The sequence below is a fragment of the Drosophila persimilis genome, unplaced genomic scaffold (genome assembly GCF_003286085.1).
Source record: "Drosophila persimilis strain 14011-0111.01,24,50 unplaced genomic scaffold, DperRS2 tig00000841-arrow-arrow-pilon, whole genome shotgun sequence".
NCBI lineage: Eukaryota > Metazoa > Arthropoda > Insecta > Diptera > Drosophilidae > Drosophila > Drosophila persimilis.
The window spans coordinates 773320-827613 of NW_020825361.1; the positions used below are offsets into that span (position 1 = coordinate 773320).

The 54294-nt window shown below is 46.0% G+C and overlaps 3 protein-coding genes and 1 long non-coding RNA gene across 4 annotated transcripts; 2 read left to right on the forward strand and 2 right to left on the reverse strand.

The window, feature by feature from the left end:
- The first annotated feature begins 493 nt into the window (after window positions 1–493).
- On the forward strand, window positions 494–951 carry LOC6597514 (proline-rich proteoglycan 2). Its single transcript, XM_002022660.2, has 2 exons — window positions 494–574; window positions 648–951. The coding sequence occupies exons 1-2, from the start codon at window positions 512–514 to the stop codon at window positions 795–797; spliced, it is 213 nt and encodes a 70-aa protein (XP_002022696.1). The 5' UTR covers window positions 494–511; the 3' UTR covers window positions 798–951.
- Window positions 952–1365: 414 nt separating this feature from the next.
- Window positions 1366–1854, reverse strand: LOC113566705. Its single transcript, XM_026993518.1, has 3 exons — window positions 1686–1854; window positions 1496–1631; window positions 1366–1435 (listed from the first exon to the last, which is right to left on the reverse strand). The coding sequence occupies exons 1-3, from the start codon at window positions 1803–1805 to the stop codon at window positions 1389–1391; spliced, it is 303 nt and encodes a 100-aa protein (XP_026849319.1). The 5' UTR covers window positions 1806–1854; the 3' UTR covers window positions 1366–1388.
- A 20265-nt stretch (window positions 1855–22119) lies between these two features.
- On the forward strand, window positions 22120–22409 carry LOC113566706. Its single transcript, XR_003409204.1, has 2 exons — window positions 22120–22187; window positions 22251–22409. It is a non-coding gene; the product is annotated as an uncharacterized LOC113566706 (long non-coding RNA).
- A 7477-nt stretch (window positions 22410–29886) lies between these two features.
- Window positions 29887–30572, reverse strand: LOC113566704. Its single transcript, XM_026993517.1, has 3 exons — window positions 30355–30572; window positions 30149–30284; window positions 29887–30097 (listed from the first exon to the last, which is right to left on the reverse strand). The coding sequence occupies exons 1-3, from the start codon at window positions 30559–30561 to the stop codon at window positions 30012–30014; spliced, it is 429 nt and encodes a 142-aa protein (XP_026849318.1). The 5' UTR covers window positions 30562–30572; the 3' UTR covers window positions 29887–30011.
- Between the last annotated feature and the right edge of the window lie 23722 nt (window positions 30573–54294).

Genomic DNA, 54294 nt, shown 5'->3' on the forward strand with positions numbered 1-54294 from the left:
TTGATAAGGCTGGTAATTTGTGTGGCATGAGCGAAAGTTACGCATCCGCAGTATTTTCTTACATTTTCTTGAGGATTATTACTCATACGCCATGTGGCAGCACCTTTTTCAGCGTAGCTATGTATAAACGTTTCATGAAATGCACCGAAGGGAGCGATGGCTGCTCTGGTCTTTTCACATTTTTTTAATTGACCCAAATGTCATATGCCGGAATCATTCACCAATTGAACAATAATGATTTAATATACACAGATTTGCTGATTGTTTTTCCACGTTATAATTGCCTCAACAGTTTCAGTCCAACAATTGCCACACACGCAACCGCTTCCCCAATTTCACACCAAAGCTAAAAATAGCAGTCCCATTATTTTGGGCCCAGAGCGAGGCTGCTGATGGGTGATGGCAGTTAGACACGCTCCGCTGGTCGATCGGTGTCGCTATAAAAGCCTCTGTCCGCCGCCAGTCAGGCCATCAGTGGATCCACGGCAAGAACGGACAATCGAACAGAAAGATGCATTTCAACTGTCATTACCTTATCAGCCTGCTGCTGATGCTGCTGTGTGGTTCATTAGTGGTGAGTGCTCGCAAGCCACCCCTCTACTCGCCTAACGCTAACTCTTCCTTTTCATATTTTTGTTTTCTTTAAGAGCGCTTATCCCCAGGGTGGTCCCTGCGGACCGCCACCAAGTGGCCCGCCGCCATCTGGACCTCCGCCATCGGGACGCCCGCCAGGCGGACCGGGCGGACCGGGCGGACGCTGTGGACCCCCGCCCTCGACAACCGCTTCATCGGGATGAGGAGCGTTCCGATCTTACGCCCAGTCCCAATCCCAGTCCACACCCGGCACGACACGTTCCATGCGAAACTTCCTATTGCTAAGTGTATCCTTTCTGCGTATTTTGTATTTTTTTGCTCAATCTAGAATATATGTTTATGTGTAATCCTGCAGAAAAGATGGGGCTTCACTTGCACTTTGGATCCAGGTTGAATCCAGGGTGGATCTAGGCTGGATCCAGGGTGGGGTCATATGCATGTACATATGTTGTGGTTGGAGCTTAAAATATGACCACATACCACCCTTCAGCTGAGGAACTGCCCTTTGAGGTTAGATGACTGCAGATGAAGTGCGGATTGGAATTAAATGAAGCTATTAATTGGGTCAGAAGGATGTCCGAGGGACAAAAGGCGACTCTGCAGTAGAAATGTGTGAACTGCACTTGATGTTATGTAAAGGCTTTGCTACCGCTCGGGCTGTTCTTTTCTGATTTGAGGTGAAACCACAGCCCAGAGTCGCCTGCCAGTGCATTCAGCCGACCCCCTTGCACGGTTCAAAAAACTATATAAACTTATTAATTTATTGCCATCGTTGCTTAAAATCAATTGATCAATTATGCAACAACAAACGGCCAGCGAATCGAGCAGAAGAAGCTGAGAGCTGGTGAAGGAAATTAATAAGAATTTCAGTGAATTTACAAGGAATTCAGAAGGTACATACACATATCCAAGAGAGCGACGATACTAAGTCGAAAGTCGCCACCACCGCCAATGGCAGAGTGCACGAGAAAGGCGCCGCTCAGCGAAATGTGAACAATATCTGTCAAAATGATGAGCGTTATGAAAACCAAGTCTTCCTGCAAGTAGATCCCTGGTTGGTTGGATATCCAATACGACACGATACGACTTACCAAGGCACATTCGGATAGTACCAGAAGGCCGTACCAAAAAACTGTTAGCTGGTGCAGGTAAACGAGCAAATTGAGGTAGATTTCGTTATTTGTCCAAACGGGGATGTCTGACAAAACCATCGGCCAGAGGTACCAACCAAATAGGAGGTTGGCGAGGCAGAATGCCAAGACCTTTGATAGCTTCTGGAATGCACTTGACATTTATGAAATTTGTATATTTTTCAGTATATGAATCGAATCTAACGAATAATGTGAGAAAACCGACTGACAGATGAACGGATGACGGAATGATGAATGCTGATCATGGTACCGTGTCTCCCAGTCGTAATGAGAGACTATTTTCCATCGAAAGACTCCCTTGAAATTCATGTCCTTACACTCCTCACAGCTCATCAAGCTTACATATTTTTTTAGCTCTTACTGTAAATTATCCAATTGGAATCCACTTCTCCTCGGAGCCACCTAAAGTACCCACTAGAAGATATTAAAAAAGATAAAGTTTGATTAGTTCTGCGGTGCCCATGGAGCTGTGGGGCGGCGTCGGGAAATATTCAAAAAGCGAATATAATAAAAGCAATAAAAGAAAATATGCAACAGACGCAAACAGATACACAGATACGCTCTCACACAGAGGAATGAAGATGCAGATGAAGTTGAAATGTAAATTTCGTCCGAATGGAAAGTTCCGTTCCAATGATTGCAAACGGAAATAGGCCCTTGCCATCGCCATCGCCATCGCCACCGTCCTTCGTCATTCGTGCCTTTGCTCACTCTGGGGAATGAATGGCAAATGAAACGCAAGTAAATACGATAAATAAATGTTTAAATAAATAAGTAAATAAATATGTGGAGAAGAGTCGCTACCAGCCACTAGCCACCAGGCACCAAAAACCACACCAAACCGAAGTGGGACAGGACGGACGTGGCAGAGCAGAGGACAAAAAGTCCAAATGTAATAATTAAATTGCATTTTGCGTCTGCGGCCAAACAAAATGGCGCCGAATGGCAAATGGTCCGTGTTCGAGTGAACGCTTGTGTGGCATGTGCACCCAAGGAGGCGACAGCAGCATACCCTGCAAAGCTGAAGTGGCACTCAAGTGCCCACTTAAGCGTGCAAGGCTATTGAATCTCAGATGTCAGAGTCGAAACGAACGGAGCTATACGTTTATCTTTCAGTCAGTTTCTGATATAGTAGTATTTATGCATTGTAATATCCTGAAGATAATGATTAATGACAGAAGACCCAGAAGACCCTGGAACCTGGATGAAAAACAGCAATGTCATATCGGTCCATAACTGGATTTACCCGTTCAGAGCCATCGATAGAGTGGTGCATAAATATTTATATGCCTGCGCCGCAGCCATTGGTTCATAGGCATTTTCCACCTCTACCTGCATTCCATTTATTTTTTCACAGCTCTGGCCTGTCTTCTCTAGATTCACTTCACTTCTGCTCCTCTCCCCGCAATGGATTTCTCCCCTGAACTCTTCCGCGAGTGTATATCTTTCTGCTGATTGTGCGCATCAATTGCGGATCTCGCTTTGTCGTTGTCGCTGCATGGAGGGGGTCAAAGGCTTGCATTTATTTATCATTCAATTAAATATTTAAAATACCAAAAAATGCTTTCACCGCCAGCCAACTTATTTAAATTTCAGCCCCAATCCGCGGACCACACGACGACCCACGCACACACACCTTTAATATTGAAATTGAAATCATAAATAAATGAGAAAATTCGCGCTGCTTGCGGAACCTGGCTCGCTGGGGCGGATGGTTTATTTTCTGTATGGGACTGTGTGTGTTTGTGTGTGATTCGCATTCGTTGTAAATTTTATTGTTATATATATGGTTTTGTATTTATATACATTTATTTTTTCGCTTTGGTGTACGGGCGGGCGGCATACGCTGCCGCTGTGTTTGTAAAATTAATTGACATTTTATTTGTTAATTAATTGTTATAGCCATGTTGTTGTTTGGTTCGCAGCAAAACAGTGAAACAGCGAACCAGCGAACCAACCATCCAGGCCAGGCCAGTCCCAGTCCCAGTCCCAGCCAATGGTCCGGTAGTCCCTGCCAAAATGGCTAAATGACCAAATGGCCAAATGACTTTTCATTATTGTTATTACAAATGCCGCGGTCATTATTATTTGCTCGTTAAGCTCACCTCATCCTCCGGGCAGCACCACGCACCCCACACCCCGATGCGACCGAAATGCAATGCATTTGTAAATTAGTTTTGTAGTTTTAATTGCAAAAATTGTTAATTTTCTAATAATTTATTTATTTATGCTTTCAGTGAACGGATCGGTGGGTAAATTCGGAATGGAATACTATATGCTGGAAGGAGTACAGTGGGTGCACTTGTATAATTTTTCCTGTGGTACTACCACCCTCTACCTTCCTCCATTTGTCGCCGATATGGAACTTGGAGTTCGGTTCCAAAACCTACCATCTTCTAGGCATCTTGCGTGGTAGAATAAACACACTTGAACATAGAGGAAATGTTGTACCAAAACACAAGGGGTTGTGTCCCAGTTTTGCGTTCTTATAAATGGAAAATCAAATTATATTTCTATGAGGCTAATAAATATTCTACATATCTGATGCATGCTTAAATTTGAAAATATAGGGCTCTCTGAAAGAGAGGAAATATTTCCCTACAATCAATGTTTGCAGCATACTTTTAGGAGCCATAGCTGAAATCTCGGAATATGCCCATGTTTTTTTTTTCTCACCCTAGACCCCCCTCGGATCAGAGCCCGTCCCCAAAGAAGCAGAAGAATGAAAACTTCTGACCGAAAAAAAGGAAAGTCCAACTGAAATATTGTAGGCAACATCCGGAGGCCAAGATCCCATCAATTTTTACAACTTTAAATACCAGCAGGAAGTATCTTAAGAATCCCCCACCCATCCCCATCCCACCCCCTAGAGCAACATTTCGAATGCGTTCGGCAATAAGAAAAAAGTCATAACAAAATTTTACGACAACTTTGGCGGCGTTCTCATTTCGGGGCTCGGTAGTTGCACGGGCAAATGGGGCGGAGGCGGAGGTGGAGGTGGAGGTGGAGGACCAGTGGTTCGACGGAGTGGTTCTGTGGATTGATGCAAAATGCAAAACAAAGGGAAATTTTCCAAACACCATAGCGAGAAGGAGAGATATCCAACAGACCAAACCAAACGAGACCAGACCAGACCTAAAGGAGCAGCAGCAGCAGCAGCAGTATTCTAATGGCTGCCATCCCGCTGTTTGGTTGGTTCGTGAAGAGCGGGGCCAACTGCGGGGCATATAATAATCATCTATATTCATGGATTAGGATTCAATTTTTATGCCACACGCGAAAGACAGTGCGGAACAGAGAACCGAGCGGACCCACATACACAAAAAAGGTGAAATCCACAAAGAGAGTGGGTGGTGTGAGTACGGCAGAGTGGGTGGCAATGGGAGGCAGCTATACGTACAACAATGAGGGTTAAATTGAAAATAAAGCGTTACCCAAAGATGCCACACAGATACAACCATAGCAGAGTGAAAGAGAATGAGGGAGCAAGAGAGAGAAAGAGAGAGAGTGAGCGCGAAAAAAAACAAAATTATTCAAAAATTTATGCAAGAAAATATTACCAAAGAGCTAATAATTTTCTCCATCCATTGGGCCGTTTGTTCGTTCGTTCGTTCCAAAGGTGGCAAAAGCGCCGCGTGGGGGCCATCGCCACCAGTCAGGGGGGTGGGTGGGTGTTTAAATGGGTGGATTGGAGGGGTGGTGGTGTTCTTCCCAGAGTTTTGTATTAATGAATAATATCGCGGCTAAGGCACAGGCAGACTCAGGAGCAGGAGCAGAGTTTTTGTGGCACGCCACAGGGGTTAATAAGTAATCTGCATTTTTTGACATTTATTTATGTCTTCAAATATGTGCGAGGAGGAGGGCCGGGGCGAGTGGAAGGGAAGGAGGCTTCTAATCCTGCCCCCATTTTCACTTTCTCCTTCTCCCAACGTGTGCTTTAACTCTCCGTCTCCATATCTCTCTACATCTTGCGCTGAGTGGCAGAGAGCAAGTCGCATTTTCCAGGGAAATCCAACAGCTGTTAAAAGTGTCATTAGCCGAAAAATATGCCAGAGACAAAGTCTTTAGTCCTTTGAGTCCTTTTTTTCCTCTCTATTGCTTTCTGTCTGTGTCTGTATCTGTATCTGTCCTTCATTTAATGGCAAAGTGCAACAGGCATTTGGGAACAACATAATTACCAGAAATCAGTTCCCCGATACCATTCTCGTTCTGTTTCCCTCTGATAGTCTCTCTTTTCGTAAGTCTTTCTACTGTATTCTCTTACTATTAAATCTCGATGGCTTCCGAATGGAAAATTTCATTTAGTTTCAATGTAGAACGCAGAGTACTACGAGAGCAGAAGTGTATCTGGGGGGGATTGGGTGGTCTACGTGCACCACAAATCTATATTTACGATTATGGAAGTTTATGGATACCACTGTGGCTACGTTTTAGTGTCATTCAGCGCTGGGCTGTAAACGGCACCGCCTTGACGACCAACCGGCATTGCTGCGGGGTAAGGGGTGGGGTCCTAATGACAAATGCCTATGAAATGGTCACACACGCAAGGACCTCCCCCGCTTCTGTTGATGGTGGGGCTCTGTGGAAAGTGAAATTGTCATAAAAAGTGAAGGGCAACTGGGGAACGTCATCGGGGGGACCGGGCCCGAGGTGCGGGGGCACCACCAGCTCACATGTCAAGGTAATTTGGGCGCACTTTTTGCACTCGTCCATGTTTTATGGGCGAATTCAAATAGTTCTTCCCCCAGCCACTGCCCACTGCCCACTGCCCACGCCCCACGCCCCACGCCCTGCCCACACACGCACACATATGTAATTACTTAGTTTATTATATTGCAAGTATATCCAAGTGGACCAACAGACCGAGAGTCCGCCCCACCGACTCACGCGCCACCGCCTTTCCCTTTTTATAGTTTGGCAAATCGTAAAAACTTTTACAACATTTACATGCAATGCCAAGGGGGAGGGGGTGGGGGTTTGGGTGTGGGTGTGGGAAACTCTGGGGGAGTGTGGTGGTAGGGCAGAGTTGCTCTGGACCAGGGTTGTCGCCGCAAAAGTTTGCACTACACTTGTTCGCTCTCTATTTGTCTTTTGGCGAACCCCCTAGATGGCCTCCGCCATCGCCTCCGTCTACACCATCACCACCGCACTGACGATGCTTTTTCAATTACTCAGGCAAGGGTCCTGGGACAGGACTCCTGCTCCACTCCACTCCGCACTCCTCCTCCTGGTGACCAATTGAGTCGCCACTTAAGTCGCCTGACCAAAAAATCATTAACTATTTTAATTTCAGTTTGCAAATTCCATGCAATTTAAATGCGAACAGAGCCAGTGGCAGGGGCGTAGTCAGTGCCCGCCTTTCCACTGTGTATGTGTGTGTGTGCACTTTGGCCAAAATGCTAAGCAAATACAATTAAAGCGTCTCAGAAAAAAGCCAATAATTAAAAATGCACAAAACCAAAAGTGAACACCGACCCAACCCAAAAACGAAGAAGAATCCAGCAGTAGTTGAGAAGGGCATACGAAAGGAACACGAAGGAGTAGGAGAATCTGAAGAAATAGAAGAATACATATGTATGTATGTATCTGGTGAAGAAGAAAGGAAGACGAAGCAGCAGCAAAAGTGGAAGATGGAGACGAATCTGTAGGCAGTAAAGTAGAATGGAACCGGAAAAGAAAAAAGGTTACCTAGGAAATGGACATGTAGAAGGAAATAAGCCGGAGCATGAAAATCCGAACAGAAAGAAGGAGATACCACACTCGTAGATGGAATATGTAGATGTTAATGTTAAGGAAGAAAGCCAAGCGTAAGTCAGTCAAAAGGATGGCTGAGACCAAAGTAAACTCAATCGTTGGCTTAGCTCAAAGTTCGAAAACTCTATTAAAAGTCCGAAAACTCGAAAGGGGTTAGCTATAAGCTGGTGCTGGAAAGGGTCGATAGGCATTCCTCAGAGAGCATTCGCAGCATTACAAGAATATAAGCTTACAGATTGAGGAATTTTCGAGTCTCTTAACTTGAAATTTTATCAGAGCTGAATGCCTATCCAGATCCAAACTGAGACTTAAACATGCAGAGCATCAGATATCAGAGGAAAATCGTCACAGCTAACGCTTAGTGCTCACCATTCACTTCTTTCCACAAGTCGGGGTCACCAGTTCCATCGTTTAAAAGTTCTTTCGCCATTCTCTACATTTCTCTCGTCTGGGAGGTGACATTTTGATACATCTAAATCTCCTCCCCCACTTTTCCGGGGATCTCCACTCTAGTCGGCTAATCTAATCGAACGCTTCCATCAATGGAGGGCTAGTTAAGACAATCATGCAACCCGCGGAAAACGAAGCGGACACGGACACGGACATGGCATATTTTCCACACAGTTACTCGCGTTAATTTCCAAGGTATCAGCAGTGTTCAGGGGTTCGGATGCCGACTGGCAAACAACAACAAGAAAATAGACAAAGAGGCGGAAAAAAGGGTCACCGTTACCGCCGACGTCGCCGTCCGCTTCCGGTTGTGTCTCACGCGTTTTTATTTACTCGACGCGTTTTTCTCATTATTTTGGTCAGGTGGCTTGAGGTTTTTCAATCCCTTTTCTTTTTTATTTTTATGCTGCATACTTTCCGGAAAAAGCGGTGCGGTCGCGACGAGGCCCAGGGTCAAATGGGATGGGCGTAAGGGGCAACGCCTTCCAACCCAAAAGCCAACATAGCCCAGACCCCAACCCCCGCTCCCCGACCCCCTCCCAACGACAGGGCAATGGTAATAATTTAAAATTAAAATTTTCTTTTCAGTTCTTTTCTTCCTCGTTCTGCACTCTGTTCTCTCGGTGCTCTCCGTCCTCTTCTGACGTGTCCATGTCCGTGTCCGTGTCCTTTCCCGCCGCTTAATCGGATAATGCGAATTTTTGTAATCGAAGTTTGTCGAGTCCTTGTAGCCCCGTTGTCCTGTTGTCCCGGCTCGCAGTGGTGTACATGACTTGAGTCAATATATGCAGTATTTTATGAAAAGTTAACCCTTTTTTTCCAGACCAGTCCCCAACTCCCACTCCGACTTCTTTCCCAGGTTGATTTGCATGCGACCAAGTCGAGTCCTCATCCGCAGCCGGAGCCGAAGCCACGGCGCGACTTTTGTTTTAATGTCAGCTCGGGCGGGCGACGTCGCTGCTCAATTGTCTAACATTATCTGATTTAGCGTTTAATGCCTAACCCTTGCTTTGCCTGCCACTGCCGCCGCCTGCCGCTCGCCTGGATACCGCCTCGGCTACAGGATGCGCCCACAAGGACGACACACGCGCTCTGCCATTAAGCAGGCAAGGGCAGAAAAAAAACCAAGCGAGAGGGTAAGACTTTGTTGGTGGCTTCGACGCTTTAGATACCCTTTAGATCACCACCACCCCCCCCTGTAAATCATCAACCGCAAACTAGTCCCCAATCCTAAATATCGAATATATGTATCCGTACGATCTAAACGGTTCCTGCTTAAATATATCTGTACATAGTTACAGGCAGATATTTGTATACCGAAGGACTTGCTTTGCTGCTACGATATAGGCTCGTAAATGCCTTATTTTCTGCATGGCAAACCTCTGGTAGTGTCATCATACCCTGTCCAAGAGGAGGGTACGAGCAGAACAGAAAGCAGAGGTGGAGGCAGGCGCAAGGATAACGAATTAAAAAATTAAAAATCGAAAGGCAACGACGACAAGGACAACAACGAGACGACAACAGAAAAGGTGAAAAAAAACCTCACATATACAGACACACACACACACACATAGAGAACACACACTCTACCGTCGAGAAAGGGGTGGAAGATGATTAGGTGAGGGGGCTGCCTGATGTGCCGCCGCTGATTAGGCAACGCTCCGGGGCCCAGGCAGGAGGAAGAAGGCAGGAGGCAGCGCGGCATAATTAAAACTCGCAGCGCCGTGTAATAAATGCCGAGGCAGGCACGGCCAATAAATAGCAACAACAAGAACAAGAGCCAGAGCCGGAGCCAGAACTGGGAAACGGAAACGGCATCGGAGCAACCCTTTGACAGCAGCCACAACCTTCTCAGAGCCAGAGTCAGAGCCGGAGCCAGCAGCAGAGGCAGAACCAACCCCTGACAGTCCGAAGGAAATAAAAGAAACAATCGAATTTTAATCAATTCGCACACCATCCTCGCCTTGGAGTTCAGTTCCCATTTCATTTGCATTTGGGCTTTGTCTCTAGGCAACCAAGCGTTGGCCCACAGAATCTACAGACCCAGACCCAGACCCAGATCCAAATCCAAACTCCAAAGAGAACTTGGGCCAATCCCAATCCCAGCCAAAAAAGAGCCAACAGCTAACACAATGTACTAAGGGTATAATCCTGATCTCTCAACCCTGCCTGATCCACGAGCAGGTTGAATGCTTCACGCCTTTGCAGGAGCCCTCCCAGGGGTTGCCTAGTGGGAGTTTGGGGGCTTCGCAAAGGGTGCTCGTTGGATGGCCTTTGAATGGGAATTGGTGCCGGAGTGTTTCGATGGAATCGATGAGCTCCCCAGTTCTTTGAGAGCATCTCAAGTGATTCTTTGAATGGAGATTGGTGCAGAATTGGTTCAATGAGTTCGATTGATGATTCTCTTATGGTACTCTGCGAACCAGAAAAGAAGGGCGCACAATATTTACTTTGGACTCTCCCTGGGAGCTGTTGAAGTCGTGCCACATTGCATTGTGTTTGGGGCCATTTGCTTTGGCAATTTCTATTCATTGCAAGTCATCAGCTCCCCGGCTGCTCGGCTCTGTCTACACATTGCACTTGACTTCTTCTTTTTTTTTTATTTTTACTATCATTTCCACTGCCTTCTTCAGCCACATTTCTATGCGGACTTTCAGGGTCCGGCCCTGAACAGAGCCATCATCTGCCGGGGCCCTGCTCCTGCGCATCGCCCCTCTGCCTGTTATTGCGGCTCATCATCTTTCGGCTGCCGAGTGGAGGCTGACATAGCTATTCCCTCATTCTATACCATTCTTCTAGCCATCCTCCAGCTCCAGCTCATCCTCCAGTATAGTCCACAGTCCACAGTCCACAGTCCACAGTCCAATCCCCATTCTTGTAGCTTCCATTGCTCGTTTCTCTAGCTGGATGCTGATGCTGCTGCTGCTGTTATTTATAATTTTCGTTTATTTGCATTCGCATCCAATTTGTTTGTTCGTTCCCGGACTGCTGTTCTGTTCTGGCTGCTCTACCTGGTCTGTCGTTTTTTATTCCGCTCTCATGTAGAAGGGAGTCGCCATCTCCTTCTCCTTCTCCTTCGCCTAGCCCCACATTCCACATACATTTCTACTACTTTCGACTTGTATTTTTCCGTTGTTGTTGTTCTCTGTGTGTCCGTCCGTGTCTGCCTTCAACCATTTTACGCCATTATCAACGTCATCGTCGTTCTCGTTCTCGTTCTCATCTGAATCCGAATCCGAATCCTCCATCCTCCATTCTCGTTCCTATTTGCGTTGGCATCTTCTGTTTTGGGGTCCGTGGATCGTCCATGGAGCCTGGCATTGTTGGGGCTTGGTGCACAGGCGCTCACCTTTCCCAGTTGTTGTCCCATTGTTGTCGCAGAGTTCTCCTTCTGGGCCCCCATTTCTATATCCCACCCATCTCTACCGTCCTTTTCCGGAGGCCATCTCCGCCGCCTGTCCAGCTGTCAGGGCATATTATTGGTGTGCGGAAAATGTTCGCGTAATTGGAATGTTGACATTCGTATTTGTGAAAAGGAAGGAGCTCCAGCTCTCATCCATCCAATCCAAACATCTGGGTGACATGACTCCTATCAAAGTGCATCAAATAGCCGCGTTCTAACGCCCAGCAACATGATGCCTCTGGCTCTGGCGCTGGCTGTGGCCTCCGTCTTTGGTTCGGACCACGGCTTGGACTCTGCTTCTGACTGTTCGGCTTGAAACAGTCCTAAAAATCTGCGGCGTTTGGCATTAGGCGTTCGGCGTTACCTAAGTAAGGCATCAACCTCCTTTCCACGCTCCTAAGCATCAGTCAGCAGCACATCAAACCCCGACCAGAGGAAGACTCCTTGTTGACTTGCACCCTGGTCGTGACATTGCCAAAGCTTCGACAACTTGTCAAATTACCCAAAGCCAGCCGCCGGGCAGGAGACCGAGGCCCCCACTCCAGTGGTCGTTTGTCAATATTTAAAATTGAAAAATGCGCCCCGACCCCGTCCGTCCATCCGTCAGGTATTTCATATCATTTCAATATCATTGATGTAAAAATGCTGTTCGCTCTGTTAATGTGCGCAACGCGGGGCAAAGACAAAACGCAAGTCAATGAAAATGAGACGGGCTTGGGTCTGGGGTCTGGGGTCTGGGGTTGGATTGGTTTTGGTTTGGCTGAGATCAGGGGAAAAGACATCTACAGCAACAACGACAACGACAACGACAGCGACAACGTTGACGACAATCGGAAGACACCCTTAGACACACGGCAGAGTCACCAGAGTCACCGGGGGTTACCATTACCGACATCCATCCATCCATCCATCCAGCCATCCGTCCATTCACTCGCTGCTTCCTCCCATTCATTCATTCGCTTATTCATTCAGTCGTCTATCTGTCGTATGTATATTTCATATGCCCGCATGGATTGGCTTGGGGGAGTGGCAGGCGTCTTAGCATTTCCCAATGTACTCGAAAACGATTTATTAAAAAATATCTTTGGCACGGCGGCGAGGCAAAACAACAAGCAAGCTTATTAAAAATTTATTACCAAGCTTAAAAAATGTTACCCCAGTCGTCGACTCAATGGATATATGTATATGTATGTATACATATACGAATATACATATGTATATATATTATACGTTTCCTCAGTACCCGCGGGGCATTTCGCTGAGAAGTTGGAATCAGGTGGCGGTGGGGTGCGGGTGCAGCCCGTGGAGTGCTTACCTTCGACGACAACAACGGGACAGAAAAGAGCCCTGGGCGAAGATATTGAAAGGTATTTTGGTTGATTTGTTTGAGTTGGAAATTTAATTTACAACTGTAAATGGTTTTAAGCGTTGCGCTCACGGAGCGAGGAAGTACAGCCCCCGCGGGTTCTACGAGTGCAAATGGTGGAAGTCAGGGGGGAAAGCATAGATGGGATCTCTCTCTGCAAACCCCAAGCCCACAGCTAATTGAAACTTAATTCAAAGGAGAGTAAACTTTAGGTTTTATCAGCACGAAATAAAGGCGAAAGAATTTCGTAAGGAAGCAGTTGATTGAGCCCAAGTTTGGATCACATTAAATTTAAGGGATCCCATAGAAAATTGATCTTTTAATCAAAGTATAAAGGAGACTGGACCGCAGCTAGCAGAATTCCTCTTACCTCCCAATTTCTGGTTCCGCTGGAAAGGCGGAGGAGGAGGCATTAAGGGATGACCCTTAATCACTGAGATATCTGGTCGTGGAATATTCTCATTTTGGATCCTTTAGACTTGCATCTAATACATAGTGAAAAAAGCATCATAAGCGAAATCATTTCGAAACGAGTATAAAAATGTGGGTTCAGATCTATACATACGAATTCAATATTAGATATAATTTCGAATATTATTCAAAATATTATATCAATACAAAACAGGGCTATCCCCAAAAGGAATACCACCTATCAAAGTAGGATTAATTCGGGCTAAGACCATTAAATACCCCTTACTGTGGACCTCTTTCAGAGCCTTCAGACCTTGGTCTTCGTACTCGTAGAATCGACCCGTGGCCCGTATCAGTGGCAGTAGCAGAACAGCCACAGATGGGGTAGAGGAGGCAGGCCATTAAGTGACATATCAGCTGGGTGGCAGGACCTTCCACAAAGACCTTTTTTGGGCATTGGTCATCATCATCATTAGTAATGAGCGAAACCCGAAATCCAGCCACCACCAAATCCCACCCAAAACAAACAGAGAGAAACGGCCTCTGTCTTTCATTTCTCTGACTCTGATTCCGAGTCTCTGTCTCAAGCTCAAGTCCAATGACAAATGATCAAATGTCACACATGGAATTTAAAGTAGCTGCAGCTGTGCAAGGCATGGAGGGGTGGAGGGGACTGGGATGCGAATGCGAATGGGATGCCCTGGGATGTCGATGGGTTGGGTTCTATTTCGGGGTGGAGATGGAGGCAGGTATACGCTTATTAGCCAAAATATGGCGACCAAGGGTTGACGGACGGATGCGGATGGGCTACTATTTGATAACTAAAACTCATCCAGCGACGACGTCATCATTTTTATGATTTGGCCAAAATGATGATATGAAAGCCCATGAAGGATTAAGTGTGGCACAAAGATACGGCTGCTAGAGAGAGAGAGAGAGAGAGAGAGTGTGTGGGGCAGGGGCAGACACACATGTGGCATGCCGTAAGCCCATCCAGGCAGGCGGAAGCATTTTTCAATATTTGACAACAGGCTGCAGTACCATTGCCACAACCCAGACACCCACCCCCACCCCCACCTCAGGTTCCACTGGCCGTGTGTGTGTCACTGTGTATTTGTGTGTGAAAAATGGCGACTTTGACAGCTTGACACTTGAGCCTAGCAACCCTGGCGGAACCCTGGCAGCCCGGCGGTACCGCACAACCTCACACATGCATCCCAAACATCGGGAATACTTTAATCTAAGCATTGTCTCTTCTTATATAAAGGTAGCAGCTCTATGGCAGCCTTTCATTTGGCACAGTTCGGGGCACCACTTCTCGTTCCCCTCCCCCGGGTGATTGGACCCGCTGACGTGGCTGATATTTTGACAGCCAAACGTCACTTCTGACAGCTGGTCCATTTGTCAAGGCACGGCCCAAGGAGCTCAGAGTTCTGCCACAGGATTTAATTAGTCGAGGGGTTGGGTATGGACATGGACTGGGACTGGGACCCAATAAAGAGTTTAATGGGTGAGGTGCAGCTCTCTTGGTTTCTTCGTATCTTGGATTCTCCCTCCTGCTATCGTCAGCTTCCTCGAAATGTCATCTCATTTGTTGTTTCTGCCACCGTATTGCTGCACCTTCCACGAGTATCAACTCATTAATTTCTATTTCTGTTTGTCTTGGGCATAAGAGTGCAACGCGCTCGGGTCTCCTCTAGACCCCATCACACTCCCTCTCGTGTTGGCAGTAAGACCCACTTGGCGATCTCTTGTTCCTCCGGCCTCCTGCCTGCTCCTCCTGCCCGCTTGGGCGCTACTGCACATATCTGAAATTATACTTTGTCCTTTCTATAACAATAATTATTATTTTGCTTCAAGCATCAGCTTCAGCGCAAGGACCAAAGGAGAAAGGAGCAAAAAGGGTGTGGGCCGCAGCAGGAAGACTGGGAGGATGTCGGTCCAAACAATCAGAATGTCTATGGTGGAGACGCTTACTGGGGACAGAACCAGCAAACACTTAAAAATGCTAAATAAAACATATTCCACTTACACACACACACACACACACATGCAGGGGAGGAGCCATATGGGGAGGTTCGTGCAACACACACAAGGTATGAGGGGTTGCTTCGAAGGAAGGTGGGGGTTTTTTAGGGGCCGGCCGGCGCTCACAGGTGCCGCTTGTTAAGAAATATCTCGGGCTAGGGCCAAAGCAGGGCCAAAGGGGGCCGGGGGTTGGGTTATTTGCAATTCATAAACAGCAGACACAGATACACATACAGACACAGGCACAGACGTCACATACGCACACACAAGAGTGAAAAAAATAATTTGCAAAAGTAGCGTCGTGTGACAATTGCCGAGTCCCGTGCCCCAGCCTCACCCAATGACTGTGCCCCAGCCTATGCCCCAGCATGTGCCACTGCCTGCGCCTCAGCGTGCGCCTCGGATTGAGCTTGTGTGGGCCTAAGGGTCCACTGTGAGGATTGGGAGGCACCTCTGCTCGGCGGGGACCAACTACAGTTGTTGCTGTTGTTGCTATTTGAATTTTGAGGACATTGTGATGAGGCTTTAGTTTGCAAATCTCTTGCACACACACATATAAATAGAGAGAGAGAGAGAGAGAGAGAGAAATGCAAGGCACCACCACAGCACCACCCATCAGCAAACATACGTCAACGAGCAGAGACTGATGCTGAAGTTGAGACCGAGATGGAGATGGAGATGCAAGGCCGGTAGGAGGCGGAGATGCTAACGCTACTTCAATGCTTGATATCACATAGCCATGGCTGGGCACAGCCCCCCCCCCCCCCCCATCTACCAACCTTTGGGTGTATGTGTGTTTTCGTGTTCTGGAGCCTGCATTTGGCGTTGCATATTTTTGAGGGCATCGCCAGGTGGACTCCTCATCTGGAAGTGACATACACTTACCGGAGGGGAGGACTTTCCTCCGATCTTTGTGGTAAACGACAAAGATCTTAGACTCTTTCTAATTTCTATCCCATTGAGTTTCCCAATTGCTAACAGTCTTTTTGTTGCCACCCTATTTTCATCCACATCTTGTGGGCTTTTTCCCGTTCGAATTCGTTAGACTTTCCGTATTATTTTTTTGTAGAATAATAATTTTGTCGCCTGCCCTCGCGCGCCCTCTGAACGAGTAGAGGGGGGATGTTGGAGGCTGCTGCTGGAGGTGCTAGGACCTAGGGATGGTGGTGTTTGGGGGACTCGTCTTGCATCATCAGCGCTGCTGTGCAGGTGTCACGCCCAGTCCGGGGCTGTCGAGTGCGCTTATGGCTGTCATGACGCCCATAACATTGTCATCAACATTAGTTTGCCTCTCTGTTTTTCTCTCTCTCTGCATCTGTGCATTGGTGTGTGTCTTTGTATAACTGTATGAGCGTGCTATTGCGTAAGTGTGTGTGTGTGTGTGTGTTGGGGTGGCCACGAGGTGGCACTGCCTATGCCTTCCTCGCTGTTTGTTTCTGCTCTGTTCTGACATCGTCACAAAAATTGGTGCAAAATGCTTCACTCACTGTTGTTGCAGTATCCAGTGTATGTGCGTATCTATGTGTGTGGCTGTTTATTGTGACTGCAAGTGAAGCGCAGTCTCTGGCATCCTTTTGGCCTCCTTGGATCCTTGGCTTCCTTGCGACTGTCTGTCCGACTTTCTGTCTGCCTGCCTTCTTTGTGTCTTAGGCGGCCACTATTTATTGGTAGCACCCGAAAGTAGGCTACACACACACACACACACTGCTGCTCAGACATACACACACGCAGAGACATAATTAAGCGTTGACTATTTGTAATTTTTAATAAGACAGCCCCACCACTCGCTCTCCCCTTCGCCTGAGCCGCCAGCAGCAAGCAAACCCATGACAAAGCAGCGCCCATACACAATATAAAATAAGCATGAATAATTAGAATATGTTAAGTGTTTGGTGGGGCAGTGGCAGTGGACGGGATGGAGGGAGGTAGGAAAGTGCACCAGTGCACCGCATATTGTGTATTTATATACATAGCCACGCCCACACGCCCACACGCCCACACACTCACTCGTAGCAGGAAAGCGGAGCTCGAGTGGGTGGCCCACCTGACTTTTTGTCATTCAAATGAAAACTGTACATACGTCGTCGTCGTCGTCGTTGTCGTTGTCGTTGTCGTCAGGATCTTTGTCGTCAGAGTCATCATCAACAGCTCAACACACACACACACACACACATTTACGCACACATAGATACAAATGCACAGATGCAGAGATACACAGATACAGATACACCTGCTCTGATTGCTTTGTTCAGCATTTTTTCTGCTCACAATTCTCGTTGTCTCGTGTTGCTGTTTCTCTGTTTCTGATTCTTTTTGCATTGCATACACTTAGGCGCGACTTTTTTCTCTCCTGCGCCGCGCCGTATGAGCGTGTGCGTGTAGCTGTTATGTGTGTATGTGTGAGTGCTGCTGCATAGAAAAATTTACAATGCAATTGAGTATGCAAATATTGCCTACTTGTCATGTAGACAAATATACATTCAGCGCTCTGGCTCACCCTTTGTAACAACCTTCTCCTCGCACTCTCCCGCTCGCTATCTTAGTGCCCCATACATATGCAGTAGCTGTTATGCATATGCATATGTGTGTGTCTGTATGCGTGCCTGTGTGTGTGTATATGTTATTGTTAGAGCCGTTGCATTGTGATTGTTGCAATTTTCGAAATTAAAATAACAATATGGCTAAATCTTACAGCGCAACGCCTTTCTATGCGCTTCTCGCTGAACGCAACTAAACTCAGAAAATGCGAGGAGAAGGAAAATGTGAGCCTGAGCCTGAGCCAATAACATGAAAGATGATGCCTAGAAGAAGGAGTGCTAATTCGAAATTTAAAAGTAAAACCATACGGTTAGCTCTTAGGAATATCCCTGTTATAGAAGGGATTTCTCCACATTCCGATTGCAATAGTTATCTAATTGCTACAATGTTTTTTTTTTTTTTTGGATAAATACATACAAATACATTTACATTTATAATACAAAGGTAGCAAATAATCTTTGAGACTTTAAATACGAAAGGTTTTTCTCCTTTGCACAACTGTACTGTACCCTGGAAAAGTGGATGAAGAAAGAAGAAGAGAGCTGAATGTATCTCCCTCTTGTTGGCATCTCGTCGGAACTGACATTTATGCCATTGCCATTTATTTATTACAAATTGTTTGATATTAAAAATGTATGCCCGGGCGAAACTTTGCTCCCAAGTAAATCATTGTTTTCGACTGAAGAATGGGGAATGGGTGTGGGTGTGGGGGTCTCGGGCGAACAATGACTATGCTCCTGTCTGAGGGTACATATGCATATAGAATGTCAAGAAATTAATGGCACTTGGCGAAATTTATGAGCATTCTGATATTTATGCGTCTTCTTCGTGAGGGGTCCGCTGAGACTGGCTCAATATTTCGTTCGAAAGACATCACAGGCGATGCTACCACCACCGCCCAAACTCCTCACCACTGCCCCTGCCACTGCCCTAAGGTTTCATTAATGGCCTTGTTAGTGCTTTGCCTGATTCCAGTAATTTTTGGGAATTTTTTGTGGTGCCTGGTGGTTTTGAGGGATGGATTGGATGGGTGCCTCTTCCGGTTTTGGTCACTGAAAGACTGAAAGACTAAAAAGGGTTTTTGTTTTTTCCTAAAAATAAATTCAATTTGCTAAATGTGTGAGTGAGTGTGTGTGCTGAGAGGTAATGCAATTTATTCGGACTCGTAATAAAAATTAATAACGAAAACGTGTCGGCCCAAACAGCCTTCGAGCCACTAATATGACTTGGCACAAACAAAATGGGAAAAAACTGAGCTGGATATGGTGTAAGAGGAGGAAGGATGGAGGAAAGAGCGCCGCCGGACAGGAGGGGAGTGCTTTGTATCCAAGGCTTGGTAAGTCCAGTTAGTGCTCTCGCATATTTTCTATCTAATAAAAATCAAACAAATTATGCCAACAAACTAGATTTTATTGCGCCCCATGCTCCCCGTCCTTTTGTGTCCCTGTCTCCTGGTGATTTGCTCAATAACCCTTGTAATATAAACAGAGGATTCCACACACAAGCACAAACACATGACGTGACTTTCACTTGGCAGCAGTCCATCAGGGTGCCTGCCCCAGCACCCAGCGCCCGCCCACAAGCCCACAAGCCCAGGAAAAAAAGGACATGACTTGGAAATCACTTAATCTACTTGGCTAGCAAGAAAGCAAGCAAGGCATACCCAGAGGGAGGGAGGGGAGAGGCAGAGGCCAAACAAAGAAGCCGAAAGGGAAAGCGACACTGAAACCGAAACCGAAACAGAAACTGAAACCGAAAACCCTTTCGACTTAAGGGTCGAAAGAAAAAAGGGCAAAGGAAGTAAACGGCGGCACATACGGGCTCTGCCTTTTCCTTGGAAGTGGGTGCGTGTGGGTTGGATCTGGCCGAAGGACATCCGCACTGAATAAACACACCATGACAACGGCATATTTCACATATATGCGAACAAGCCCAGGCGGGCATCCGAATTATTGCAAATCACTAAAACCAACAATCCACAATCCACAGCCAAAAGGAGCAGTCGAACAAGCCGCGAACAGCAACAAAAGCAACGAAAAAAGGGGTTGGCGATGTAATTGAATTCAATCAAAATTGTTTGGTCCATCAAACAGACAATTACAAGCCATATATTCTGCCCAAGGAATTGGCAACAATACGCTTTGCAAAAACCAAAGCAAATACTGCCATTCCACTTCAACCCCCTCACACGCGACAGACCCAGACCACGCATTGAGTTGTCAGTCCGCACACAAACCCTACCCCCGAAATAGCATTGCCATTGCCGCCGAGGAACACACACGTAGACAAGCAATTTGTCAATCGCTCGATTTGATGAGCTTAACATCCTCATCCGCGTCCCCATTCACATCCGAATCTCAAAGGGGGAGACGATGAGGCGGCAATAAAAAACAGCCAAAAGAGTTGCCTGATGGAATTGGGCCAGGCAAAAATCAGCAAAAATCATTGGTCGGCGTCTTTGGGGAGGCACATGCCAAATGTGAATCACGCTTGGGCATCGGCTGAAGCCCAATCGATCTACAGGGATCTATGCCGTCATTTTCAGTGTTTTTGGTAACAAAAGATTCATAAATTGGCGTGTAAGTCTTAATTAACTGAGATTTAATGATCATCTGATCTTGTATTGAGGTTGCACTTTTGCAGAACTTTCTAAAGCATATCACGAAGGAATCAATATCTTGTATATCCCCTTATTATTAGTCTGGTAAGCATTGGGCTTTTCAGAAGAGTGACCAGAGTTTCGCTGCAAAGCTCGAAATCTTTCAAAGAACATTTCTCCACTGATCCACAAACAGCAAAAACGTGTTGCACATCGTTCAACAAAGCATCGAATCTGTTTGATTCTGCTCTCCTTTTTAACAAACTCTCTGCCAAACCTGGGATTGCTTATGGCCCGAGGTTGGTTTTTTCAGCGCTTGACCTGCTGCCCTCCTCCTGGTAGACCGCATGGCCTATACGCCTATCCAGTATCCAGCTGTTGAAGCCTCCTCGTCGCCCTCATGGTCCATTTTTTCTGCAAAATCACTTGACCAATTTGTCAAGTGGCACTAAAGCGTGTGCGTCGCCTGCCTCCTCGTACATTTGGGGGATGGCGCGTGCTACTTTGTTGTCGTCCTCATCCTCACCCTCACCCACATTCTCGTTTTCATTCTCGTCCTCGTCGACGCCGTCTTGTTTGCGGTGGTCTTTTGAGAGTTTGGCATTATCCTTGTTACAATTTGCATGCATTGTGGTGCCGTTCATCCAAACCCAAGCCCAAACCCAATCTGAAATCCAACCCCATCTCCTGATGGAAGGGAAAGAAAACCATTCATCCATACATCCATCCTGGGGCTATCTATCCAGGCGCCTTTTCAGGCCAGTGATAAAAAATCTACTTGTCATTTCTTGTTAACCCTCCCCTGGACCCTGGTTCTTGGTCTCTGGTTCCTTCCCCGCCCACGACCACATCCATGGCCACTTATGCCCGGCTATTTACTTATTTTTTATGATTTTATTAGCTGCAAAAACAAGCAATTGTGCTACAATGTTTATTGGTTATAGTGTTCTTCTGGGGATCCACAAAAAGGGGTTCGGGCTGGGTCTTTGATGTCCCCTTAAAAATCATAAGCGTGAGTTATGGCTTATGCCCAAGATTTGTTAGATTTCAGTGTATATGGGACATGTGGCTTACGAGTGTATGGGGTTGTTATACCAATAACAGGCTTCTCCATCTACACATGTATGGCTTGGGCGGGTCTCGGATCCGGGTCCGAGTCCCCGTTGCCAACGGCAAATTGCGACAGCGATTTGGCCTGATTTGTGTGATTTGATTTCATTTGATTGTGTGTAATGTAATATGGCCAAAAAAGAGGGCCTGCAAAGGGCAGGAGCTGAAGTGCAGCCCAATTATGTTCATTGACTGGCAAAGATGGGGCAGGGCATCAGATCAAAGTGCAGCCATAAATTCGTATTAATCAGGCACATATTGATTGGAGGTACACGTTTCTGTGTGGTGGAATCGATTGATTGCAATTTTGTGTTCAACAACAGGTGTAGAGAATGAGTGGAAACCTAGTGGAATTCTGCTCCATTATAGCGTCTTAGGATATGGAGCATTAGATTTGGTTGCTTATAATACTTTTCTAGTGGCCGTGTATTCGATAATACATCCATTCGCCATGCCAGCAATCACCAATCATACTATCATCTCTAACGCTGTCTCAGTCAGTCATATTTTAACAATCGCCCAAAATGAATGTTTTGCGTATTATTCAGGAAATTCTTGCTCCATTTGCTGAGTTGGTGAGTTGCTAAAATATTTTAATAACACTCAATGCCCTTTAGCTGGGAATCCACTTGCAGGAAGTGAGCATAACAGTCGCGTTTATGGAGTTAATGTTTACATTTTTCTTCGAATTGCTTACCGACAACATGAATTTGATATTCACCGTGTTCGTTATGAACTGGAACACTTTTCCAGAGGGAATTCTCCCAGTATTTATGGATTTTTGTATGTAGCCACTGATCCCTTATGTCCACCTGATGTCCTTCTAATGTCCCTGTGCCATTTCAGTGACCTGCATTATGTGGAACAACTCGGAAACGCGAGGGCCCTTCCCAGTGGACTATCCCTGGGAAAACAAATGAAGTAAAAAGTAGGCCTCACTTTGTATCAAGCTTTCAACGAGCCACGGGAGTGGCTGAATAAAGATATTAATAAACAATTTAAAAATTAGTTACATATAATCTCCAATCTTCCGCTGTTTCGAGGCCCTAGGTTTTGTACATATGGAACTTCTACAGGACGTCACCTAGAGCCCTGGAAATAAGCCATCTTGGCGGCGACTTTGACGGAAATTTTCGAGTGGCACCAATTTGCCAGAAACTAATCTTTAACTGAAAGAAGGCACATCGTCTGATTCTGCGTTTTCACTGTCGTCCTGAGGCGTGCATTTAGCTGCTTTCTGATGATGGAAACTCGTTCCAGGTTAGGGGAATCTTTCATCAGACATTCTGGATTGAATTCTGAAAACTACAATTAGACAGTTCTTTAGTTAACTGATTCTTGTGGATCCCCTGTCAAATCAATAGATACTATTTAAGCGCATGCAGCATGACTTGTTGAGGCTCTTATGGAATGCTTCTGGAACTCCCATGCTTGAATGGTACTCCCTGGGCAGGACAATTGGTTGACCTTTTGGTAAATGTCTTAAAGACATCTTCATTTCAGTGACCCCGCCACTCTTCTGCCTTTTAATTGCCTGCTGGCCCCAGGCCAGGTCAGTCTCCGTCTCGTCTTTATATCCAGTTCCGTGTTTCCGTCTGTCTTTCTGTCTTGGTTTCAATTCTAGTCCAACCCTCGCAGCAGTCCGGCATTCATTTGGACCGGCCATTTCATTAACTGGCCCAAGGCGAACCGAAAACGCTGTGGCGATTAGTTCACAGTCATAACACACGGCCGAACCGCAGTGACCCCAACCCCCAAGCACCACCCGTACCACTCCCGCTACCAGTACCACTTCCACTGCCACCCCCACTCTGAAACCAATTCCTATTCGGACCCAGTCATCGACACCGCCTGACTGACTGTCCACTACCTCCCGCTCCACTAAACTATAAAATTTTATGACTTTCTACAGGCCAGCGGCCATCAACAGGAGCCACACATACACACACAACATGCTACACTGGCTACACTGAACGGAAAAAGTAATTATATAGAATGTGGAATGAAAACAGTTTGTAGATGATTGAATCTTTTGATTTGAAACTTTGAAAATTACTATACCTCTGATTCTTGCTTTTATTTTCAACATTGTGATGTTAAATAATGAGAAATATATTCTTGAGTTTGAGATTCTTGCAGCTCTCCAGCAATTACATATATTGGGGATTATTCATACATGATTATAAATCCGTAAATAGCTGAATATTTCTGATAGCTCAGATATGATTTCCTCTTAACATCATTTGACGCTTCCCTAATTAACGAAAAGCGAATATTCACCACAAGAAACGACCAATCTTCAATCTCAAAGATGTTTATCGAAATGAAAATACCCCTATTCTTTCTGAAGTCCTTTTGCTTAGCTTCTTGGTTTTGAAATCACTCTCTTCCAAAATAATATCTCGATTGTAGCAAATATTTGTCCCAGTGTACTGGCGCACACACACATACAAGTAGAGGGCACGCTCAATTGGTTTCTGGTTTTTTTCATGTTTGCAGGTAGTTTAGGCTGCAGCACTCCCCCACTACCGCGTGGTGGGGCCCTCTACCAATGCCCCTGCCGCTGCCTGCCTCTGCCGACCTTTCCAAATTGCGCAAAATGTTAACAAGCAATTGAGCAGACAAACAAACAACTGTTGAAGCTGTCCGGGGGGGTGACAGGGTGGTGCTGCGTTGATTAGTTTAACGCGTCCAACGTAGCGGAAAGTTGCGACGTCTGCTCATTAAATTGAACCAGCCTTATTAGTCGGTATGTGTCCTTGCTGTGGCTTAAACCAGCCCCCCTCCCAGCCTCCCACTCACAATTCACATCTCACTTCCCATCTTCGTCTCCATCCACCATACACAGCATACTCAACGCTATAAAATGTAATTTTATATCGAGCGAAGCTACTTCATCTGCAGTTTTCCGCCGCCTGTGCCGTGTGTGCGGTTTTTATGGCCCACAAACGATCCCATATAGTCGGGACGGACTATAGCGAACATTGGCTATAATTTGGAACTGGTTGAAGTCCAATCAGAGCTAGAGGAAGATCCACTAGAAGGAAGGGAGAAAAAGTCTAAGCTGCCTTTACAAATTGATCGTTTCTTTGTTCAAATTTGTATTTTAAATTTATTTAATTTAATTTAAAGCCATGAGGGATAAATTAAAAGAGTTTTTCCATAGAAACTCCGTAAAAAATGACCTGTGAATAGAAAGATAAGCAAAACACCCCACATTCTGTCGTGTATCCATCATTTTAAAATCTTGATACCTTCGTGGTATCAACGGGAGGTGGTGGCGGGAGGCAGAGCCAAGTCTAACTTTCAATATTGACACATGGCAGAAGTTTGGCTCCGTTTACCCAGCCGCTGGCGCATAATAACTGTCAAAAATCTTTCAAATTTTAATCAACTTTATTTTTGGTCCCACACACATGTCTCTTCGCTTTTCCACTGCCTGGGAAAAGCGTTTGGGAAAAGTTTGTTGGCTTCTTTTTCCTTGGCCAAACAACACACATATGAACATTAATGTAAATGTGCGGCAGTGGCTGCCGATGCCTATGTCTTACCGTCCTCGCCATCTCTGTCTGTTTGCCGGCAAGCCAAAAGTATTAAAAACGCATTTAATTAAGTTGAAATTGTGGACTGAAGCCTTAACGGAGTGGGAAACGGAGACTTCGCAATTAACCAAGTCTTGCGAGGTAATCCTTATGACAGAATCTTGGTATTAACTTTGAAATTTCCCCAGAAGTCAATCGATTAAACGTACATACATGTATGCGCATATGTACATTCTCCTAAGGTGAATACAGTTATAATATAAATAAAAGGATTCAATTTAGAAATATAGGCTGATGGACTTACTAACGATTCCAGTGTACATCTTTTTATGGGTATACGAGTATTTCACATAAGAATATTTAAAGTCAAATATCTTTTATAATAAAACGATCCAAACCTTCAGGTTTCAGAACCTCACTGCTTGATTACTTGCCTGCGAAGCGAAAGTGAACCAAACGTTCAGGTTTCAGAACCTCACTGCTTGATTACTTGCCTGCGAAGCGAAAGTGAACCAAACGTTCAGGTTTCAGAACCTCACTGCTTGATTACTTGCCTGCGAAGCGAAAGTGAACCAAACCTTCAGGTTTCAGAACCTCACTGCTTGATTAATTGCCTGCGAAGCGAAAGTGATCCAAACGTTCAGGATTAGATGACGCCCTGCTTGTAGGAAAAAAGAACCAAACCTTCAGGTTTCAGCGGCTCTCTGCTGATCACTTCCTTGAGAGGCGAAAATTATATAACGGCTCAGTTTTAGGGGGTGTATTTCCTGATTATAGTTTGGAAGTAGTTTAAACGCATCGAGCGAGAAGTAATTACTGAGGACCCTGCTCGAAAAATGCTTATCACTTAGCAAGGTTGCAACTTATTTATTTACACACTGGAGAGAAAATGAAAAGGGGTCGAAAACAGTGGTCAACTAATCCGGTACGAACATGGTGTCCCTTAGTTGGGAAATCTCCTGATCTATTTGGATATTCTTCTCATGCTGCCTATGTACTTGCCCAGAGCCACAAGTCGCGTCCTCTCTTTCAGTTGACCTGCCGGGTGAACTGAGTGACCTTACAGGCGAGTTCTATATACTTTTTTTTTAGTTTGCCAGGATCCTCTCCTCTTCTATAGGAAAAACTCACTTTAAAAGTGTTTGCTTAAGTTCTCAGACTACTGGATTTAGTGGCTGCAAAGCAAGAAGTCTGATTAGTTTCACATATGTATGATGGGGATCAGGGAACTCACATCGGACATATGCTGGATCAGGGCCCTTTTGGTCCATAGCGAAAAGTATTTTACATTTATAATTTCTTTGTTTTATAGAGAACAAACCCGTGCTTTGACAGCTAATACCTCTGTTACTCGTACCAATATCAGGCTTTTGTTTCAGCTTGGTTCATGAAGGATGGCTTCCACACCAATTGTCATTTCCATCCCCTGGAGACGATTAGTTTGCATGTGGAATTCTTTCTGCCACAATTTATGAGCTACATGCTGATGACCAATCTGGAGAGCACCTAGTCTGCCTACGAATTTACCGAATTGTGCAATAAGTCAGGAATCACAAATCGATTGTTTGCTAGATCTTCTCGATAGTCGATATCGCTTGGCCAGACAGTGGTCGCCTATTCCCATACCTATTCCCATTCCCAGGAAAACCCAAATACCAAACCAAAGCAGCGAGAGCAATTACAATATGGCGTCTCCCGGCCGGCGACTCCACCTTCCTCCGCGGAGATGCCAACAAATTTGATATATTGTCAACTATGTTTGCCCAGTGCTTACCCAAACCCAACGCCAATCCCGAACCCAGAGTCCAAGCCCAGGGCCCAATCCCAATCCTACACACTTTCTATCCCTGTAGATGAGCTGCGAGCCCACCTAGACGCCGTCGCCGTCGCTGTCACTACTTTGTCTTGTGCATGCCAGCAATAATTTTTGATTAAAGATGAATTTTTAATTTAATGTATCTCACAGATAGAGACGCAACCGTAGCCAAGCCATAGCCGTATCCGCGGTCGTATCCGTATCCGTGGTCGTAGTCCAACGATACGTAAACGAGACAAGGCAAAAGGAGGCAAGAGCCACGCTGGCCGGCGTCGTGGCTAAAAAACATCAGGGAAATGAGGGAAAAAACGCACGAAAATGTTTTTTAATCTCAACGGCAAACGGAAGCGGAAATCAAACGACCAGAACAGCGGCCGTGCGGTAGTCGGGGAAAACAGAGAACTTGAAGTGATGTAAGTGGTGGCATACGCGGTGCAGCAGAAGAAGGAGTACGGCGGGGTGGAGAGGAGTGTGAGTGGGTGGGTGGGAGAGTGAAGCAACGACCAAAGTATCAAACAAAATTTTTAATGTCTTGACTGGGCCTCGGTCCACGGTCTCCCCCGTTCCACGGACCCCGTTTTGGTGTCTTATGCCTGGGCGCCCTGTTAAAAAGCCCGCGAAATTCTCCCGAACCAACCCCCGCGCATCGCTCACCCCCCTTATAACTACCCATCTTCATGGCACTCCCCCAACCATCCAAACCACCCGACAGGAAACGGCCTTTGATTTTTTCCGAAGTTTTTTAACTTTTTTTTGACCATTTTTTTGGCTTTTGCTTTTGGCTCATTAGGAATTTTTCTTTGCCAGTTTGTTGGAAAAGCGATAAAAATGTTTAAGGCAGCAGTGGTCCTTCCCCCTCCAAGCTCGCCCCCTGTAGCTTAGGACACCCCCAACCCCCTGTGCAGCGCCTGCCAAATGGTGTTTAATGATTTATGAATAATCGCCATTTTGCATTTGAGTGATGACGATGAGCCTGCGGAGGGACGGCACTCGGGGTGAGGCATGAGGCATGTTGTCTGTGGAGCATTGACGGGGGGAGGGGGTGGGTAAGTCAGTCAGTCAACGCACCCAAAAGTCCATTTGCACGTTTCGCTGGTAAAGGTGAAGGCTCTACCATTAAGCGGTAGGGGAGTGGGAAGAGGGAGGGGGTGTCGGTGTTTCACTTCACCGGGTGGTTGGTCGATGGGTGGGTGGTTTATACAGGCGTTATCAATGTTCCTGGGTGGTTTGTATACAAATTTTCATTTTCTTTTGATAATTTTTACATTTTTTTCGAGCGTTTTTTCTTTCTTTGCCCCATCGAAATTTTGTTGCTCATTTTCGTTGTTTTTACAATTTTCCACTTACGCGTTAAATATTTTTGACAAACAACACGCGCCTCTGCCCATGCGGCGGTACAGATGGGGAGGGAGAGTGACGTGTCTGCTTTGACAGGGGATGGTGGGGGGGGAGGTGTGGCTGTGAAATGGATCGTTCGGCAATTAAGAATTTTCCCTAATTGAAAGTGCTGCTCTGTGGAGGACTCGTATTCGGTTGTTGGCTCGTAGGTGATATGAAGGCTGCTACTTATGTTTTCTGGATCCTTGTGGTTTATACTTTGTGCCAAACTATCCCTTGAGCAATTTTCCCATGAGTCCTACTGCGTCCTCCACCGTGCTCCGAAATAGAGCTTGAAAATCTATTAAGATGCTGCATATTCTGCAGTTTATTTTTCGCATTATTCATACGTTTATTTGTCGGTTTTCGTACGAATTGTTTTATATAAATTCCTCAATCATATAGATTTGCCAGGGTTTTCGATGGTTCATTGTATTAAGTTTAAGTTTCCATTAATATATTTCCCTTCAATTTTGGGTTAATTTTTTCTTTCATCCAAGCTACAATCTATTATACTTCATGGCTTGAAAAGAAATCTGAACTTCTCATTCCTTTCCCTCCCCTTCCTTCAGACAGCCTCAGCATCCCATTAAGGACTTTTAGCATAGCATTTACCCCCATTTTATGCCTTCTAACAAATACAGATACAGAACGACAGATAAAGCGATCAATTCCGTTTGGAATCAAACTCAAACCATACAAGTCGCCTGCCATTTGACTTCTGACAGTAACGGGTCTTAAGAGGAAACAACAACCGTAATAAAAGTATCAACCCACACACATGGCACACATGATACTCCCTCGCACACACACACACACACACACAAAGATACGCGTATACCCATTGAGAGGCATTTGCCTATCAAAAAGTTTTGATCTTTGATTGTCTGGGTTTGGCTTTTTAACTAATTTGCGACACCCTGCCCAACCCCTAGCCATCACAATGCTCTGCCACCTTCTCACATCATCCCCACCCGAACGACCCTCCTCCTTCAGTGACACATACACCCCCCTCTCAAACATATAACGCGCTCAAACCGCATGCAAAGCGCGTCACATGCAGTCACTGGGGAATTAACGCCCCATATACCCGCCCCACCCCCCCCCAAACCCAACCACCTCACGGGGCTCACAAATATTTTGCATACGTTCGTTTCGTTTAAGCCGCTGTAGCAATCACAATCCCCATCCACCCCCTGTCCCTGGCTTTATTTGCGCAATATTTTTCTGATAATAACAAATTCGCGAATATGTTTATCTGCGTTTTCATTGCCATCTCCTGCCGTCTGTTTTCCACTGCCTCTGCGCTTTTCCTTGCCTCCTCCGTTGGTATTTTTTATTCTTTCTTTCTGCTGCTCTTGATAAAATGGAGCTTTGGCAGGGGTCTCGTTTGGATTTGTCCTTCTTCAGTCTCTCGTTTGCGACTGCGACTCCCCAGAATGGTTCCCCTTCTGTGCGCCTTCCCGTTGCTAGTCTTTTTTTAGCGTGCCACTAATTCCATTTCAGACGTAACGAAAACGAAAATGACATCAATTTATTTGTGTATTGTTGTTTGTTTTCTCTTCATTCTGTTGCTCATCCTCTCATTGGCTGCCTTTCCTTTCTTGGTGACAATATCCTTGGGTTCTGGGCTCTTTCTCTTGGGGGGGCTCTTGAAGAAGGAGAGTGGGCCAGGAAAGAGGCTTGAATTCAAAAGGAAAAGATATTTCAATTTACATGTTTTTTGATGTATCAAACTTTTATTGGACGATTGGGTCATTGATTTCGAAAGTGTCAGAAGACATGCATGACTGTTACAATATTTGAATTGACGAAGAAGCATAGTAAGTATCTATAGAGTCCTCGCGTTTTACATGAAATATTTAATTTAATTTATTGATCTATTAAGTCTTCTTGAATACCCATCTGTAAGTACTCTTCGGCCACGTTCCAGAACACTAAGCCGACCACTGAAACGGCTAAAGAAGTCACATAGGTTAGGTGGACATCGAGGATCGCTGTATACGTACTTATATCTACGATAGCCAGGCTCATGACTAGTGGGTCGGCGTGGCCATAGAGTATGGTAAATATCAGATATCCACAGCTCAGAATAATCTGGATGGTACAGTTCCAGAGCAAAAAAAGAGTCAAAATCAAGAATTCCTGCAGGCAGACGCACACATCAGGTTGAATGATGTTTCCCATTGATTAAGGACAAAATTTGACTACTCACAACGATGTGCCGAGCTAGCAGTATTTGTGCTGCTATATACAAAAACACTTGGATTGTTTGGACCACCATTATGACGTACGAGTCATTTTCATCGACTTTCTCGGGATGGCGCTTAAATTTGTCCGCTACGGGCTGGGTGAGTATCAGGAACAACAGGTTGGTCATGCTCAGGACCACGACATAAAATCTTTTCCACCCAGGCAACATTTTTGAAAAATCTGTGAAAGATTTGTGTTGCTTTTTAATTTGTAATTTCCGAAACTAATAAAATGTTTAAAAGATTTGGAGACTCAAATTGACGGGCATTACAAATTTTCGACAAAAGCCAACTATCTTTTCAATTTCTCTTTTCAAACAGGATACCTTTGTGCTCGTACTGAATTGATTGATATCGAAATCTAATATTGGGATTCATATTAGTTTTTGGAAAACATGGAAACGACATACATGTACGATCCAAGTCGCTCACATTTTCATGCAGAGTCCAAGAGTGTATTGCTGTAGTCCTTCTGAAATGTTTCAGATGGTTTGTAGTAGATAATTAATTTACTGAAAGATGCTTCGTTTTAAAGGGACTGACATTGGTTGACCTAATTTGAGCTATAGGACTTTAGAGCTGATAAATATTAAGATGCTTGGATCTCTTTCTCTTACTTAGAGCTCAGTCAATGGGTCGATTGAGTTTAGTATTACATTTTTCAGCAGTCAAAAGAATCAACCATATGTTCACTCTGTCCGACAATCTTACCAAATCAAGATATCTTGACATTCTACAAAGCTAGAAATCTTTTGGAATCATTATATCTTTTACAGTGCCAGATCTGGGCTCTCTGCACAGACGACCCACGCATCCTTGGGCATGTTCGTGTGAGGGAAAAATGCCAACAATAACTACAATTACACCCGAAGGATCAGTTAAAAAGTCAATAAGCCGCCATGGACAGGCGTACGGATGTGTATGCGGTCGCGGACGCGGACACGGTCCTAGACACGGACGCGATTCGATGGGGAGGGTAAAAAACGCGCCAAAAAGAAAAGCCACAAAATAACCGCAAAAGAGTAAACAACAACAAGCGAAGAGCTTACCCCTTTCCACCCGCACCCCACACCCCACACCCCACACTCTTAGCACGGCCACCCTCTTGCCACCCTCTCTATCACTTTCTATCCATCTCTGTTGCTCTTCTAGTATCTGTTGCAGCACCTTTCCACTGCCCCCGTGGCGCAACCTTTTCGGGAAGACTTTTTTTGCTTATTTAAAAAAACCATAAATCAATTGGGCACGCCAAACACACACACATGCATACACACAAATTCACATATACATACATATATGCACACTTATACAAATGCAAATCTATTTTTAAATGCGAAATAATATGGAACCCATGTGGAGGAGTCGAGGGGCGGGAGACATCCCCTGCGGGCAATGCGTTGAAAATCGCGCACTGCTAAAATCGCCCGAAAACGAAGTTTAAAAAAAGGGGGAAAACCGAAGCGAGGAAGGTCCTCGAAGTGGGGATGTACGGAAAACGGGGCGGTGGGGGGGTCAGGACGGGGCAGGACAGTGGATGAGATGGACCGGACGGGGACGAGGCATTGGGTAAAAACCACGCGAGAAAAGCCGCTGATACGACATGTGGGAAAAGTCGAAAAGTCAGACTCAAAAACGTGGAGGGAGACGGACAGAGAAAGAGATAGCCGTAGAGAAAACGAAAGGGAGAGAAAAAGTCGGAAAGAAAGAAAAGTGCGGTGTGGGGTGCGACAGATCAACGGATGAAGATGCGCCGGCGAACGCCCGCCCGCTGGCAATAAAAGAAAAACACGAACAATAAAAATTTTACATTTTTGCATAACCGAGAAAGTGTGTGGGTACCAAAGGGTTGTACGGCGTCGGTAGCGGGGGGGGTAAGGGTTGGGGCACACCCGAGGGTTGCCCATAAAATGACACACTTAAAGGTCGAGTTGGGAGACCTATTGCGGTCTACCCCGAATAGGAAACAGTGAGACAGTCGCTTGGCCCCTCGGGGCTGCGGAGAATCTCCTCCTCCACCATCCCACTACCGTATTTGCGTAGAGGGGAGGTCTCAGAGCCGCTCGACATTAGTTTTGACGGACTGTGCTTTCGTGAAAGAAATGCCAACACCCGAAGAACAGCAGCAGACACATATCTGATTTCCGAAACCCAAACCAGGGCACAATTCTCTCAACCGTCGTCCTCCCGCTGGGCGCCTTGGATAACTCTCTGGCAAAGTGGCTGGCTTATTGGCTTAGGGCTATGGACTGTGCACTGCCCTCCGGGATGCCGGTAAGTGTTCCGTTCCCCAAACACATGTGCATCGGACCTACACCATGTGTACATAGGGTTTACCATTCGAAAGTTTGGACAGATTGACTTTTAGCCAGAAAGGCTGCCTCGCTGTCTTGATCTTAGCTCATAAAGATTAACTACGATTAGTCGTTGATGTGGGCATCAAACGTCACCAGGAGATGATTGTTGGGGAATGTTCTCGAATTTACTTAACGGAAATCATAATTTTCGCCTAGATCTAGCTTCCAGAGGGGTTCCATGTCCGGTGGATCTGTAGCTATGCTTTCCTTTCAAGACCAGGAACTATCCGATCCATGTTCCTTCCTGGCCATTTCTCTAATTAACATATACCCGATATTCAAAAAGAGTTTGGACTATTACGAGTATTATATCGGACGATATCGGATTATTATTATATATATATTTATTATATATTATTATATATATATATCAATTTGCATTTGCAATTTACGAAGAAATCTGCTTAAGAATACAATAAGTTTGCTCTTTTAAATGAAATCTCATTGTGTGGAAGAAATTGCGTGTGTCTCCGCGCTCCTGGGTGCCAGTAGCAACGCGAGCTTTGGAATAAGGGCGTCGACTACAAAATGGTGACAAAAGCGAAAAAATATATATGGAGCGCATTTAAATTAACATAAATCAAAAAAGAAACTTCCAGTGCAGAGATTTGTAGGAGGAAGCGCGAAAAGTCAAAAGGAGAGGGAAGAGGGGTTGAAAGGCTGAAAGTTGAATGTGCAGTGGGTACAAATGGAGAGTGTTGCATTCATTCCAAGCCTTTTCTTATGGTTTCCTGCAGCACATATAACACTCTATTTATCTGCTTCCAATTCCGATTCCCGAATGTTACATACCTCCACTTTCATTGCTTCCGATCTCGACTGATGGACAACCGCAAGGACTCCACATAGTCGCAACACCTTATCCTCCGCCTCCGCCTCTTCCTCTGCCTCTTCCTCTGCAAAATTCTGTTTGTGACTAACGCTAAAATTTTTGTGATTTTTCATCTGCTTTCCTCTCTGTCTTGCATTTTTCACACCTTTTGCGGCTTCGCTTCATTCGCTGTCGCTGTCGCATTTCCATTTCCATTGCCACTTCCGTTTCCGTTGATTTGTTGCCGCCGCTGCTGGCGATGGGGCGTGGCAGGAAGTGACTGCTTAAAACGCCCCACACAGCGAAGGAGTAAAGGGGAGTGCAAAAAAAAAGGAGACTGAGGAAATGGGTAGCAGCGGCGGCAGCGCCTCAACTTATGCTGCACATAATTTGTAACCATTTCGCACACTGCCCCGCCAATAGGTGGAGGTGAGGCTGGGGGGTGTGCTGCCATCGTCACATGCATTTGCCCCAAATTGCTTCACATTTCAAATAAACCAAAGCGGATTTCTCACACCACCCAGAAGCTCAATCCCCCACCAAGCCCGACCTCAGGCCCATTCCATTCGCTTAAAGTTTATAACGTTTCCCGCTTCTACTTCTGCCTCCTTTTTTTCCTACCATTTTCTTTTGCTTCTTGCCATTTTTTTCTTCATCTTCTGGACAGCTTCCTCTTCCACTACGAGTTTTTTCTTTAAAATGCCCTCACAGAGAAGGGTATTGTGTATCAATAGATGACTACAGTGGATGCAGTTCATTCAGTGGAAGTCTTCAGGTTTCAAAATCCTGACTGACAAAAACGGAAGATGAAAGCTAAATTTTTGTATTCATATCTAGGTCTTCAAACTGCTTTATATATTTAAAAGCGATGTATCTGCAAGGGTATTTTAAGGTTCGACCACAGTCGCTCGAATTCCTTCCTTTTTTCTGTTTGAATTTTTGTGTGCGATTGTTTTTTTTTTGTTGGTATATGCGAATATAAATGAAATTTTTGTTGTTTGGACGTGACACATTTAGTTTGAATATATGGCAACTCAGTCGTCAGTCAGACGAGCATTGGAACGTAGATGGTTTTTGAACGGAGAGATGGTCGGTGAGGCAGCGGCAGCGGGAGCGCCAGGGTCTTGGTCTTGACTGACGACTGATGATGACGCAAACGCAATTTGGCTTGCAAAATAGATGGCTAAAACGGACTGGAGTATGGAGTGGTGTGGCAGGAGAGCAGGAGGAGACAGAGGGTGGTTCGGAGCTGTAGCTCAGGCGCGATCTACCTCTGGCAGTGTCTATCTAATTCTATTCTGAAGACAATGAAGGCTTCCTCTATCACACTTCCTTCGTGCATCGCCAAACCACACAACAGTCCGCTAACCCACTCCCCCAACTGCCACACAATGTTGCACCTCCGACCCACTGCTAAGCCCTGAGTGCCACACTCCGAGGCCAATCCTCGTCCGCTCGCTCCCTTGATCCTTGGCTGCTCTTGACAGTGGAAGTGGGAAAAAATTCAACATAAATCACAAGCACTCAATGTCAACTCAATGAACTGTTCATGCATGCAAGGTCCCATACTCCCCCTCCCCACCGATTACCTTCTGCTTAACCCCAGCCCCACACCACTGTGCACCACCCCTCGAGTAAGCGGAAGCAAGCCCACGCAGTTGGTGCAAGTGGAGCTGGCATCGCGTTATTTGTGGAATTTTCTTGAGTACATTTCGATGATAAGCAGCAGGCTGAAGAGCAGGCCACACGTGGGGGGTGGGAGAGTGGGAGTGGGATGGTGGGTGGTGGGGTGGTGGGGTGGTGTATGCTGCTGCTGCGTTTTCCTAACAATTTGTCATGCATGGAGCGCCAAATATGCCGAAAAGAGAAAAATGTATTAGGAGCAGCAGCAGGAGCAGTCGAAGAAGAAGTCTGTGAAAGTCCCAGAAATGCCACAAATAAATCATTTCTTTTTGCCTTCTTCAAATACGTATGTATGGGTGTGTGTGTGGGTATGAGTGCAGGAATAGATAGCAGTCCTTGAGAGGGAGGAAATGGGTTTCGGATTCTGATTCGGTTACGCATTCATCCACTGACTGTCTGAAGTAGTTTCATTTTTGGTTTCGGTTTCGGCGGCACTCGAAATATTTTCACGTGTCCTGAACAAATGTCAAAAACACACACACGCACAGCACACAGATACTCGCAAAAACACACACGAACACAGGGAAACAGGGACATAAATCAAAAATTGCATGTGCGAATATGAATGCCGGGATTCGACGGGATTCGGGCAGGCACACACTCGTGAAAGTATTGAAATGTAACGCATTTATTTTCATTACAAGCCTCGCCATCGGCCCGCAAAAGTATGCTATGTAAAATATTGGGCTACGACGCGTCACTAATGTGACAGCCAGCAGAAGGGGAAGGGCTAGCAGAGATGCCAGAGTAGGGTAGGGGCAGGGGCAGGGGCAGGGGCAGGGTAGCCCTTTAAGCCACCGTCGCGCTATAAGCACTTTATTGGATCATCAGACTTATTTTGATATGTGACCAAATATATATGCGAGTAAATATACGAGACTGATGAAAGAGGCGGGGAAAAGAGCAGAAATTCCTTCGAAAAGAAAAGAACAGAACAGAACAAATGCTGGTGGAGCGAGCATGAGTACGAGGCGACACAGCATTGACATTTTGTAGAGCACATGGAAATGGTATGGAAAAGAGCACAGCACATCGGGCCCATAAATTCTTGTCAGTGGCTGGCAGGGGCGATAGAGGATGCTGTATGCTGGGATGCTAGATGCTGGATGCTGAATGCTGGATGGCTGTGGTAGGACATCAACTTTTGCTCAAGTTATTTTCATTTGTGTAACATTTTTGCATACTTTACGGCGCATCTGAAGCACGTCTGAGTGTGTGCGTGTCCGTGTGTACGGATGCTCTTTTGCCGACTACTTTTTGACAAATCTACTTAGGCATTTCTTTGGTTTTGGTTTGTTTATTCATGTTTATTTGTGATTTATTTCGATAACATAATAAATATCCACACAGCATGCCATTCACTCTCCCTGTCTTCCTTTCTCTAGCCCTTTGTGTGTGTGTTCGTGTGATAATGGCATGTGTACTATGTATATTCTGAAGGCATGTATGTCCTTTGCCTGTGGCCCCCATACCTCCCGTCCCGCCCATTCATCTACTTGAATATTCAAATCCCTTTTGGAGCATCCACTTACCTGGGTAAGAGTACGAGAATCCATCCATCCATCGTTTAGCGTTTATGATGAGCAGATGGGAATGTAATCAGAGAATTCTTGTGAAATCATATATTGGAAAGATACTAAAAGTTCCATCCAATTGATTTCCTTTGACTAATTACCAAACTGATTTCCCTTTCTCCTTTCGCCCATCTATTCCCATTTCCCCCTCAGCTCTGTGCTCTGATGGGACACCTTCAATCTCTGGCTAAGGTTCAGAATGAGGCCCATTCGGGGTCCGTGAGCTACTCCGAAATCAAATTATAGCAAATTTCCCATTAGTTTTAATGGAGGTGCGTCTCGGTGCGACTCGGGCTGTGGCTCGAGCACAGGGTTCCGGCTATCAAAACGCTGCAGGTAAAATGCGGCCAGCGTTTCGATAGACATTTTTTTCGTTTCCCATTTAATATCCCCGCATCCCCCGGCAATTTCTCTCCCTCTCTCTCTCATCCCTCTGCTGGTCACTTTTATGTGGGTGCTGGTTTTTCTCATTTTCCATTTATTTATTTTTTTATTATTATGATTTTCCCCGCCAAGAAAAGGAAACAGGAAATATCTTTGGCTGGCCGCTCGTTCATTTTCGTTTCCAGTCGTTCTTCCTCGTCCTCGTCGACGTCTTCGTTCTGGGCTTCGTTATGGTCTCCCGGATCTCTCTTTTTCTTATAAATGACAACGCCTCATCGCGCAATTTGTTTACCTTACATTTGCGCGGCATGGGGTCGCATCCCCATCCTTCTCGCACGGTTCCCATCAGGCTTTTTTCATCAATTTCAAAATTGCTACATTAGTGTTGCCCACTTAACAAGTTTAAGGGGGCCGCTCCTGAGGTTTTCTTTCGGTTTCGGTTTTTCTCTTGCTGGTTTTTTTTTTTGTTTTGCTTCGGCTGAGCCCCGCCCGCTCGAGCCTGGTGGATCTTCTGCAACGCCGCGGCGCGACGTCAGTACCGGACCGCCTCGTTGCGTATTAAAATTAGTGATTAATTTTTACGCTTGAAATATGCAAATGTGTTGCATTGATGAATACATTCACAGACCCACTGGGGTCTGCCCTGAGTGGGCGTTGCGCTACTTCATTTTCTACTTCATTGCCAAAGTTCGACGCCTGGGGACTTGTCCGCTGGGAATATCACCAGAAAATGCGTCTGGCGTCGCGCGCTTTTCTATCTCTCTCCCACTCTCTCTCTCTCTCTCTCTCTCTCTGTCTCTCTCTGTCTCTCTGTCTATTTGTACTTTTCTTTTTTCTGTGCCTCTCTGAAGGAAATGAAAAATTTTTATGTCATATTTTGTGCGTTTCTTTCCTATTTTGTTCGTGCCCCCTTCTCCTCCTTTTGGCCGGCGGCTAAAATTGATTATGGATGAACGCCAGTCGCCGTGGACTAAGCGCAATTAACATTACTTTTAATTCGGAGCGGACCATGGGGCATGGGCATGGGCATGGGCCACGCTAATGAAGCATGCAAATGGCCGCAACAGAGGCTGGGTCCGGGGTCCAGAGTCCAGGGTCCAGCCAGAGATAAGTTGATGTCGTCCTTAACCTGATTTTCTCTATTAGTGTCTAATTTATAATGTATTTTCTTCTTGGCAATTGATATGCAAATCGCCCAAATGCTGACAAATTTTTATGGATGGGACGACTGTACCCCAGAGAAGGCGTTCCCAAAAGGAGAATTCAGGGATTTATGGTACTTAAACGATGTGGAGAATGAAGAATATATATTCAACGGCTACTCAACGGTGTTATCGGACAAAGAGGGAGTGCTCAAAAATTCTTCATTTTGTTGGGAGCTTATTCGAGCCTAACTTTACTACGCTTTACCTCTAACTGGTGTTAGAGGTAGGCTGGTGTAACCATTTAGTTTTACAGAACTAAGGAGCTGTAGAATGTCGGACCCGACGAATGTTGCCTCGTCCGAACAGATAAACTCCAGAGCCGTAATCCCACAGATTTCCAACGATTGGTCTTGCCATTTATTGATGGTCATCGCAAAGGCCAATCGAACCGAATTTTCCTGACTTTCTTGGAATAAATTGAAATTTCCCCTGGATGATCGTCGCTTGAATCACATTGTTCAATAGTTTCTTGACAGACAACCACGTACCGTTGCACACCTTGAGCAGATAACTCTGCAGCGGAGTTCATGGCACAGAACATCAATGGGTATTGAACTGAATATGACCGATGACTCTCGATGACGCTTGAAAACAATTAAAAGTTACCACTTCATTGATAGTTTGAGCATTGGCCCATGCATGGTATCCAGCGGGTCTTTCGTCTGCTCTGATAATGATTTTGCGGTAGTCAGAATGCAGAAGATATTTACAATTGTTCTATCACATCAAGTTTAGTCGCAGTAAAAATTCCACAACTGAGATGTGCGGGAACTTATGATCTTCGATCGGTAGTGGGAACAAAATACCCGCTCGATGTTGAATTTCCACATCAACCTGAATAATTGGAAATGTTTTCGCCTGATAGCAGGCACTAGTCAAGCCAATATCTAAATTGAATGTTCAGGCGAGATTAATATCTCAAGTTGGGAACTCGTCTCCGTTTATGGGTTTTGCGAATATTTTCTTTCGTTAATATCATCTCCTGGCTACTACGAACAAGTGAAAACAAACTTGAGCCAAATCAGCCAAGCCGTTCAATAGTGATGAAGTACTATACATATTTTTGAATCCACTTTTATATATATAGTTATTTTGATATTTGATGCAACCTAGTCGGGGTCACCAATAGAGTATCAATCATTAACCTTAAACTATTCCCAGTCGGAAAACCTATTGATTTCAAGATTCTCTCACACGCCCCTTCTCTCTCTCTCGGTCTCCCTCCCTTCCTTTCTCTAAAACAGGGCAAGTGTTCAATTGTGTTGCCTAATTTCTGGTGGGGAGGCAACTGGAGTCTGGGGCCAAGTACACGCGCGTGCACATGCGAAATGAGAAAACTTTTCGACCACAACATCGACGTGGTGGCAGCGTTAACAGCCGCCGGCCCACACAGACGGACAGGCGCGCTCTGGCGGACGGACACGGGCGTATAACTACAGCACAAATACAAATGCAAATACAAATACAGAGGCTGGTGCCTCCATTGCTGTTGTCTGCCCGCAAAAGATTGCTTTTAGAAATTTATAGTTTCAATAATGTGGCGGCCGCTCTGCGCTGCACTACACTGAGCGAAACGGCGGCAGCTGGGAAATGGTGGGGCGCTGGGGGTCTCGTGTGTATTTTCAATTTACGCGTCCGTAACTTCAAGTTTTGCCAAGTTTACCTAACAGCGCGCCCAGCCGCTCTCCTTGTGCCACATGCCACACGCGCCAAAGGGGAAGGAGATGTCGACGAGCCGCGTATCGAACACTTGAGCAGCATCCTCCACAGAAGTAAACCCACACACAGACACACAGCCACATATGCTCGCGGAGTCATTGTCTTGCAGCAGGAGTCAGAAACTGTGGCAGGGACTGGTGCTGGTGGTGAAGCTGCAACTGGAGGCAGAAGCAGAAGCAGGAGACCGAGACTGAAGCAGTTGCCGTTTCCGCAATTACAAAACTTCCGCAAAAATAACAAAACACTCGCGAGTGCTGTCAGAGGAAGGCGCAGGAGACACACGGGTGGGATGGTAGGACCCAGGAGGCCGCGAAGACCAGGACCAGAAGCAGGACCATGCCGATGAAGCCCTGGCATCACATGTGCAATGGGCGAGGGCGCCCAAACAGTTCTACAAGCATTTTTCTAGGGCAGATTTTAATTTCTTAATGCAGAAAGGGCATAGGAGAAGGAAGAGCGAGAGAAAGAAAGAGAAATAGAGCCGGAGAAAGAGATAGAAGAAGAGTTGAGGTGCTGGACAAATTTGCTTTTGTGCATTCCCAATGAGACAACCGGCGAAGCATGTTCTGCTGAGAGTCGCATCTGTTGCAAGGCAATGTAGTGTCGCCCCACCCCTCTCTCTCTCTCTCTCTCTCTCTCTCTCTTGTACGTGATGGATGTACATGTTGACCCGCTCCCGTGCCACCATTAGTTTGCTGTCTGCCGAATATAAGCATCCATGAGACATCATCTCAATTTTCTCATTACCAACATCATTGACCATATTTATATGGCACACAAGCGCATCGCATCAAAAGAAATTGATAATCTCTTAATAAGCAAACCACCAGACCAGGGACCAGACAGGCAAACAGACTAAGAAAGATTCCTTCTTCCTTCTTACGGGAATCCAAAAGACCAACAAACAAAGTCCGACGAAGGCAACTTCAAAGCCAGTTCCCCCCTGCCACGTGTTTAAGGAAACATCCTGCCCAACTATCCATTCCCCCATTCCTACCCCCGAACTCTATTCCTTTCCGTCCCCATCACCCATGCCCTGTCCCGGAGTCCTTCCCGGACAACTCCCGTTTGACACGCACACAAATCACTTGATTCAATCATCTCGAAAATTGATAACATGCCATTTACAAATGACATCGCCGGGATGCTGAGCTGCCGCTGGCCGTACGGTCTAAAAAAGCAAGCTCATTGAGAGCTCCTGGCCCTGCAATCCCCCACAGCCCGCTTGCCACAAAATATTTATAGGCGGACAAACAACAGCGGGAAAAATCCGAAAAAATTAGGACACGTGCCGCCAGTTGACCAGCCTCTTTCCTCTCCCCCTTTCCCTGCCACGCCCCACGCCCCTTTACGGGTGAAAGTTGCAGTGAAAGTGAAACGTTCAAACCGCACACGGCACGCACCCAACGCCCAACCACCAAACTCCAAGCAGGAGGCATCATGCCTATGTACCTCCCATCCCTGCCACTCATTTGCGATGCGTTGCACGCTGAGCTTTTCATTTCAATTTGATCGCATTTTTTGTGCGGCCATGGAACAGGGGCATAGGGGGACGGGGACTGGTTAGACAATCTGAACAATCGGACAATTGATTCGAACGCATTTGCGTGTTTGCTTCAAATAACTGAGAATTATCTTCAGTCTGAGTTCTTTTGTTGTGTGGATTCCCCATTGTGCCATCAGGCATCATCAGGGACTCGGCGTTCGGGATTCAGGATTCGGGATTCGAGATGAGGATGGGGCGAATGGGGCGGATGGGAGATGGGGGATGGTCAGGGAATCAAGTTAAGTGATTCGCTACGTGATGATCTTTTGGGGAGCATCGTAAAAAGGTTCTAGCCGCAAAAAATGGCATTCAGAGAATGTTAGAGAAGAGAAGGAGCGAGTGACCAAGGAGATAGGAACGACCAACGAGTAGGAACGAGAAGGAGCGAGAGGTGCCCCACCCCTATCAAACACTCGTTATTGCAATTCCCAGCCAATCCATTGAGCATTTACCAGCTTTGACCAGCTCCCAACCAATCCATTGAGCATTCACAGTCGCAACCAGTTGACCAAACTTTAATTAAGAGCCAAAACAAGCAGAAACAACACATTTGGAAGAAAGGACCAACAACAACACAAAAAACAGTTGGACGAACAACAATGGCCCGGGGTCAGAGTCAGTGTCAGATGGCAGGAAATGGTAGAGGAAGAAAGAACGAATGGGCCGGCCATCGCCATCCAGCAGCAGAAGAAGAACTGACCGAAAAGTCAGCAACACTTGAGCCAAATGTCAAACACACAAATGACCGAATAGCCATTCAAATGGCAGTGGAAGGGAGAGTGGAAAGTGGAAATGAAAACGCCCTCCGGGGTGCATTTGCGACTCGATTGAATATAAAGCGAAACTATAACGAAACCGGCAGCAAACAAGGAACAACAAAACCCCAAAAAGGTTAGGCCCAGACCCCAGTGGTATCGATAGTTGTACCCGACCAAAGTTCGCCCCAAAGGAGAGACAATGCTGGGGAGTGGGAAGTGGGGGCCGACCAAGTGACAATAACAAGCACAAATGGCCACGACACTGCTGATGATGACAATGGGACCTCCAATGGGACCCCCTCCCTGACCCCAGCCGTGGGCCATGGACTCTGACAAAAGGCCAAGCCGAAGTGGCAGTTTCGATCTTTTTCTTGGACCCAAGACCGGAGCCGGGACCGGGACCGGGACCGTCACCGGGACTCGGACTGCTTGACATCCGGCATAAATGTCAAACGCCAACTTTAACCACAAACTACATGTCGGGTCAATGAATCGACAAAATTGTCCATCCAGAATCCTCCAGAAAGGGGATTGACCAGCAAGCCAAATATATTCATAGCCTTTGACAGATCTTTCGATATGCCACTGGTATGGAACTGGAGTTAGCCGGAGATGGTGATGGCGATGGCGATGGAGATGGGGTTGGGGAAGGGGACGGCGGGGGAATAACTTCGCCCTGGCAGTTCATCAGAGATGGCCATGAGCGGGGGAAACTCTAACAAATTGGTTAGCATCTAACGAAACATTTAACTTAAATATATTTTCCCTCATTTAAAGCAGACCAATACACATCCCCCATCCTCAGTCCCCATTCTGCGGGACAGAGCACAACACAACCCAAATCCAACCAAGTGCGTCGCTTAATTACAAAACGAACAACGCATAAAAACCAACAGAGACAGAGGCAGTGGCAGTGGCAGTGTGGCAGTGGCAGTGCCAGTGCCAGTGGCAGCGGCACTGGCAGGGCTCGTCGATGGCCCCCAAGGAAGGACACTATTGTCTGACGGGACTATAGCGTCCCACAGCCATAGCCACAGCCACAGCCATGGGGTATGGTATTAGTATAGCATGGCTATTCCATGGCCGCCTCATCGTTTGACATTTGCAATATTTGACATTCAAGTAAAGGCATAAATTTGCGTTTAATGAAATCCAAAGTCATGGGGATGTACGAGCACGAGCACGAGCACCGAGTTTCTGTATCTGTGTATCTGTGTGGGTCCCCACCATATGACTATAGATGGAACAGAAACAGACCGACCCGGGATCAGACGGCACGCCCCCCAGTAGCGGCCATTAGGCGGCCAACCGCAGCGACAGCTGGCATGGACTAAAGAGATGAGGAGGGGACAGACCCGGACCACAGCACCCGAGATAGAGAGAGTCTATTGAGCAACCATTGAACATGATGATGGCAAGAACGTGTTGAGGGCTTGGGCGACTCTCCCACTTCTGTCTTCAATGCCATCCACACGGGGTGTAAGAGCGTTTCGTTTTTGGTTCTGAATCTGCAAGCTAAAAAGATGTATTCTCTTAGCTCTGAAAAGCAACCAGAACCCATCTATATATCCAATAAGAAATATCTTTGATCTGATCGTTGTCCCGATGCTTGGTCTTTTGTGGCTCTAGCATTACTGGAGGAGGCGCCTACTGTCGCCATAATACGCTGGTGATGGGAATAGTGATGGTTACTGGTTTCAAATATTATACATATCACTTATAGGTATTCATACAAGTCGTTTGTGGCCACACAGCTACCACCATATCATGGAATATCAATATCAATATCCATATAGAATAGTGCGCAGCCTCTGAAGCCGACTTATTCTTCCCTCTGAATGGCATGGGGAGCGGATGCGGGAGAAGGGTAGAGATTTGCAATTAAAAACTTAAAATCTGCACAGCAAAAGCAAATAAAATGCAATTAGCAAGATTTGAATTAATTAAGTAGCAGGTACAGTTGGGCCCGGCTACAGGCGTCAAGCGTCGCGTTTGCCCAATATAGTTGATATGGAAACGCAGGTACCCCGCGGCAGACACCGGCACTGGCTCTGGCCGGGTCTCCAGTCTAGTTTCACTTTATTAATAGCTGAAAGTAGTGGCAAAGTTTCAGGGCAGAGCAGGGAATACTAGAATATGTGTAAGAGTAGCAGTGGGGCAGGGGCTCGAGCAAGGGCAGGGGCAGGGGCAGAGGCAGGCCTGGCGAAGACATGTGCCAGACAACAACACAGTCGCAGTCACAGTCACACATGGAACAGTTGTCTGTTGTTTGTCTTGCGCCACGCACAGACAACGACAATGCCACTGCAAAGAAGCAAAGGGGCGGAATGGGCGTGCTGGGAGGTATAGCAGTATGCAGGATGCTGGGTGGGGGAATCACTCGGCAACTCTTTTTGGCAAGTCCGCACCAGGAAGAAGCAGGGAGGCCGGGGCAGACAAGGGCAACAGCAAAGTGCAATTATCGCAAAATACCTTAAGGTTTACATCGTCGATGTGGGGCGGGGGGCACAACGACACACCGACACACCGACACACCGACACACACACAAAGACACACACAGGATCACCGGTACGGTACGGGATGGTACGGTCCACAGGTGTACCCTGCTCCCTATGTGTCGTCTCTCCATCCTGCTGCTGCTGAGTGTCTGCTGCTTCTCAGTGTGTTTACCCAAGTGCTTTGTATTGAAGTGCATTTTGGCATGTAATTTGTAGTTCTTTGCTATTTGATTTTTCGAGCAGAGCGCTTAAACCAAACCGCCCTCCTCCCGCCAAACTCAAACCCGAACCCGAACCCGAACCCGAGCCCGAACCCCCTTTAGCCTTTAGACAACCTACTGCATTTAGCCATGGAATCCTCCTCTACAGCCCCCAACGCCCCGACGACAGTCTCTAAGCCTGTTTTATCACAGTGTTTGTCTCGAGTCTGATTTAAAATCGTTTAACGAACTCGCGCTGATTACGTTGTTGCCTCGGAAGCCAGCCGTCAATGATGGTCGTCTCTGATGGCCAAGGCAATCAGCGGAGGAGCGAAGTAGCGGTGGAGCACAGCGAGGAGTACTTGACCAGAGAATCCTCTAATGCCGCCTCACACCTAATAATCAGTTAGGGGTTCCCATAGCACGATCAAATTTGTACGATGATCTGCGGAGAAGCGAAGTGGTGGAGGCAGAGGCAGTGAGAAGTCTGCCTTTGATGTTCGATAATTGCAAATTCCTTGTGCATGTTTCAGTTCGCATCAAATCGTCGCGCAATGATCGGATTTAAATCAGCGGACAGCAGACAACGGACAACGGACACCGGACAGGGCGACTGTGGCGCAACTAAATTGATCTTTTATCGCTTCAACGACGACGACGACGCTCTCTGACTCAGTCTGTGGATCGGATCGGATTGGATCTGTTCGGATGGTCTGCGCCTGGGGATGGGGCTGTGCTTGTGGCTGTGGCTGTGGTAGCCGGCGCGTAAAAGCTTACAAAATACGACAACGCACAGAAGCGCATAACTCAGCAGATGGAGCGGCTGGAACAGCGACTGCGACTGCGATTGCGTCTGGGATTGGGACATGAGGATCGACGACAACGACATTCACGCGCTGGGATTAAATCGGAAGTTATGCGAATGTCAGAAGCTCGTCTCTGGCCCCGCAACCGCTCCTTGATTGGTGCGGCTCTTGCAGATGGAGATGGAGATGCAGTTGCAGATACAGTTTGCCGCGAGAGTGATGAAGTAAAAATTGTTACCGTATCGAATGCGGATTAAAATCAGCTAAACAAGTTGCCAGTCGCATTGGTCGCTCAATGTCTGTCGATCTGCGAGATCTTACCGCAGCTCCTCATGCCTCTGTCTTTCTTTACTCTTTTTTTTTGTCGTTCAACCCATATCGACAGGTCACGAGGAGTGTGAGTCGATAACGAATCAATTAACACAAGATCAAAAAGGGAATGAAAATGGGGTTCTCAAGAACAGATCTCTGGGAGGTGGATGGGATGGATCGTAGCTCGCATATCCCTTACAGGATATGAAAATTTTTCAATTGCAGATGGTTCTCTCAACACTTGACTGCCCCCCAAGCATCCCTTAATCCCTTGCCTCTTCTCAGGGAGTACCCCCTTCTTTGTTGCCATTTTCAATGCCGATTCTTTCGTTTCTCTAATCAGCAACATTTCAAGTGGCCCGTGGCCCGTGGCTCGTGGCCCTGGAGAGAGCCAAGAAAGCGAAAGCGCCGAATGGGGGAAAGAAGCCGAAGAAAAAAGAAAATAAATAAAAAGAAATCGGTCGAAAATGAAAGGGATTAAACAAATAAATCACTTGGATCCGTTTTCAGGACATTTTCGGCCAGATTTTTCACGTCCAGGGTGGAATAAAAAAAAGGGTTGCCCACACCAATTAATGAGTTAAAAATTGTGCAGCATTGAATGAATTGGGACTTCAGGCAGCGGCTGAGGCTGAGGCTGAGGATGAGGGTGCCGTCCCATAGCAAAAGAGCAAAATTAATGAAGATATTTCTCTGTCGTCGGTTGGAGAGGAGCGAGTGGAATGGGGGCCAAGGGAAAAATCATTTGATTTTTAATTACGCTGATTTTTTATATTAGAACGGAAACAGCTTGGAATAGCAAACACCTTGGAAATTAACACGCCCACGAGTCCCCCGAGCCGAATCCGAGATCCGAGCATTCGAAATCGTGGACGCGGTTGGAGTTGGAGTCACCCGCAGCTGTGGATCCGAGATGACGGACCAAGTCCTCATCGCTGTAGCTGTCGTCGACTTGCTGGCCACTTGAGCTACTTGGACCGGGGACTGGAATCGCTTTGGGGGTCTGAGTCTGGGTCTGGGTCTGGGTCTGGTCACTGGGCTCTGGGTTCTGGGTTGGCATCTGCCAACTGGCCCTGGCCCTGGCACGCACGAAAGGGTTTCAACTTAATTAAACCGTTTCTTCCTCTTTGGCTCACTCATTTTTTCCCCTTTTTGCCTGCCTTTTGACGCAACAGCGAGTACAGGACTCGAACTTGGATCTGGGTTCGAAATGTAGGTAAGAAAGGGGACAAAGACGGGACAGAGACGGGACAGGGCTAACTGCAAACTGTCATCGTATTCGGCGCTACGAAAAGTGGACACAAATTGACATCTAAAGTGCTTAAAATTTTCTTTAATTAAGTGTGACAAACTGTGGGTAAAACAATCAAAGGGAGGAGAGTGAAATGATAAGCGGCAGATGAAAGGGCAGGTTGATAGTAATCGACTGAATGTTCGATGGAGTGTTTAAGTAAGCCATAAATTATGGATACACGCCAAATATCATATATTTGTTATATGTGAGATTACGCTCCCAGATAAAGAATTATTCGATTTAAAAAGAAATACTTTTGTATGTATTCAAGATTAATTTTCTACTGTTTAACCCATTTTCATATTGGCAATCAAGTCACCTTTTCGTAACCGCTCTTTCAAAATAATTGAATGCCATTTGTGAAAAATATTTTATTACTCATTGCCCCTACCTACACGAGCATCATCCGCATTCTTAAGGCCCCTCTCCACCATGCTTAGCCATGCTCCACTGACATGACAGAGGTGCAGCAGCAGGAGGAGCTGGCAGTGGAGCTGCCCACGCGGCCGGCGGCCGGTGGCCGGCGGACGGCGCTCAATGGAAGTCATTTGGAGCTCGTAAATAAGCAGAGTGCAGCATTAATAGTTGCTGATTAAGCAGCGCCTACGAGAAATTAAAATTAAGTAATTTAACCAGACGGACGGACACGACGGCAAACACGAGCAGGGACTGGAAACGGACAAACGGACTGGATTCCACGTAGGTGGGCAGCAGTGGACCGAACCAGTTTTAGTTTCAGTTTCAGTTCTTGGCTTCCGATGGGAACCTGAGGACAGTAGCGGGCTGCGAGGGCACGGGCTTTCCACAACGAAATTCCAAAAGGGATACGCAACTACCAGACGAAATTGTTACTTTAATAACCGCATTGACCGCATTACCCACTCGAAGGAGAAGTCTATTTTACACTACAATTTTATTCACTATTTCACCATTGGTTTTGAACGAGCTGATTTTTAAACAGCTACAGGAGGGGACTTCTATAGGACTTCTATACTCACCTGCCATTATTATATTAGGCTAAATCCAAGTGGAAAATCAATAAAACTGATTCATTAAACAACATACAAACATACAAACTAAGCGCGAAACAAAAATATATAATTGTAGAGATTACTTATCATTGACTGCTGCAATGATCCTCTAACTTAGCTCCAGGAATTACTGCTTAATGTTGCCTCAAAGGTGCTACCTCTTGACTGATAAAATTCCCGTCTGAATAGACTCTAGGTTCAAAGCCCAACATCAAGTCAGGGCGCCTCAACATCAGCCCCAATGCCTGCCTCATCCGCAAGGAGGCCAGGCAATGGCAATTAGCCCTGGTAAGGGCGCAGACAAGAGGGAAATGGCCCGGTCCGACGTCGAATGGCATAAATAATAATCAATTTGAAATCAAATCGAGACGCCAACAGAAGTCGACGACGACAATGCCTTTGCCCAACAAAAAGGGAAAAAAAATCAGAATTGATGATTATTGCTTTTTGACAGAGATTCGGCAAAGGCGACAATAAAAACAGGCCGAAGAAAAGCACACAGGACATGCCCTTTATGTGCATGAGTGTGTGTGTGTGTGTGTGTGTGTGTGTTAGTATCAATAAAATATCCACATACACATCCGCACACAGACGAAGAAAGAAAGAAGACTCGCAACACGTATACGGAAAAGTGGGGTCCAGGCAAAAATATTTATGTGCATGTTATAGTAAGTGCAAAATAATAGCCAGCGGACAGGGGGAGTGAGCCAAACGAGGAAGGGGGTGGAGAAGTGCGGAGTAGGAGAGGGAGAGGGGCACGGGCACGTAGCACGCAGGGTTCGACCACGTGGAGGCGGTGGCGTCTAGTACTAAAAATGTTTCAACAATTACCAGAGAAAATGATATGAGCTGTGTGTATGTGTATATCTCTGCGTTAGCATAGATACATATGTGTGTGTGTGCGTGACTATGTAAGTGTGTGTGTGGCCAACTGGCAATAATGCACTCGACACTTTTATTTCTTTTTCATTAGCCAAAAAGCGAAAACGGCCGATGACGACGACGACGAGAACGAGACCCCATCCACCCTACAAGATGCGCGCCTTTTGCTCCCATGTCGTGACCTTCACATGTGTGTCCTAATCGGAAGGGATGTGAATGTGCTGCCCGCGAAGCAGCCATATCGATGGCTGAGAACTGTCAAAGTGAAAGATGATTCTTCTCACCAAATAAAATTCCACGGAAATCTTTCAGCAGGAATTGGGATAGAGGAAAACTACCAGACAAGACAAGCTAGAAATTGAAAGAGTAATATACTTCCAATTAAAAAATATAGAAAGGAAGCACCAAAGACCATATAACTCTAGGGCTGAATGGTACATATGCAAGGTTGCCTTGAGAAAATCATGACAGATCAAAAATAGATAAAATCGAAAATCTAGATCACGCTCCAGAGCCCAAAGGAGAGAGATGTGGTCAATGAGCTTTTAAATAAATGAAATAGATAATTATGTCTGAAGATGTGAAAACTGAAGAGATTTCAAATGTATCTGAGAAAGAAAAAAAAAGTCTACTAAAGGATGTAGAGGCTTTCCAATAAAATCATCGAATGAATGGCAAGACGATTCCTTTTAGGAGGTCTCAATGATTGAACCACAAAACCACAACTTCAAACCCAACTTCCCGCCTCCTTGTCTCCCCATCCACCGTTTTGGTCTTTAATTTTGTATTTTATGATTATTTATGTGGAGAGACACAACTATGACTGGAACACCCCCGATGGCGCTCTCGGTCGCTTCCTATAAATTCCAGGATTTACGGCATTTCTTTAGCCGGGGCCCCATGTCCTGATGTTCAGCGTCTGATGCGTTTGCAATCGTTTGGGCCTGTGGGCGGCGCAAATTGCCAGGGTTGTCATAATTTCTAATACCCAAACCAAGACCAGGGAGTAGGAGACAGGGCACAGGGCGGGCAACTACGTTAGATAGGCACCCCCCCCATAACCCTACTTTATTGTATCATAATGTGGTCCATAAGTGGAAGTCTCGCTCCTTCTCTGTATCTCTATCTTTCTCTCTCTCTCTCTTCGTGTGTGCGTGAGTGTGTGTGTGCCCCAATAGTTTGCAATTAGCTGCTGGGCAATAAAAACGGCAATCAACATAAAAATAATCGAGAAAAATCGGACGAAGCTCCTTTTTGATGGTCATTGCCGGGGCGTGAGCCAGCGACATTCACAGTCACATTCACATCCACATTCACCCCGCCACAATCCCTCACTTGCTAAGTGTAAAATTTAATTGAACATGCCCCATCCACACCCACCTTGCCCCACCGCCCACTCATCAGAACAACTGCGCACATTTCCTACCGCAGAGCGACGGAGGGGGGAAAAAAGGCGGCAATCTATTAAAAAATTCGAGCGAAAGTAGCCCAAAAAATGTTCCGTGGGCGCGTTGTAACGTACAAATTATGTAAACAGCGGGGTGGGGGTGGCTGGGGAAGTGAACGTTCGGGGTAGGGGTGAAATTATGAACCTTAAGGCAGACTGAAGAGAACTTTCCACCGGGGGATAAGCAGGGACAACGCAGGGAACAGATGAAAAATTCGACCCTAGGCAATATTTACAATTAAAAAATTAACGTAAAACAGACCGAAGAAGAAGTCCAAAACCCAAGCCCAAACCGAAGCAAACGAACAAATTTCGGAGAAAAAAACTGTGAAAAGCCCTAAAATCAATACGAAAAAACCTCAAGAGGGGGATGGGAAAAACAGAGAAATAACTGACAAAAATATAAAAAAAAACTTTCACAGATATATGTACATACATTTCGGGGAAGAAGTATGATATGAATGTGGATGTGGTGCAAGGGGATTTTTCGCGAGGCCTAATGGAAATTGTATTTATCTCGTTTGAAGTTTTGCCTCGTTCCACCCCCACTGGCGCTACCGCCACCACCGTCGCGGACACCACTACCACTGTCACTGCCACCACCACCGCCACCGCCAAGCATCAAGCATCGCACCTTCACTCCCTCCTGGAGACCATCCGGCAGGCGACACTTAGCCTCACCTTCTACCATCTGCATCATACCAACCGCCTGCCTCCCCGCTGGGCAGTCAGCCTCAAGCGATTTTTTATAAATTAACAAAAGAAGAAGAAGACCCGAAGAAGCGAACAAATTATTAGAAAAGCGGGAGAAAAATGAAAGAACAAAAAAAAAAATGAAAAGCGAAATGAATATTTTTTCTGGTAATTTCTGTACCATTTTCATCCTCAGTTCTGCGGCTGTCAAGAACGAACAACAACGGAAAAATGCTTGAAATGTTTTCATAGTTAGCTCCCCTTGGAAGGGATGGCGGGTGCAGGGTGGATATCCGCTGATCCCTAGCGTTTTCTATTTTTTTCTCCCGTTTTTTTCTTTAATTTTTGGGCCAATTTAAGCGTTAAACCGACTCGGGAAAAGAGAAATTGGAAAGGGCTTAATAGGAACGGGGGAAATCCTAACAAAAAGAACAGTTGGCTGAGTGATTGGGCGGATGGCAGGTGGGTACGGCATTAGAGAACATTATAAAAATACTCGTAGGGGGGATCTGCAGCCGAAATCTCTAAAACACATTTGTGAAAAAAACCCTACCAAGAGCAATATGAATACTTAATGAAATTCGAAACATTTTGTTAAAACAATATCTGCAGCTTTTTAAAGAAAATGTTGGTATAATTCAGGGGCAATAAATGATATGACCTATGACCTAAAAAGCTGCAGAAATGATCCGAAAGTTTTGACCCAGAACTACACAATAATGGATTCTCTCCACTCCACAATTATTTGATATGTATGTAATTAACAAGTTAACAATTATTCAGGCCAATTCTAGACCACACACGAAACGCACTCGAAACGCGTGCAAATCGCGATCACGTTTCAGCATTTTCAGAAACGCTACAGAAAATGGCCAAAAATTGCCAATAAACTTTTGTCTATGTGCCAAAAACTATTCGAATGTGAGTGTGAGTACTCATAATGAATATTTCGTAGTCATGCTCGCACTCGGACTGGCATTCGGTGTCCGGGGGGCCAGGACACGTAGTGGCGTGCAGAGGCAAGGACGTGCGTTGTTTGGCCAATTGCCGTTTACGTTTCGATGATGGGAAAACTTTTTCGATAATACTCAAAAATAAGTGCGAAAATTGTTGAGTATTCCACATGCCATACACACACACACAAACACACACGACAAAGGCAGAGTGAGTGCGAGAGAGAGAAAGTGGGAGGGAGCGAGATGGAGTCATACACATGCAAAGTGCATTACATTTTATTGTTGCATACTTTCCGGGTTTCCACTGGGCGTGGTCTTGAACGTGGCACACCTGTTGCTGTTGCAGTGGCAATGGCAATTGCAGTTGCACTTCCCAAGGCAGATCTATTTGCTTTAATGTGCCGTAAACTATTGGCATGTCTGAGAACCATCTAACCCCTCACTGCGGTGCCAGACGACTGCGCCACATGACGTCATTGATTTTCAATATGGCAGTGTCCCCTCTCCACCATGCCACACAACCGCCAACACTTTCACTTGATAGACAATCAACCCAGACACAGACACAGTCTGGAAGGGAGAGACTGGCAGAGCAATCCTTTCCATCGACTTTCTTAAATGTGCGCTTCCGCTTCCGACACAGCATCCCTTCGTTCTGCTTCCAGCTGGCAACATTTGCATACTCCACCAGACCACCAGAGAGCGATTCGATGAGGCTCCGTGACTGAGGACTGGGGCGGCCTGTCAAATTTTATGATAGCGCCAAACATAACTCATTGACAGCTTTGCATTTTCACATGCCGCCTTCGCCACAGGGGGCGGGGGTGTTGGCGCAGGGGGTGGGATCGCCTTCTGCATATTGCACAAAGTTATGAGCCGCAAATGATAAACGGCTTCGAGAGCTTTCCTGTGTACGAGTATGTGAAAGGAAATGGAAATGGGGACTGTTTCATGGCCAAAGATATTGGCGGAGCTGAAGGATGGGTGAACTATTGATTTTCCGCTTTCCATTTTTTTGTAATTTACATTTTCCACTGCTTTTGTTGCTGTTTCCTGTTCCTCTTTCAATGCTACCATGCCATTACGCTCATCAGCAGAGGCAACAGCAGCAGCAGCAGCAGCAGCAGCAGCAGCAGAAAGTTTATTTTGTCATCAAGCTAATTAATTAATTAGAAGCGGCAGCAACAGCAACAGCAAAAAACAGTAGCACCAGCCACTATGTACAGCGTCAACCGCAAATGGTGTGAAAAATCGTCGGGACACACCTTGAAAGGCACACACACCCCTCCCCCCAGTCGCCAGTCGCAGAGAGGGGACTCTCTCTCTCTCTTTGGCCGGTGAGTGTGCAATAAAACTGTGTCCCCAGTCTAATTAGATGTGTAGTTGATGGTGCTGTTGAGGTGCTATGCTGGTATGCGTGTAATTCATCAAATGTCAAAGCCAAAAGGCCAACTGACATTGACTGCACCTTTTGGGCGTGTTGTTCCATAATGCGATTACCCCTAAAATTAGTTCCATTCGGCTATACCTGTTATCACCCGAAAAAAGAAGGGTACTTGGCATTGGAGATGGCAATCGGAAGGTATGACTTCATCTGGGTGCCAATTCATTCGGCAACAGGTCCTTGTTGTAAGCCTACCATTATCTTTAGAGCACCTGCCAATTGGCGGCATTGCCATAACTAATCTTCCACTGAGATCATCTTCCCATATGCATGGGAAGACTTCATTCGGCATAGATGAGAGATCA

Coding starts and splice junctions, on each gene's coding strand:
- LOC113566704 (XM_026993517.1), bottom strand. CDS start 30,561: ATGTTGCCTGGGTGGAAAAGATTTTATGTCGTGGTCCTGAGCATGACC. Junction 30,285..30,354: donor TGCTAGCTCGGCACATCGTT/GTGAGTAGTCAA, acceptor GTCTGCCTGCAG/GAATTCTTGATTTTGACTCT. Junction 30,098..30,148: donor CCTGGCTATCGTAGATATAA/GTACGTATACAG, acceptor TGACTTCTTTAG/CCGTTTCAGTGGTCGGCTTA.
- LOC113566705 (XM_026993518.1), bottom strand. CDS start 1,805: ATGGTTTTGTCAGACATCCCCGTTTGGACAAATAACGAAATCTACCTC. Junction 1,632..1,685: donor TACTATCCGAATGTGCCTTG/GTAAGTCGTATC, acceptor ATCTACTTGCAG/GAAGACTTGGTTTTCATAAC. Junction 1,436..1,495: donor CGTCGCTCTCTTGGATATGT/GTATGTACCTTC, acceptor TTCCTTCACCAG/CTCTCAGCTTCTTCTGCTCG.
- LOC6597514 (XM_002022660.2), top strand. CDS start 512: ATGCATTTCAACTGTCATTACCTTATCAGCCTGCTGCTGATGCTGCTG. Junction 575..647: donor TGCTGTGTGGTTCATTAGTG/GTGAGTGCTCGC, acceptor GTTTTCTTTAAG/AGCGCTTATCCCCAGGGTGG.